Genomic DNA, 72,089 nt, shown 5'->3' with positions numbered 1-72,089 from the left:
GGCGGGACCAAAGAGCCAGAGCTCAACCCCCGCAAACACAACTAGGTGAGTACACACACACACACACACACACACACACACACACACACACACACACACACACACACACACACACACACACACACACACACACACCACACACACACACACTCACACACACCACACACACTCGACACAAATCACTCGAGTAAATTTAATCACGACAATTTATTCCGAACACAATTCCACGGTGTTGCAAGGCCCAGAAAGTGGCCCGCTCTGGGGTGTTGTAAGGCACGGAAAGTGGCCCGCTCTGGGGTGTTGCAAGGCACAGAAAGTGGCCCGCTCTGGGGTGTTGCAAGGCACGGAAAGTGGCCCGCTCTGGGGTGTTGCAAGGCACGGAAAGTGGTCCGCTCTTGGGTGTTGCAAGGCACAGATAGGGCCCACTTTTCATGTTGCAAGAGACAGATATTGGCCCACTCTGGAGGGGCAGGATTGCAAATGATGGATATTGGTCCACTTTGGCGTGTTCTAATGCAGCGAAACCATGATTCAATGAACTCATTCGATCGTTGTTCACATGAAAGGTGGAAGAAAACACATTGAGGTGCGGGGTAGATGAAGGGTGGTTGGGTGGGGGGATTGTGGAATGGGGGGGAAGGGATGGTCAGAATAGAGAAGACTACCCAGGAACCATTTGACATTCGCAGAGCCCAAGTTGTAACATTTGTCTTCAGAACGTGTTGAATTGATAACCAGACTGCACTAAAGTCACCCAATCGAGTAGGACTGAATATTACATCTGGCTTCATTATTTCACTGTCAATCGCAGAGAGATAAGAAGAATGGCGAGAGTGTTGTAGTGAGGCGGAGAGCACGTGAGGGAGGGAGTGAGAGTGCCAGTGAAGGTGAGTGTATGACAATACAAGAGTGAAGGTGGAGGAGTGTGTGTTGAGAAGGGGAGTGTGAGAGTGTGAGGTGTGAAGGGAGAGTTGGTAATGAGGGACACGAAAAGATGGAGGTGAGGAGGAAGAGATGGGAAGGGGGGAGGTAGGGAGATGAAGTTGAGGTGGGGAAGGTTGGGCATCGAGAGGAGGAATTGGGGAGAGGAAGTGGAGAGGTGGAGTTAGAAGATGATGGTAGGGATAGGTATGTCGGCAAAGGGTGGTGCTAAGGGGGATGAGGATAAGGGACTTAGGGAAGGGAATGTGGATAGCGAAAGTGGGGAAGGGGGAGGCTAGAAGCAAAATGCCACTCATTGCTCTGCAGCAATCATCACCAACAATGTCAATAATAAAAAAAATAAAACCACTATGTCATTAAGATAATTATAATAAAGTTTCATGGAAAATAGTTCGGAAAAAGAAAAAAAATTCAGCAAAAAAATCGTAAAAAATAACGTCAATAACTGCAATTCAACATAACCAAAAAGGAAAGTTATTGTGAAGATGTTGAGCAAGAAGATTGCCAATATGTCTGCCAGGATGATAGTTATAATAATAATTATACTTTTACAGTTATTTAGGTAAATCGCAATAAATGCAAACGTAAATATTCAGAGACTGGAAATTTGTGAACATTTATCTTCCAACTTGAACACTTTGCGTCTCATATCCTTGATCGGGGCTCGAGAGAGAGAGAGAGAGAGAGAGAGAGAGAGAGAGAGGAGAGAGAGAGAGAGAGAGAGAGAGAGAGAGAGAGAGAGAGAGAGAGAGAGAGAGAGAGAGAGAGAGAGAGAGAGAGAGAGAGAGAGAGAGAGAGAGAGAGAGAGAGAGAGAGAGAGAGAGAGAGAGAGAGAGAGAGAGAGAGAGAGAGAGAGAGAGAGAGAGAGAGAGAGAGAGAGAGAGAGAGAGAGAGAGAGAGAGAGAGAGAGAGAGAGAGAGAGAGAGAGATGAGAGAGAGAGAGAGAGAGAGAGAGAGAGAGAGAGAGAGAGAGAGATCATGTTTTAAAGAATACATGAACATCATTATATAAGGATACAGGTGCAATCCCACCCACTTGTATACCTGTAATAACTGTTGCTGAGAAAACAAATCTAATTACGCTGTCCTGTAAAATGTCCCATAACTCCACAACCCTATTTCCAAACCAATTATTTATCAGTTATTTTTTTAATCTAGACTTGTCCAGTTAATATCAATTTTGTATTATGTATTGAGATAACACTTCTAATATACTATTTTATGTCCTCCTCTTTTATACCCTTTCGTGCATTTCTCATCATTCTATTAACATTTCGAAGTATGGGTGAGAGTATCTCTGTTGCCTTCTATTCAAAATTATATTGATTTTTATGTTAAGGTCCCAGAGTTTCGAATTTAGATTCGAGAGTGCCTGCCACAACGATCTCAATATATGGGTAGGACAGCAAATATCTTTTTCAAGGCTCCTGACAATGCACAAATAATAAGGAATCACCAACGAACACATAAATTCTAAACACTACCACATTACCACTAGAAATATTATGATTAACACAAACCGTAATAATTGATGGATACAAAGACAGTAAAAGATCAGCAAAGCACTACATATCAAACAATCTTAGCCAACTACTAACAGCCTGTCACACACAAGAACATTCTACCATCCTCAAGACCACGGCACAATATCCAGCTCACACCTCTACCTACTGCCCCAGCCGTCGTCTACTAGGTAACATGGAACATTGTTATTGGCTATATATCTTGTTGCTCCAGCAAACTTGTATCCATATGCAGACGAAGTGTCACAATAACGTGGCTGAATAAATGATGACCAAACCACAACTCAGAAGAAAACAAGACCATTCATTTAGTCCTCTTAACTCGACGTTTGGTTCATCTCACAGCGCCACTTCTGCTGGCCAAAAATGGTCCACTGGATACTCAGATTTTTCACCGAAGCTTCACCGTTCATGTAAGCTCGGCATCTCTCCCATGTGTGTGTGAGCTTGTATCATGTTGTGTGGACTCTTTCACACGACATGATAAGGGTCCAGGACTGACCGAAACGTCGACGCTTCTCCATCTTGAGTTGTGGTTTGCTCATCAACTGCTGTCCAAGTTTCCGCTTCCTCTGAGGATGTTAACGGACACAATGTGACTCTTCACTTGACGTAAGGTCACACAAAATTGTAAAAGTAATTTTGGAGAGTTAAGTTTTAAATTTATTTCCTAAGTAAAGAATTATATTAGTAATATAAAATAGAATCACTGATCTAACCCTTTAAGTAAAATTTTAAGTAAAGTTAAGTCACGAACACCAAAATTAAACATTAATTTTCTTCCCCCTTTTCTGAACTCCAGATGGAAGACAGACACACGTTCTAATTGCAACGATAACAAATTAAAATCCTAAGACAGCTTAGTACTGAACCTTCCCAGCCTCGTGATTACCACCACCTTCACACAGCTCCAGGCAACGCCGCCGACGACTCCCAACACTCTACATTTCATAATTAAACTATCCCGTGAAGCTGAAATTTCTGCGCGTAATGAAAATACCAGATATTGAAGATCTCACGGAAAATGAGCACAGAACGATAAGACCAAATTACATACAATATCCTGGTGGTGAGACCGACTTTGTACCCGGACGCTCTAATGAAAGTATTGGGTGAACAGGTTTTGATTGGCTGAGAGGTCGTGAGAATGTAATTATCAGCGTTCTTTACCTAGTGGTTATTGCTGTTACACTCTCTCTGTGTAATATTGCGATATTAAGAGACGCTCATATCAGTTTCTTCAGAAAAAGATTTATATTAATTATGATCAACGTGTTTATCTGCATATTATATTGTATGTTAATTTATGCTAAGTCGACTGCTTGGACGTACGAGGTGAATTATAATTATTATCATTATTACTACTATAATTATTTGAATGCTTCACTTGTTACACGGTTCTTGAAAGCATTTTGGAGGATATAAGGAAAATCCAGGAGCAGGGAGCAGCTTTAGGCCTCATTCGCAATGCATCCAAATGTGAAATTATCTCCCGCAACCCAGACATCACTGGGCAAATACAAAATGTTCTTCCAGACATTCTCGTTGTCGAGCCACCGGACTGCACTCTCCTGGGTGCCCCCATTGGCCCACGAGCAATCGAGGAGGTCTTGGCTGCAAAAATCACTGATCTAAGGAGAATGCTGGACAGGATTGACAAGATTGATACTCATGATGCTCTCTTTCTCCTCACAAGATGCCTGTCTCTCCCTGAGTTGACCTACTTTCTGAGATGTTCTCCGTCCTACAGCAGCCCTAAGTTAAAAGTGTATGACACTCTTCTGAGGTCCATGCTGGTGAAAGTCCTGAACCTGCCATTGGACGACTCTCAGTGGGAGCAAGCAACCCCTTTCTGTAAGACTCGGCGGCCTTGGTGTCCGCACAGCCTCCCAAATTGCTCTACCAGCCTTCCTTTCCTCCTCCCACGCATCGCACGACCTCGTCAGAGATATCTTACCTGCAACCCTGAGAGATTCAGCAGGAATACACGATCCTGCTTTCACTGACTGCTCAAATCAGTGGGATGTTCTTGCAGCCCCAGCAACCATTATAGAGCCAACAAAACAACACAAACAGTCTGGCTGGGACCACCCTCTAGTGGAAAAAGTAGCTGATGCGATGCTCAGCGTCGCAACATCAGACAAGGAGAAAGCCCGCCTCAGAGCAGTGCGTGCCCCCCATGCAGGAGACTTCCTCCTGGCAGTACCCATGTCAGCAATGGGCACGCGCCTAGATCCAGAATCCCTTCGTGTAGCAGTGGCCCTCCGCCTTGGTGCCCCAATTCACACTGAATACAAGTGTATTTGCAACAGGGTGGAAGCAGACCAATACGGACTGCATGGGTTGCATTGCGGAAGCACAAAGGGCTGGCATGCAAGACACAACGAGGTCAATGACATCATCAAGAGAAGCCTCGTGTCAACTAGGTGCCCAGCGGAGAGAGAACCTCGCATCCTAGGGGTCCAAAACCCAGATTTCCCCGCACTTTGCCTTGATGGCATCACCATATACTCATGGAAGGAGGGTAGACAGTTGGTGTGGGACTACACATGTGTATCCACCCTGGCTGAAACCTATGTACACTTCGGAGCTGATCAAGCAGGTGGGGCGGCCAACCATAGGGAAACAGCAAAATCAGTCAAGTACAGGCGACTGGAAGGTCAATACCTCTTTGTTCCCATAGCGTCTGAGATGCATGGCCCCCTGGGGCAAGAGTGCCTTGGGATTTCTCAAGAATTCGGTTCCAAGCTCATTGACGTCACCAGAGACCCAAGGGCTTCCAGTTTTTTGTTTCAGCGCCTCAGTGTGGCGATCCAGAGGGGAAATGCTTGCTGCGTCCTCGGTTACTGTCCGGAAGCAGAGGAGCTTCAAGAGATCCATAACCTTTAGGCATTTGTCTTGTATGTTGTGTAACCTTTAAATACACAATAAAGCAAAAAAAAAAAAAAAAAAAAAAGGAGGGGGTGGTAGGTGAATATATATATATATATATATATATATATATATATATATATATATATATATATATATATATATATATATATATATATATATATATATATATATATATATATATATATATATATATATATATATATATATATATATATATATATATATTATTAAATATGACCGAAAAAGTAAGATTAATAATTCTAACACGAATTTTCTCAATCTTTCGTACATTACACTTCACTGTTGGAGGTAAATCAAAAATCAATTCTCCAAAATTCATTTTTATTTCTAGTCTGACGCGACACGGGCGCGTTTCGTAAAACTTATTACATTTTCAAAGACTTTTAGTTCTCAAATACACAACTGAATGGAACTTACGTATCTCCGATTTTATATCTACATTTGAGTGAGGTGGGAGGGGTGATGTGGCATTAACACAAGACAGAACAAAAGGGGATATTAATAGGGTATTAAAAGTATCAACACAAGACAGAACACAAACAATGGGTATTGAATAGAAGTGTTTGTAGAAAGCCTATTGGTCCATATTTCTTGATGCTTCTATATTGGAGCGGAGTCTTGAGGTGGGTAGAATATAGTTGTGCAATAATTGGCTGTTGATTGCTGGTGTTGACTTCTTGATGTGTAGTGCCTCGCAAACGTCAAGCCGCCTGCTATCGCTGTATCTATCGATGATTTCTGTGTTGTTTACTAGGATTTCTCTGGCGATGGTTTGGTTGTGGGAAGAGATTATATGTTCCTTAATGGAGCCCTGTTGCTTATGCATCGTTAAACGCCTAGAAAGAGATGTTGTTGTCTTGCCTATATACTGGGTTTTTTGGAGCTTACAGTCCCCAAGTGGGCATTTGAAGGCATAGACGACGTTAGTCTCTTTTAAAGCGTTCTGTTTTGTGTCTGGAGAGTTTCTCATGAGTAGGCTGGCCGTTTTTCTGGTTTTATAGTAAATTGTCAGTTGTATCCTCTGATTTTTGTCTGTAGGGATAACGTTTCTATTAACAATATCTTTCAGGACCCTTTCCTCCGTTTTATGAGCTGTGGAAAAGAAGTTCCTGTAAAATAGTCTAATAGGGGGTATAGGTGTTGTGTTAGTTGTCTCTTCAGAGGTTGCATGGCTTTTCACTTTCCTTCTTATGATGTCTTCGACGAAACCATTGGAGAAGCCGTTATTGACTAGGACCTGCCTTACCCTACAGAGTTCTTCGTCGACTTGCTTCCATTCTGAGCTGTGGCTGAGAGCACGGTCGACATATGCGTTAACAACACTCCTCTTGTACCTGTCTGGGCAGTCGCTGTTGGCATTTAGGCACATTCCTATGTTTGTTTCCTTAGTGTAGACTGCAGTGTGGAAACCTCCGCCCTTTTCCATGACTGTTACATCTAGAAAGGGCAGCTTCCCATCCTTTTCCATCTCGTAAGTGAAACGCAGCACGGAACTCTGCTCAAATGCCTCCTTCAGCTCCTGCAGATGTCTGACATCAGGTACCTGTGTAAAAATGTCGTCAACATACCTGCAGTATATGGCCGGTTTCAAGTTCATGTCGACTAAGACTTTTTGCTCGATGGTACCCATGTAGAAGTTTGCAAACAGGACACCTAGGGGAGAACCCATGGCGACCCCATCTGCTTGCTTATACATGTGCCCATCCGGGCTCAAGAAGGGTGCCTCTTTAGTACAAGCTTGGAGTAGTTTCCTCAAAATATTTTCTGGTATGTCAAGAGGAGTACAGGCTGGATCACGATACACTCTGTCGGCTATCATTCCGATTGTCTCGTCCACAGGTACGTTGGTAAACAGCGATTCTACGTCCAACGAGGCTCTTATCCCTGTGGCTGTAGTGTCCTTCGTTAACCTACAGCCGAATTAAAAGCAAAGGTCAACAAACTGATCGAAACTGTGAACGCCAAGAAATCCGGACTCCACCTGCCAAAGATCATTGGGGAATATAAACCTGGATATGCGTATGGAAATGTCAAGACGCACAAGCCTGGAAACCCACTTCGGCCAATCATTAGCCAGATACCCACACCCACGTACAGACTGGCGAAGCGACTCAACGGCCTGCTGACTCCTTATGTTCCTTGCGCCTTCAGCCTGAAGTCTCCAAAGGAATTTGTTGACTTACTGCGGGGCACACGGGCCACAGGGATAAGAGCCTCGTTGGACGTAGAATCGCTGTTTACCAACGTACCTGTGGACGAGACAATCGGAATGATAGCCGACAGAGTGTATCGTGATCCAGCCTGTACTCCTCTTGACATACCAGAAAATATTCTGAGGAAACTACTCCAAGCTTGTACTAAAGAGGCACCCTTCTTGAGCCCGGATGGGCACATGTATAAGCAAGTAGATGGGGTCGCCATGGGTTCTCCCCTAGGTGTCCTGTTTGCAAACTTCTACATGGTACCATCGAGCAAAAAGTCTTAGTCGACATGAACTTGAAACCGGCCATATACTGCAGGTATGTTGACGACATTTTTACACAGGTACCTGATGTCAGACATCTGCAGGAGCTGAAGGAGGCATTTGAGCAGAGTTCCGTGCTGCGTTTCACTTACGAGATGGAAAAGGATGGGAAGCTGCCCTTTCTAGATGTAACAGTCGTGGAAAAGGGCGGAGGTTTCCACACTGCAGTCTACACTAAGGAAACAAACATAGGAATGTGCCTAAATGCCAACAGCGACTGCCCTGACAGGTACAAGAGGAGTGTTGTTAACGCATATGTCGACCGTGCTCTCAGCCACAGCTCAGAATGGAAGCAAGTCGACGAAGAACTCTGTAGGGTAAGGCAGGTCCTAGTCAATAACGGCTTCTCCAATGGTTTCGTCGAAGACATCATAAGAAGGAAAGTGAAAAGCCATGCAACCTCTGAAGAGACAACTAACACAACACCTATACCCCCTATTAGACTATTTTACAGGAACTTCTTTTCCACAGCTCATAAAACGGAGGAAAGGGTCCTGAAAGATATTGTTAATAGAAACGTTATCCCTACAGACAAAAATCAGAGGATACAACTGACGATTTACTATAAAACCAGAAAAACGGCCAGCCTACTCATGAGAAACTCTCCAGACACAAAACAGAACGCTTTAAAAGAGACTAACGTCGTCTATGCCTTCAAATGCCCACTTGGGGACTGTAAGCTCCAAAAAACCCAGTATATAGGCAAGACAACAACATCTCTTTCTAGGCGTTTAACGATGCATAAGCAACAGGGCTCCATTAAGGAACATATAATCTCTTCCCACAACCAAACCATCGCCAGAGAAATCCTAGTAAACAACACAGAAATCATCGATAGATACAGCGATAGCAGGCGGCTTGACGTTTGCGAGGCACTACACATCAAGAAGTCAACACCAGCAATCAACAGCCAATTATTGCACAACTATATTCTACCCACCTCAAGACTCCGCTCCAATATAGAAGCATCAAGAAATATGGACCAATAGGCTTTCTACAAACACTTCTATTCAATACCCATTGTTTGTGTTCTGTCTTGAGTTGATACTTTTAATACCCTATTAATATCCCCTTTTGTTCTGTCTTGTGTTAATGCCACATCACCCCTCCCACCTCACTCAAATGTAGATATAAAATAGGAGATACGTAAGTTCCATTCAGTTGTGTATTTGTGAACTAAAAGTCTTTGAAAATGTAATAAGTTTTACGAAACGCGCCCGTGTCGCGTCAGACTAGAAATAAAAATGAATTTTGGAGAATTGATTTTTGATTTACCTCCAACAGTGAAGCGTAATGTACGAAAGATTGAGAAAATTCGTGTTAGAATTATTAATCTTACTTTTTCGGTCATATTTAATAATATATGTCTACAGGAAAGACTGCTACCAAAATATACTAATATATATATATATATATATATATATATATATATATATATATATATATGTCGTACCTAGTAGCCAGAACTCACTTCACAGCCTACTATTCAAGGCCCGATTTGCCTAATAAGCCAAGTTTTCCTGAATTAATATATTTACTATAATTTTTTTCTTATGAAATGTTAAAGCAACCTTTTTCTCTATGTATGAGGTCAATTTTTTTTTATTGGAGTTAAAATTAACGTAGATATATGACCGAACCTAACCAACCCTACCTAACCTAACCTAACCTATATTTATAGGTAAGGTTAGGTTAGGTAGCCAAAAAAAGCTAGGTTAGGTTAGGTTAGGTAGGTTAGGTAGACGAAAAAACATTAATTCATGAAAACTTGGCTTATTAGGCAAATCGGGCCTTGAATAGTAGGCTGAGAAGTGCGTTCTGGCTATTAGGTACGACATATATATATATGTCGTACCTAGTAGCCAGAACTCACTTCTCAGCCTAATATTCAAGGCCCGATTTGCCTAATAAGCCAAGTTTTCCTGAATTAATATATTTCCGATAATTTTTTTCTTATGAAATGATAAAGCAACCCTTTTCTCTATGTATGAGGTCAATTTTTTTTTATTGGAGTTAAAATTAACGTAGATATATGACCGAACCTAACCAACCCAACCTAACCTAACCTAACCTATATTTATAGGTAAGGTTAGGTTAGGTAGCCAAAAAAAGCTAGGTTAGGTTAGGTTAGGTAGGTTAGGTAGACGAAAAAACATTAATTCATGAAAACTTGGCTTATTAGGCAAATCGGGCCTTGAATAGTAGGCTGAGAAGTGCGTTCTGGCTACTAGGTACGACATATATATATATATATATATATATATATATATATATATATATATATATATATATATATATATATATATATATATATATATATATATATATATATATATATATATATATATATATATATATATATATATATATATATATATATATATATGTCGTACCTAGTAGCCAGAACGCACTTCTCAGCCTACTATGCAAGGCCCAATTTGCCTAATAAGTCAAGTTTTCATGAAATTATTGTTTTTCGACTACCAACCTACCTAACCTAACCTAACCTAACTTTTTCGGCTACCTAACCTAACCTAACCTAACCTATAAAGATAGGTTAGGTTAGGTTAGGTAGGGTTGGTTAGGTTCGGTCATATATCTACGTTAATTTTAACTAAAAAAAAATGACCTCATGCATAATGAAATGGGTAGCTTTATCATTTCATAAAAAAAATTAGAGAAAATGTATTAATTCATTAAAACTTGGCTTATTAGGCAAATCGGGAATTGCATAGTACGCCGAGAAGTGCATTCTGGCTACTAGGTACGACATATATATATATATATATATATATATATATATATATATATATATATATATATATATATATATATATATATATATATATATATATATATATATATATATATATATATATATATATATATATATATATATATATATATATATAGATATATATATGTCGTACCTAGTAGCCAGAACGCACTTCTCAGCCTACTATGCAAGGCCCGATTTGCCTAATAAGCCAAGTTTTACTGAATTAATGTATTTTCTCCAATTTTTTTCTTATGAAATGATAAAGCTACCCATTTCATTATGTATGAGGTCAATTTTTTTTATTGGAGTTAAAATTAACGTAGATATATGACCGAACCTAACCAACCCTACCTAACCTAACCTAACCCATCTCTAAATGTTAGGTTAGGTTAGGTAGCCGAAAAAGTTAGGTTAGGTTAGGTTAGGTATGTTAGGTAGTCGAAAAACAATTAATTCATGAAAACTTGGCTTATTAGGCAAATGGGGCCTTGAATAGTAGGCTGAGAAGTGAGTTCTGGCTACTAGGTACGATATATATATATATATATATATATATATATGTCGTACCTAGTAGCCAGAACTCACTTTTTGGCCTACTATGCATGGCCCGATTTGCCTAATAAGACAAGTTTTCCTGAATTAATAAATGTTTTCTAATTTTTTTCTTACGAAATGATAAAGCTACCCATTTCATTATGTATGAGGTCATTTTTTTTTATTGGAGTTAAAATTAACGTAGATATATGACCGAACCTAACCAACCCAACCTAACCTAACCTAACCTATCTTTATAGGTTAGGTTTGGTTAGGTAGCCGAAAAAGTTAGGTTAGGTTAGGTTAGGTAGGTTAGGTAGTCGAAAAACAATTAATTCAAGAAAACTTGGCTTATTAGGCAAATCGGGCCTTGCATAGTAGGCTGAGAAGTGCGTTCTGGCTACTAGGTACGACATATATATATATATATATATATATATATATATATATATATATATATGTCGTACCTAGTAGCCAGAACGCACTTCTCAGCCTACTATGCAAGGCCCAATTTGCCTAATAAGCCAAGTTTTCATGAATTAATGTTTTTTCGACAACCTAACCTACCTAACCTAACCTAACCTAACTTTTTCGGCTACCTAACCTAACCTAACCTATAAAGATAGGTTAGGTTAGGTTAGGTAGGGTTGGATAGGTTCGGTCATATATCTACGTTAATTTTAACTCCAATAAAAAAAATTGACCTCATACATAATGAAATGGGTAGCTTTATCATTTCATAAGAAAAAAATTAGAGAAAATATAATAATTCAAGAAAACTTGGCTTATTAGGCAAATCGGGCCTTGCATAATAGGCTGAGAAGTGCGTTCTGGCTACTAGGTACGACATATATATATATATATATATATATATATATATATATATATATATATATATATATATATATATATATATATATATATTAGTATATTTTGGTAGCAGTCTTTCCTGTAGACATATATTATTAAATATGACCGAAAAAGTAAGATTAATAATTCTAACACGAATTTTCTCAATCTTTCGTACATTTCGTTTCACTGTTGGAGGTAAATCAAAAATCAATTCTCCAAAATTCATTTTTATTTCTAGTCTGACGCGACACGAGCGCGTTTCGTAAAACTTATTACATTTTCAAAGACTTTAGTTCACAAATACACAACTGAATAGAACTTACGCATCTCCGATTTTATATCTACATTTGAGTGAGGTGGAAGGGGTGATGTGGCATTAACACAAGACAGAACAAGATGTGGTATTAATAGGGTATTAATTTCATCAACACAAGACAGAACAAGAGTATTAATAGGGTATTAATTTCATCAACACAAGACAGAACACGAAACAATGGATATTGAATAGAAGTGTTTGTAGAAAGCCTATTGGTCCATATTTCTTGATGCTTCTATATTGGAGCAGAGTCTTGAGGTGGGTAGAATGTAGTTGTGCAATAATTGGCTGTTGATTGCTGGTGTTGACTTCTTGATGTGTAGTGCCTCGCAAACGTCAAGCCGCCTGCTATCGCTGTATCTATCGATGATTTCTGTGTTGTTTACTAGGATTTCTCTGGCGATGGTTTGGTTGTGGGAAGAGATTATATGTTACTTAATGGAGCCCTGTTGCTTATGCATCGTTAAACGCCTAGAAAGAGATGTTGTTGTCTTGCCTATATACTGGGTTTTTTGGAGCTTACAGTCCCCAAGAGGGCATTTGAAGGCATAGACGACGTTAGTCTCTTTTAAAGCGTTCTGTTTTGTGTCTGGAGAGTTTCTCATGAGTAGGCTGGCCGTTTTTCTGGTTTTATAGTAAATCGTCAGTTGTATCCTCTGATTTTTGTCTGTAGGGATAACGTTTCTATTAACAATATCTTTCAGGACCCTTTCCTCCGTTTTATGAGCTGTGGAAAAGAAGTTCCTGTAAAATAGTCGAATAGGGGGTATAGGTGTTGTGTTAGTTGTCTCTTCAGAGGTTGCATGGCTTTTCACTTTCCTTCTTATGATGTCTTCGACGAAACCATTGGAGAAGCCGTTATTGACTAGGACCTGCCTTACCCTACAGAGTTCTTCGTCGACTTGCTTCCATTCTGAGCTGTGGCTGAGAGCACGGTCGACATATGCATTAACAACACTCCTCTTGTACCTGTCTGGGCAGTCGCTGTTGGCATTTAGGCACATTCCTATGTTTGTTTCCTTAGTGTAGACTGCAGTGTGGAAACCTCCGCCCTTTTCCATGACTGTTACATCTAGAAAGGGCAGCTTCCCATCCTTTTCCATCTCGTAAGTGAAACGCAGCACGGAACTCTGCTCAAATGCCTCTTTCAGCTCCTGCAGATGTCTGACATCAGGTACCTGTGTAAAAATGTCGTCAACATACCTGCAGTATATGGCCGGTTTCAAGTTCATGTCGACTAAGACTTTTTGCTCGATGGTACCCATGTAGAAGTTTGCTAACAGGACACCTAGGGGAGAACCCATGGCGACCCCATCTACTTGCTTATACATGTGCCCATCCGGGCTCAAGAAGGGTGCCTCTTTAGTAAAAGCTTGGAGTAGTTTCCTCCACTTACGCATCGGAGATGCGTAAGTTCTATTCAGTTGTGTATTTGTGAACTAAAGTCTTTGAAAATATAATAAGTTTTACGAAACGCGCTCGTGTCGCGTCAGACTAGAAATAAAAATGAATTTTGGAGAATTGATTTTTGATTTACCTCCAACAGTGAAACGAAATGTACGAAAGATTGAGAAAATTCGTGTTAGAATTATTAATCTTACTTTTTCGGTCATATTTAATAATATATATATATTAGTATATTTTGGTAGCAGTCTTTCCTGTAGACATATATTATTAAACATGACCGAAAAAGTAAGATTAATAATTCTAACACGAATTTTCTCTATCTTTCTTATGTTTCTTTTCACTGTTGATGGTAATTCAAAGATCAATTCTCCAAAATTCATTTTTTATTTCTAGTCTGACGCGACACTTGAGCGCGTTTCGTAAAACTTATTACATTTTCAAAGACTTTAGTTTACAAACACACAACTGAAACTGAATAAAGCTTCACACATCTTCGAGATTTATATCTACATTTGGGTGCGGTGGATGAGGTGAAAAACGAACTTTCAACAATGGGTATTCAATGGGTATTAAATACCAACACAAGACAGAACACGAAACAATGGGTATTGAATGGGTATTAAATTCAAACACAAGACAGAACACGAAACAATGGGTATTGAATGGAAGTAATTGTAGAAAGCCTATTGGTCCATATTTCTTGATGCTTCTATATTGGAGCGGAGTCTTGAAGTGGGTAGAATATAGTTGTGCATTAATTGGCTGTTGATTGCTGGTGTTAACTTCTTGATATGTAGTGCCTCGCAGACGTCAAGCCGCCTGCTATCGCTGTAAAAGCAAAAAGTCTTAGTCGACATGAAATAAACACTGGTGAACATGAAATATGAGAGAAGGTGATGAGCCCTGCCTGATAGGATCATTTACTATCACCAAATGTCCCTGTTCACCTAGTAGTAAGGGTGTACCTTAGCTATACATACCCATTTCTAATTTATTTAGTTTGGTTTTATTTTTAAATAAAATCTGGGTGAGAAATAAAATAAAAATATTCTGCATAAATGATGTTAGGTAAGAAGGGTAAAAATGTCAAAAGCTTTATTCATTGAATACTTAAAGTTATAATTATGACTATATGGACTATTAAAAAAGAGAGAGGGAAGTAGGGGTCCAAGACCTCTTCCTGTTACACAACTTGGGTGTGGAACAAGTAATTATCAAAAGAAGGCACCGTGCCGGGAAGGCTATGTAGCAGGAAGGCAGTGAGGTGAGGCAGCTACTTATTTGAGAAATGCTCATTTTATTTACTTTATAGGCTGAGGCAACTTATTTTATTTGAGGAATACTCAGCTGATTCCTCTACATTTAGCATGGAACAAATCTCTTCCTGTTACACAATTTGGCTGTGTGTAACCAAACTAGAAGTGCTCTACAAATCAAGGGACCCAGAATGTGGAATGCCCTCCTGAATCATGTCAAAAACTGTACCTCTGTTACGGCCCTATTGGGTCGCAACGGGTTCTTTCTCTGATGTTATTAGAGTTTGGGTATCCGGCCCCAAGCTAGTAGTAGCTTTCAAGGGGTGTGTTCCGTAACGCAAGTAAATTAAAGGGGAAGGGATACAAATTCTCTAAATTAAATATATAATTACCATCACAATAAATAAATATATAAATTATCACACGGGGGGTATAAACACTATAATGTACAATATGGTCTTCCTCTGAAGACGCGGAGTGTTCCACGGTGCTCAACGATGCTTAGCCCTTGGTCCTCTTCTTGTGGCCTCACGATGAATCCGTAGATTCTCTAGACGAGTCTACCCCGGCCACAGGTCAGCCAAATCACGGTCCCACTGGGTGCACCGTCATGGAGGCCTTCAACCACAAATCCAGCCTGTAGCTGGCAGGTTCCAATCAGCTACGCTGAGTAGGCCACTCCACGACCGATACTAGGGTTGCGAGCCCTAGGCAGGAGCCTCGTGTGATCCCACAGATCACTCTCCTCACCACAACACCCCAGTGGTTAGTCTTCTCCGCCAGTCAGCCCCGGGTACGACAATCCCTGGTTCTGCCACCTCACAGGCAGGCTAACACAACAGCGTTCATCCGGGGGGCGACTCACAGCTTCAGCAGCAAATGCGTGAAGGTACTACGGCTGCCTTGGGTAGACTGATCCACCGTCCGATTCAGCAGTCCCAGGTCGACTCTGTAATCAGACACGTCATTAGTACTGACGACACTCTAGGGCATCTCACTCACAGGCTTAGACACAAACGTCCACCTATCCGCTCCATAGATGGCGTTGCTGTCTAAGCCTCACCTCACCAGAGGTCAGCAGCAGCTATGTCACGAGCTGATTAGGAAGGGAAACCAGCCCCTGTGGCCAGTATATCCTGTCCTCACTAGATGGCGCTGTCCATTTGGAGGGGGTTTCGGGAGCTGACCCACAGATGGCGTGGTCGTCACAGCTCCGTGCTCGGACGCTGGGCTCGGGTCCGTAACATTCTCTCAACCAGTTTAAGAGTAAAACCAAGTACTACCTAATTAACTCCATGTAACCAAACTTATCCCCTAAATGTCAACCCATGTCTTGCTATTTTTCAAACAATGCTGTTCACCAACGTGTACAATTGCTGATCTCTGTTATGTTACCTTCTTTTTTTATTTTTTATTCCTTCTTTCAACACAATTTATACCTAATCCCGATTACTATTAAGTTTTAGTCTAAGTGTTTTTCCCCCACACTTTGCCTGAAATGCTATGAGTATTAGTGGCTTTAGGTATTGTATGTACTAGCTCTGTCTATAAATCCAACATTATGTTTGTTAATCAACTGTATGTACTTTTCCTGAATAAAATTTATTTATTATTATTTATTTATTAATCAGTAAGTATTAAAAGAAGGCACCAAGCTGGGAAGGCTATGTAGCACCATTGTGTGTAACAATAACCCAAATTTTTTTTAACAAGTAATGCACCTGTATGGTAAAACAAGTCCTGTCAGCTTTAAAAATATTGATGCAGTTATTTAAATAAAAAAATATAATGAAAGAAATATTACTGGTTCATTTTTCTTATATCTTTTTGTACTGTACAGTATATCCAAGTAAGTGGAAAATTGATGTATAATGCACAGTATAATGAATGATAAGCATGGATTACCAGTTGAAAAGAAATATGACTTACATATCAACATGAGATCTTAATGATCCATGGTAAACATGATTTAATAAGGATAATACAGTATTTGTAATAATGATAACTATAATTTAAAATCTTTATTACTGATTTTTTTTATTAAAAAGATTAGGTATACACAGCAATGTGCTGCTACCCTATTCTATATGGAATATTACACAGTGTAGATAAAAAACTAGCTATAAGTTGATCTAATACAGTACTCCCATCTCACAGGATGGTTAGACATACATGGAATCAATTTAGAAAATACCAGCCTGAATACAAAAAACAAATCAACTCTGACTAAAGAACTCTTCGCAATTTTCACAAGAGATAAGCACTGAATCATGGAAGCATTATATTATAGTTACTCTTACCAATTTCTACAAGACTCCTCTCAAACAATGTATTTTTTAACATGTTTAGGTTTACACAGCAATGTGCTGCTTCCCTATTCTGAATGAAGGACCACACAGTGTAGATCAAAAACCAGCTACAAGCTCATCCAACATTCTCACCTCACAGGATGGCCAGTCATACATGTAATCAGGAGAGAATAAAATACTTAATTCTGATCTATTAGCCTCCCACTGGCAAAATCTGGGTTCAGCACATGAATATCTTCCAATATTCCTGAGTGTATGAAGTAATTACAGAGCTCAAAGTACCTCATACCATTTGGTATGAAGTCACTGATAACAGGGCAATCACAGATATAGTGTTGGAGAGTATGTTCTCTCAAATAGGACTGAAAACAAATGTTTTTTCCACCAAGAGGGTTATAAACCCAAGGAACCGCCTACCCGCTGAAGCCGTAAATGCCAAATTCCAGCTAAAAAATATCATTAAGACAATTAACGGGCCCTTTAACACGCCGCCGGCTTTCTGTCCTCTTCGAGGTTACTAGATAGTTAGTGGCCCTTGGATAAGTTCAGTAAATATATACAATAATTATCAGCGCATCTTCCGAGTAACAAGGACAGCTACACAGTATCTCTTAGAATTACGTAGGTAAACAACAAATGTAACATATTTGTTTACTACAATGTCGGTGCTGGCTGTAGAAGTTGAAAAAACATTGTTTTACTTCGAAATATACTAATTTTATAAGAAAATTCGACATAAATAGGAGGCAGTAGAGCTTCGATAAGCCAGCGCTAAATCTTCAATATGAAGAATGTTGCTGTTCTCTGATTGGCCAAACGAAACACAGTAGTGACCTTTAGCAGCACGTAGGTGCACTAACAAATATCTTCCTAAGTAGATCTACGTGAATTGCACCTAAACATCTTAGGGCATACTTAGGAACCATCGTAGCAAACCTACTTACGAAGAAATATATGGAGCTTCGTGAATCTAGGTCCATGATTCTACACGCTTTCTTATGTTCTTCAATTCTGATCTCCAGTTTACGCCCTGTTTCCATCACAGACTTCATTACAATCTCTAAATGTAATATATAAACTCCTTCCGGATTATTATTATCTCTTACTCTATCACACACTCAGACCACACACTCACACCTTGGTAAAGCACTCAGGAGAGTGCGAAAGACTTGGTGTAAATTCTTTACATAAATTTCACAAATATATAAACATGGGTTTTTAAGCCTTTTATTTTTATTATTATTCTTATTATTATTATTATTATTATTATTATTATTATTATTATTATTATCATTAGTTCAGTGAAGAATCTTGAAAAATTTACGCTTTTTAAAATATAATTGTTAGCCTGTAACTGTGGTTTTCTTTGGTGAAAAAGTTCATTTTCTCTTTCTCGGAACGAGATGGGAGACTATTCAACTGCTGTTCTGTTTGGTCGTTGAAGACATTACTTATCTATTTCATGCTTTTCCAACTACCTCATAAGTATGTTATATTGTTAATTTTACCTGGAACGTTGGGTCCTATAATCATACAAGGAATACTTTTATTGTTAAATATCTTAAAGTATTAACTCATTAGCACATCACCAATAATTGTTGTTTGTGTGCATGATAGACTACAATAATTAATAATAATAATTCATTGTATTGGGGGACGGGCAGCCTGAGTGTGTATATACGTTAAGCTTATATAGAATTACTGACCCCTCTCTCCAAGGTCGAACTACTGACCCTTCCCGAGGATGCAACCCCTTAACAAGCAGACTAACTCCTGGGTCCCCACTTACTGCTAGGAGAACAGGTGCTAGGTGATACGAAATGCGCCCAAACATTTTTGTCCCGCGCGGGATTCGAACCCGGAGTTCTAGATTGTGAGTGGAGAACGAACCTGACTGTATCACCGGTACCCCAATATTGTTTACCAGTTTCTCTGATCAACAATTCATGTCATATGCTGAGATCAATAATATTTTTAATATATCTCAGCTCAACCAAATATTTTATTGAATATATGTTTAAATCTCGATAATGATGGCATAATACAGAAATTCCGGATTTATAGAGATCCATATTATTTATAAACGTGTTAAACAGAGAAGAAAATTAATTGGACATCAAGACTCTATCGTTCCATGGAATCAGCGATGGAGATGATGTGGCTTTATAACTCGTGATGTTAATATTTCCCTAAATAATAATATGATGAAGTGTTACCACAACGTTTAGGGTTCGACAAAAGAACGGTTTACCTTAACGTTCAAGACGCGACAAACGAACAGTTTACCTTAACGTTCAGGACACGCCAAAAGAACGGTTTACCACAACGTTCAAGACGCGACATACGAACTGTTAATTACAACGTTCAAGACACAATTTACAAATGGTTTCCCAAAGGTTCCCGAAAGCTTCAAATCCAAAAATTTGGATTTGAAGCTTTTAAGTTCAAAGCTTCAGATCTATACAAACACGAAGCTTTCATCCCGATCAAAGCTACATGGTCCAGTGTCTGGCACTAGAGCACGAACACCTATATATTATGTCAATGGTGACAGCTCCTCACACCAGATAATAGAGAAGCGACGACGTTAAGGTCCAGGACGGACCGAAAGGTCGTCGGTCCTGCATTTTCTGACGTGTGGTTTGGTCATCACATCTTCAGCCTCGGTATTGTGACTTACCGTCCGTTATGTCCATGACCAACATCAACACAAACACTGGACGGGACCAACATCAACACAAACACTGGACGGGACCAACATCAACACAAACACTGGACGGGACCAACATCAACACAAACACTGGACGGGACCAACATCAACACAAACACAGGACGGGACCAACATCAACACAAACACTGGACGGGACCAACATCAACACAAACACTGGACGGGACCAACATCAACACAAACACAGGACGGGACCAACATCAACACAAACACTGGACGGGACCAACATCAACACAAACACTGGACAGGACCAACATCAACACAAACACTGGACGGGACCAACATCAACACAAACACTGGACGGGACCAACACAAACACAGGACGGGACCAACATCAACACAAACACTGGACGGGACCAACATCAACACAAACACTGGACGGGACCAACATCAACACAAACACTGGACGGGACCAACATCAACACAAACACAGGACGGGACCAACATCAACACAAACACTGGACGGGACCAACATCAACACAAACACTGGACGGGACCAACATCAACACAAACACAGGACGGGACCAACATCAACACAAACACTGGACGGGACCAACATCAACACAAACACTGGACGGGACCAACATCAACACAAACACTGGACGGGACCAACACAAACACAGGACGGGACCAACATCAACACAAACACTGGACGGGACAAACATCAACACAAACACTGGACGGGACAAACATCAACACAAACACTGGACGGGACCAACATCAACACAAACACTGGACGGGACCAACATCAACACAAACACTGGACGGGACCAATATCAACACAAACACAGGACGGGACCAACATCAACACAAACACTGGACGGGACCAACATCAACACAAACACAGGACGGGACCAACATCAACACAAACACTGGACGGGACCAACAACAACACAAACACTGGACGGGACCAACATCAACACAGGACGGGACCAACATCAACACAAACACAGGACGGGACCAACATCAACACAGGACGGGACCAACATCAACACAAACACTGGACGGGACCAATATCAACACAAACACAGGACGGGACCAACATCAACACAAACACTGGACGGGACCAATATCAACACAAACACAGGACGGGACCAACATCAACACAAACACTGGACGGGACCAACATCAATACAAACACTGGACAGGACCAACATCAACACAGGACGGGACCAACATCAACACAAACACAGGACGGGACCAACATCAACACAAACACAGGACGGGACCAACATCAACACAATCACTGGACGGGACCAATATCAACACAAACACTGGACGGGACCAACATCAACACAAACACTGGACGGGACCAACATCAACACAAACACAGGACGGGACCAACACGAACACAGTACGGGACCAACACAAACACTGGACGGGACCAACAACAACACAAACACTGGACGGGACCAACATCAACACAAACACTGGACGGGACCAACATCAACACAAACACAGGACGGGACCAATATCAACACAAACACTGGACGGGACCAACATCAACACAAACACAGGACAGGACCAACACAAACACTGGACGGGACCAACATCAACACAAACACTGGACGGGACCAACAACAACACAAACACTGGACGGGACCAACATCAACACAAACACTGGACGGGACCAACATCAACACAAACACAGGACAGGACCAACATCAACACAAACACTGGACGGGACCAACATCAACACAAACACTGGACGGGACCAACATCAACACAAACACAGGACGGGACCAACATCAACACAGGACGGGACCAACATCAACACAAACACTGGACGGGACCAACATCAACACAAACACTGGACGGGACCAACATCAACACAAACACTGGACGGGACCAACATCAACACAAACACAGGACGGGACCAACATCAACACAAACACAGGACGGGACCAACATCAACACAAACACAGGACGGGACCAACATCAACACAAACACTGGACGGGACCAACATCAACACAAACACAGGACGGGACCAATATCAACACAAACACAGGACGGGACCAACATCAACACAAACACAGGACGGGACCAACATCAACACAAACACAGGACGGGACCAACATCAACACAGGACGGGACCAACATCTACACAAACACTGGACGGGACCAACATCAACACAAACACTGGACGGGACCAACATCAACACAAACACAGGACGGGACCAACATCAACACAAACACTGGACGGGACCAACATCAACACAAACACAGGACGGGACCAACATCAACACAAACACAGGACGGGACCAACATCAACACAAACACTGGACGGGACCAACATCAACACAAACACAGGACGGGACCAACATCAACACAAACACAGGACGGGACCAACATCAACACAAACACAGGACGGGACCAACATCAACACAAACACAGTACGGGACCAACATCAACACAAACACAGGACGGGACCAACATCAACACAAACACAGGACGGGACCAACATCAACACAAACACAGGACGGGACCAACATCAACACAAACACAGGACTGGACCAACATCAACACAAACACAGGACGGGACCAACATCAACACAAACACTGGACGGGACCAACATCAACACAAACACAGGACGGGACCAACATCAACACCCACACATTTACCGCCGGGGAAGAGAACGTCAACACCATTACTCTTTGAGTGCAAATAAACAGGATAAATTCGTCAATCGTCTTGTTTCTCATGAAGCGGGATGGAAGCGGTCTATTGAAGCAGAGGAGTCTTTCAAGAAGCGTCATTCCTTACTCCACCGTCCGTCTTGTGAGATAAAAATATCAGGAGGAGAAGGAGAGATGAAGGAAGAGAGGAGGAATATGGGGAGACATCAGGGAGAAACGCGGCTTATCAGGAGACTATGCACAAATTCCTTCCACCAAGAACACTGTGTGTTTATTATTATTATTATAATTTTGTGCATTCTACCTTATTTATGACAAATAATATAGTAATGATTACTTAGTTTTATTATTATCATTATTATTATCATTATTATTAAAATTATTCTACTATATTATTATTAGTTTTTAAACGTTACTCAGGAGAAGGAGACAAAGAACCAATACAAAATAATGAACGAATAGAGAGACAGAGAGAAACCTGCAAGATATATCAACTAAACATTATTTTCACTATTAAATTAATGACAAAATGTTGCATATCAATACCGGAAAACAAGAAGCGACAAATCTGCCAGAGTCGAAACTTTATTGCGACGAATCCGTGCACTCCAAGATCAATCTTAGACTGGTACGTACTCCCGCAGATTAAACTTTGACTGGTACGTGCACTCCCAGATCAAACTTTTGACTGGTTATCATGTGATGGTTATCTTGAGATGATTTCGGGGCTTTTTTTAAGTGTCCCCGCGGCCCGGTCCTCGACCAGGCCTCCACCCCCAGGAAGCAGCCCGTGACAGCTGACTAACACCCAGGTTCCTATTTTACTGCTAGGTAACAGGGGCATAGGGTGAAAGAAACTTTGCCCATTGTTTCTCGCCGGCGCCTGGGATCGAACCCAGGACAACAGGATCACAAGTCCAGCGTGCTGTCCGCTCGGCTGACCGGCTCCCTCGTACGTGCACTCCCAGATTAAACTTAGACTGGTACATGCATTCCCAGATTAAACTTAGACTGGTACGTGCACTCCCAGATTAAACTTTTGGCTGGTACGTGCACTCCCAGATCAAACTTTTGACTGGTACGTGCACTCCCAGATTAAACTTTTGACTGGTACGTGCACTCCCAGATTAAACTTTTGACTGGTACGTGCACTCCTAGATTAAACTTTTGACTGGTACGTGCACTCCCAGATTAAACTTTTGACTGGTACGTGCACTCCCAGATTAAACTTTTGACTGGTATGTGCACTCCCAGATTAAACTTTTGACTGGTACGTGCACTCCCAGATTAAACGTAGCCTGATACGTGCACTCCCAGGCCAATCTCAGACCAATAAGGGCAAGAGCTTCACAAGGGCACACCACCAGCTTCACTGCCCCTTATTGGAACAATCGGCCCATTGGGGCAATAAAATATGAGTCATATTGTCAAAGGAAGCACACATACACACGCGCGCGCGCGCTCTTTTCGAGAACCTAACTGGACTCATGATAACTCCAAGCGTTGAATCCTAGAAAATAGATCAACTAACAGGAATTCGTCTCCGAGGAATTGTTGGTCCGTAAATAACGAGAAACCTCATATATCAAATCGACTGGCAGTTTAAGGCATTCACAGAACTCTCAAGTCGAGCACAGGTACTCGAGAGAGCCCGAGGGATGGGGGGAAGATATGGATGTGCGTGGCGAGTGGAAACGCAGGTGTTGAGTGCGAGAGTGATGACCACAGCGCATCTGTCCTCGTCATGATTGAAAGTGAAGACTGTAACACTGGTGGTTACACAGGATAGATTAAGGGCTTGTATTGACCTACATATCTCTCTTCTACGTCGTCTGTACTAACCGTCTCTCCCCTATCCCTCTCTCCTACCCCAAACACCTTATCCAGGGATTACCTGCTTGTCATCCTGACACACACTCTCCTCCTCCTACCACTCCATTGAAATTTCGTTCTCGTCCATCTCCTTCTTTTCTTTCTTGTTGTATTCCCCCCCCCCCCCCATGTCTCTACATTCTCTCCATATCTCAACGTTTCTCCATTTAGCGAAACTCGTGATTTATCAGTGAATCCTACTTTCTTTATTCATAATGTTTATATCCGTATCTAAGACTAGGGCGGAAATCTTCTGAATTTATATATCTTGACGTCACCGCTGTAGTCTGTTTAATTAATTTGTGTTGCAAAATACATTTTCTGCATATGTGATTTTAGTATTTGTCTTATTTAGCTATTACCTTCGTCCTCTTCGTCTTCCACTTCATTCTTATTATTTTCTCCCTTTATACCGATGTGATGTAATCAAGGGTAAGACTTTCCTTCCGGCAAGAACGTGTATGTCATCCGTTCACTGCAATGGTCTCAGGAAGTCTTCCTGTCACACTTTCGTTGAAGCACACCATTCATAGATGTCTTACTGAACAATAAACTCAGTTTACATTGCTTCAACACAATTCTGTCAATTGAAGTGACTTCATTTATCATTCTGGAAGAGGTATGAATAACAGTTGTTAAATGTAGGCTTCATGTTAAATAGGCATAAGTTAATGCAACATAAATATAGTATTTTTGGATACTCAGCAGACGACCCGAAGTATTAAATATAGTTGTGAGAGGAAAAGTGAAGCAGCCTCGGAGGAGTGCTTTTGCTTCCGACTTTTAGAGCAGTCTGCTAATGCCCTCTCAGGAGGAGCTCCCAAGGAAAACGAGGGACAGCTTTTAAAACAGTCATATATTTTAAGATACAATGTGTACACTGCAACACGGACATGCGTTGAGACACACACACACACACACATTCGGTATTATTCACACAGAAATCACAAGAGCGCGATGTATCAAATGAACAAATCCACAAGGGCCGCGATGAGAGGCATGTCTTGGAGAGGCGTGTCTTGGAGAGGCTGCAAGATCCGTGTGAGGGAGATAGCACTCCCTGTTGCAATTCTTTTGACCATGTTGTTGCGTAGTCAACTAAGGCGCGTCTGGGATTATCCCAGACGTAGGTTCGAACCCTCATCATGGCCCATGTGGATTTGTTCATTCGATGATATGTTAATCTTCTGAAGCATTCAGAATTGGTGTTAAATTTGTCTTGCGCTTGTCTGGACTTAATTTATACCATTGATAGGAATACTAGGGGAGCAGGCATTCTTTTAAACACATCTGGTTAAATATGACCACATTGCTGGCATTGTTGATCTCTCTATGTAAGCTTTCTACTCCCGTACTCGCGGTGGGAATGGAGACCTCAGAAGAAACGTCGTCATTATCCGGTGATGTGTGGTGAGCTCTGAGTTTGAGTATAGGCAAGGAAGGGAAGTCATTATTCTGTATATTTAGATGGGTCTTTTTTGAAATATGATTTCCAGAATTTGTAATTTCTTGTCAGTGGTACTCTGTAGGATTTATTTTATTATTTACAAGCAAGTTCTCAATGAGTGTTGTACTCAGTATGCATATGGTTTCTAGGGCTACAAGCTTGTAGTTGGCAATTCAGTCTTTTCGAAAGCTTTGTTGTGGCCATACCAATATAAGTAGATCGATGGTGGCAACCTACATTGTGTCATGTAAATTGGTATACCATGTTTGCTTTTTGACGAAGGTTGTATTGTTTAAAGAAACGCCGTTTGAAACGTAAATCAGGACTCTCTCAAGAGAATCTACAAAGATTTTGTTTAAAAAATATTGGAATATGAAGCAACGGCCTAAAATACATTTTGTGAAGCATTAAACGAACATCGAAAAAGTGCAGCTAGATTAGTGCTAGAGTTAAGAGTTAAGAGTTAAGTTAAGAGTTATTAGAGTTAAACTTTGAGGACTTGCTGAAGGAACGTGACCTCAGGACCTTGGTGGATAGAAGAAACAAATGAGATATGCTCATAACATACAAGATACTAAGAGGAATAGACAAGATAGACAAGGACTGCCGCTTTAAGTTGAGAAAAAACAGAACAAGAGGACACAAGTGGGAGCTGGAAACACAAATAAGTCGAAGAAATGTAAGTAAACACTGGTACCCTGTATTGTGGTCAACAAGTGTGGTCAACAAGTGTGGTCAACAAGTGGCCTTGAGAGAAGCTGTGGAAGCCACCTCTACCCTCAGCTTATAAGAACAAGTTCGACAAAGACTTTGAACGTCAGAAAAGGTAAACTATAACACAACAGGTACAACAAGGCTAATAGGCATAAATAGTTAGACTTCACTTCATTTTAATCATTGATAGGTAAGTACAGATAGATAAACACATACGAATACACCCTCACAATATGCACGCACGCACATGCATACACATATACACACGCAAAGCTGGACTTTGCATGTGTATATGGACTAAACTTGAAAAGGTTCAAAAGTTTGCCACCAGACTAGTACCCGAGCTGAGAGGTATGAGCTACGAGGAGAGACTACGGGAATTAAACCTCAATTCGTTGGAAGACAGAAGAGTTAGGGGGGACATAATCACCACATTCAAGATTCTCAAAGGAATCGACAGGGTTGATAAAGACAGGCTGTTTAACACAAGGGGCACACGCACTAGGGGACACAGGTGGAAACTGAGTGCCCAAATGAGCCACAGAGATATTAGAAAGAACTTTTTTAGTGTCAGAGTGGTTGACAAATGGAATGCATTAGGAAGTGATGTGGTGGAGGCTGACTCCATACACAGTTTCAAGCGTAGATATGATAGAGCCCAGTAGGCTCAGGAACCTGTACACCTGTTGATTGACGGTTGAGAGGCGGGACCAAAGAGCCAGAGCTCAACCCCCGCAAGCACAACTAGGTGAGTACAACTAGGTGAGTACGCAGTGTAGTGTATACACAGTGTATACACAGTGTATACACAGTGTAGGACGGCCAGGGAAGGCACAAGTGTTGGACGGGGGTCAGCGATTTAGTTCAATATTCTCGGGATATTTACGTACCAGTGAGCCCAAAACAGAGTTTTTGGTCATATGACAAACCGTTCTCGCACTTTTGTATAGTCAATATTGACATATTAAATACGTGCATATGTGACATACTAAACATACTAGTTTACCTTGAAAAGCTTCATAGAAAACACCGACCTTACCTAACCTTCTTAGTATATTAAGATAAGTATCTTATTGCTTCGTAATTACAATTATTACTTAACTTATACCTATAATAGGTTAAGTAATAATTGTAACTACAGAGCAGTAAGATGCTTATCTTAACATACTAAGAAGGTTAGGTAAGGTCGGTGTTTTCTATGAAGCTTTTCAAGTATGTTAAGATTAGCATCTTATTGCTTTGTAATTACAATTATTACTTAACCTATACCTGTAATAGGTTAAGTAATAATTGTAATTACGAAGCAATAAGATACTTATCTTAACATACTAAGAAAGTTAGGTAAGGTCGGTATTTTCTATGAAGCTTTTCAAGGTAAACTAGTATGTTTAGTATGTCACATATGCACGTATTTAATAAGTCAATATTGACTATACGAAAGTGCGAGAACGGGTTGCATATGAAGGGTACAGCAACGCAGTGATAACGCAACATAGTGAATTCTTGTAATGTTGGATAAGGAAAAAAATGAAAAAAGAACGAGTTTGTGGCAAGACAGTCGCACTAGCGGGCTGAGAAGGGAAGAATACGACCAGCTGTGGCGGGGACGTCAACAATTAAGGCGGACATCGCTCCATAAATCACCTAATTGTGCTTTGGGATGCTTACTTGGAGGTGAGTGCCTCTCAAAGTCAGTCATACAAGTTGTACACTGTTTTTTATATAATAATTAGCTTTGAACTTAAGTTAAAATAGGAAAAAGAAGCTCAAGAGCCTCAGCTTGGTACTAGTTTCTCACACCTGTATGTTACATTACAACGCCACGGACTAGCCCAACCCCCCCTCCTCACCATAACACGCCAGTGTAAACACACTGTGGTGGAGGCTGACTCCATACACAGTTTCAAGTGTAGATATGACAGAGCCCGATAGGCTCAGGAATCTGTACACCTGTTGATTGACGGTTGAGAGGCGGGACCAAAGAGCCAGAGCTCAACCCCCGCAAACACAACTAGGTGAGTACAACTAGGTGAGTACACATACACACACACACACACACACACACACACACACACATGCACGCACAAACCAGCCTACCGCCAGCCTCACCCCTCACCCACGGGACTGACCTTCCATCCCTCACCCACCTGATCGCCCTCCTTCCTCTCTCCCCCGCTCTGCCTATTTCCCTCTATCCCTCGCTCTCCCTCTCCCTCTCTCCCCCTCACTCCCTTTCACTCCCCTTAACTCCCCCCTCTCCCTCCATCCCTCCACCAGTTAACCCCACCCACCACAGTGCCACCCTCACAATAAACACACACACATACGCACACACACACACACACACACACACACACACACACACACACACACACACACACACACACACACACACACACACACACACACACACACACACACACACACACACACCTTAATTATAGACCGGTATCATTGACAAGTGTAATAGTCAAAATACTGGAAAAAATAATTAAAACTAAATGGGTAGAACACTTGGAGATGATATAATATTAGACAGACAGTATGGTTTTCGATCTGGAAGATCCTGTGTATCGAATTTACTCAGTTTCTATGATCGAGCAACAGAGATATTACAGGAAAGAGATGGTTGGGTTGACTGCATCTATCTGGACCTAAAAAAGGCTTTCGACAGAGTTCCACATAAGAGGTTGTTCTGGAAACTGGAAAATATTGGAGGGGTGACAGGTAAGCTTCTAACATGGATGAAAAATATTCTGACATGGAAAAATGAGGGCAGTGATCAGAGGCAATGTATCGGACTGGAGAGATGTCACAAGTGGAGTACCACAGGGTTCAGCTCTTGCACAAGTGATGTTTATTGTCTACATAAATGATCTACCAGTTGGTATACAGAATTTTATGAACATGTTTGCTGATGATGCTAAGATAATAGGAAGGATAAGAAACATAGAAGATTGTCATGCCCTTCAAGATGACCTGGACAAAATAAGTATATGGAGCACCACTTGGCAAATGGAATTTAATGTTAATAAATGCCATGTTATGGAATGTGGAATTGGAGAACATAGACCCCACACAACCTATATATTATGTGAGAAATCTTTAAAGAATTCTGATAAAGAAAGAGATCTAGGGGTGGTTCTAGATAGAAAACTATCACCTGAGGATCACATAAAGAATATTGTTCGAGGAGCCTATGCCATGCTTTCTAACTTCAGAATTGCTTTTAAATACATGGATGGCGATATACTAAAGAAATTGTTCACGACTTTTGTTAGGGCAAAGCTAGAATATGCAGCGGTTGTGTAGTGCCCATATCTTAAGAAGCACATCAACAAACTGGAAAAGGTGCAAAGACATGCTACTAAGTGGCTCCCAGAACTGAAGGGCAAGAGCTACGAGGAGAGGTTAGAGGCATTAAATATGCCAAAACTAGAAGACAGAAGAAAAAGAGGTGATATGATCACTATATACAAAATAGTAACAGGAATTGATAAAATTGATAGGGAAGATTTCCAGAGACCTGAAACTTTAAGAACAAGAGGTCATAGATATAAACTAGCTAATCACAGATGCCGAAGAAATATAAGAAAATTCGCTTTCGCAAACAGAGTGGTAGACGGTTGGAACAAGTTAGGTGAGAAGGTGGTGGAGGCCAAGACCGTCAGTAGTTTCAAAGCGTTATATGACAAAGAGTGCTGGGAACACGGGACACCACGAGCGTAGCTCTCATCCTGTAACTACACTTAGGTAATTACACACACACACACACACACACACACACACACACACACACACACACACACACACACACACACACACACACACACACACACACACACACACACAAACACACACACACACACACACACAGGTCAAGCAGGATGGTAAGACAACAGAATGAAGCTGGAGGAGAGGGATTGGATGAGTCATACATGGAGATGATTGCTAAGGCATGGAAAGAAATCAGTGGGGAATTGAAGGACCTGAGGGAAACTATATGTAAGCTGTAGATAGAACTAAGTACAGCGCAAGAGGAGATAAAAAGCCTAAATACAGGCCCTCATCAGACTCTGGCCCATGCAACTAACCCCCAGGTACCAGGAGGTGTAGCAATGGCAGGGACCCTTACAATTGGTCTAACCTTTACTGAAATGCTGAAGAACCCAGGAGCAATGTCCACAGTCAAGGAAGTTGTAATGAAAGCAGTAACCTCACAGGAGGCAGCTAGATGCACAAGCCAACTAATGGAAAGGAAAAGATTTGTAGTAGTGGTAGGTATGAAGGAACAAGAGGGCTCCACGAGGGAGGAATCGAGGACTAAAGACAAAGCTGCAGTGGAAGGATATTAAAGGAGATAGGATTGGAAGGGGCTGAACGAGACATAGCACAGTTTTTCCAGATTAACCAGTATTACAAAGAAAAAAAGAGAGTAATCTAGGTAGTATTCAAGAGCAAAGTCGTCAAAGAGGACATCCTAGTAATGAAGAGCAAAATGAGATATGCAAGGAATTACAAAGAGGTATATCTTCAGAGGGACATGACCAGGGACGAGATAGTAAGGGCAGCAGATGCAAGGGAAAAGTGCAGGGAGAGGGAAGGGAGCCAGGGAACCTCAGCCTTCAACCCAGCAATCCCAGAGTGGAGTGGTGAACCCCAATCCAGCAACTCAGGAACACCAGGGGGGGAATGCAACACCCCAGCCCACCACCCAATAGGGCCCCCCTATCCCCCTACCCCCCCAGCACAAACCCTTCCTTGCCCCTGCACAATGCCCATCATGAAACCCAAATCCTCCCCCTTCCCCTTACCCCAAGTATCCCCTGCGTTCCCAGCCCCTGGTCTTCTTCCTGCCCCAAGCAGGCCTGAGCAAGACCAAATCCCTCTATCCTCCACTCCACCTCCCCCAAACCCCTGTCAACTACACCACAGGAAGGCGTGCCCTTTCCCCAAGCAGTCCCTGCTCCCCTCATCCCCCAGGACTTATTCCTGCCCCAAGCAGGCCTGAGCAAGACCTAAGCCCTCCATCCCCCACTACAACTCCCCCTGAACCCCTGGCAACTACCTCACAGGAGGATGAGCCTGCCCAAGTAGCAATGACCAGGGAACAACTTCCTACACTTGTGGGGAGTGAGGGTGAAATTGGATATAAGAAAGTGAGATTCAAGGTAATATACTCAAACATTGATGGAATTACCAATAAAGCAAGTGAACTGGCAGAAAGGGTGCAAGAAGAAAACCCTGATGTAATAGGACTCACGGAAACAAAATTGTGAGGAGTCATAACAGATGCTGTGTTTCCAAAGGACTACTATATAGTAAGGAAAGAGAGGAAAGGGAGAGGAGGTGGAAAAGTGGCCCTGCTGAAAAGGAAGGACTGGAATTTTGATGAGATCGAAATTCTGGACTGTGACGGGTTCAGAGATTACATAACAGGAACTATAACAATGGGTGGACCTAAGCTAATAGTGGCAGTCATTTTCAACCCTCCCTTAAATGACAGAAGACCTAGACAGGAGTTTGATAGGAACAACATGCCAACCATTAATATAATAGTGAGAGCAGCTTCAGTTGCCTGCAGGAATGGCTCAAGACTCTTAATCATTGGCGATTTCAACCATGGAAAGATAACCTGGGAGAATGGGGATCCACATGGTGGTGCAGATACACGGAGAGCTAAACACTTGGAAGTGGCAACAAGGAAGTTTCTGAGCCAGCATGTCAAGGAACCCACAAGAGTGAGAGGCAATGATGAACCAGCTAGACTCGACTTGATATTCACCCTGAATGAGTCAGAAATAAGGGAAATCGAAGTTGAAGTCCCCATAGGAATGATTGACCACAGTGTACTGACTTTTAAGTACTTGGTGGAGGTAGGGATAACCTATCCAAGGATGGGATCGGAGGGAAAAAGACTAAATTACTGAAGAGGAAAATATGACAAGATGAGGAACTTCCTCAGGGGAATACTATGGGAAACATAACTTAGAGACAAGAATGTGCAGGTCATAATGGATTTTGTCACCCAGAAGTGCCAGGAAGCTGCAGACTGGTTTATCCCCGTCCAAAAGGAGAAAAACGAAAAACAACAGAAAAACCCATGGTTCAACCAGGAATGCAAGGTAGCGAAGCAACTGAGTAAAAGAACATGGAGAAACTACAGAAATTATAGGACATCGGAGAGCAGGGAGAGATACCAGAGGGCCAGAAATGAGTACCTCAGAGTGAGGAGGGAAGCAGAGAGACAGTTTGAAAAAGACATCGCGAGATATCCAAGAACCAACCAAAGATGCTCCACAGCCACATAAGGAGGAAAACAGCAGTGAAGGAACAAGTGATGAAGCTGCAAAAAGGGCTGAACAGATACACAGAGGAGGTGTGTATCTTCATACACCTCTTCTGGTGTGTTCTTCATACACCTCCTTCATACACAAGGAGGTGTATGAAGAACTCAACAAGAGATTCCAGGAGGTCTTTACAATAGAACAAGGAGAAGCCCCTGCATTAAATGAGGCAGCGGCAAACCAAGCAACCTTGGAGGAATTTGACCTCACCAGTGATGAGGTCAAAAGGTGTCTGCTGGAGCTGGATGTGACAAAGGCTGTTGGGCCTGACAGAATCTCACCATAGATACTCAAGGAAGGTGCAGAAGCCCTAAGTGTGCCACTCTCTATGGTGTATAACAGGTCACTGGAAACAGGAGACTTACCAAAAAGTTGGAAGACAGCTAACGTGGTCCCAATATACAAGAAGGGTGACAGGCAAGAGACACTGAACTAAAGGCCAGTTTCCTCAACTTGTATACCATGCAAGGTGATGGAGAAGATCGTGAGGAAAAGGCTCGTAGAGCATCTGGAGGGAAATAACTTTGTAAGGCACCACCAACATGGGATCAGAGATGGTAAATCGTGCCTCACAGGTTTAATAGAATTTTATGACCAGGCAACAAAAACTAGGCAGGAAAGAGAAGGGTGGGCCGACTGCATTTTCCTGGACTGCCAGAAAGACTTTGACACAGTACCCCATAAAAACTGTTAAAAAAGTTGGAGCAACAGGCAGGAGTAAAAGGAAAGGTGCTCCAGTGGATAAGGGAGTACTTAGGGGGCATTAGATGAAAAAAATCGCCCAAATACGATTTTTTCTGAAAAATTTCTAAAAATACTACAGCGTTCTGGCAACATTGTGGTGCAAACCGTTTAATGTTATGATAATAAATAACGTAATTAGAGTGAATTTTCTAGCCACAATTGTCCTAAATCTGGTCCTTGCGGCTTGGGTGCGCCGTAGGGTGATGTGTCATACGTTGTAAGCGTCTAGTATTTCGTAATAGAGTGGAAAATATCTTGTTATGCATATACAAATTATAAATTCACTCATTGGCAACAGTCTTGTGTGAGATGGAGGGAGGGAGGGAGGATAAGCCAATTACCTGACTCCATCACCCCCTCTGTGTCTGTGCAGGTGGTCGTATCCCTGACGCGCTCTCACAGATCGCCCTGTAGATCGTATTTTGTCGTATCTACTGCACAATGGTTAGAGTATCGGACAAGAAGAAGGCTCTAAAGACAAGAGCTCTATGCGCAAGCCAAGTAAAGAAGGAGCGTAAAGCCGCAATGAGGCAAAACAGGGTTCTTTTGAGTGAAGATAGAGGAGGGCTTGCTGTGAGGAGTGTGTCGCAGCCTCCCGCCCCACAACACACACTACCTCGCCTCACTCCCTCACACTCCCAGGCAGCCATACCTCCTGCGGCACCTGCCACACCTCCTGTGGCACCTGCCACACCTCCTGCGGCACCTGCCACACCTCCTGCGGCACCTGCCACACCTCCTGCGGCACCTGCCACACCTCCTGTGGCACCTGCCACACCTCCTGTGGCACCTGCCACACCTCCTGCGGCACCTGCCACACCTGCGGCACCTGCCACACCTGCTGCACCTGCTACACCTCCTGTGGCACCTGCCACACCTCCTGCGGCACCTGCCACACCTCCTGCGGCACCTGCCACACCTGCGGCACCTGCCACACCTCCTGCGGCACCTGCCACACCTGCGGCACTTGCCACACCTCCTGCGGCACCTGCCACACCTCCTGCGGCACCTGCCACACCTGCGGCACTTGCCACACCTCCTGCGGCACCTGCCACACCTCCTGCGGCACCTGCCACACCTCCTGCGGCACCTGCCACAACACCTGTGGCACCTGCCACACCTGCGGCACCTGCCACACCTCCTGCGGCACCTGCCACACCTGCGGCACCTGCCACACCTCCTGCGGCACCTGCCACACCTGCGGCACCTGCCACACCTGCGGCACCTGCCACACCTCCTGCGGCACCTGCCACAACACCTGTGGCACCTGCCACACCTCCTGCTTCACCTGCCACACCTCCTGCGGCACCTGCCACACCTCCTGCGGCACCTGCAACATCTCCTGCGGCACCTGCCACACCTCCTGCGGCACCTGCCACACCTCCTGCGGCACCTGCCACACCTCCTGCGGCACCTGCCAAACCTCCTGCGGCACCAGCCACACCACCTGTGGCACCTGCCACACCTCCTGCGGCACCTGCCACTCAAGATCGTAGACCTGCCTCACCTCCTGCGGCACCTGCCACTCAAGATCGTAGACCTGCAACTCCAGACGTTCTCCCTCTTGATGTTGCAGGACCCAGCACTGCTCTTGATGTTGCAGGACCCAGGACTGCTCCTGATGTTGCAGGACCCAGGACTGCTCTTGATGTTGCAGGACCCAGCACTGCTCTTGATGTTGCAGGACCCAGGACTGCTCCTGATGTTGCAGGACCCAGCACTGCTCTTGATGTTGCAGGACCCAGCACTGCTCTTGATGTTGCAGGACCCAGCACTGCTCTTGATGTTGCAGGACCCAGGACTGATCTTGATGTTGCAGGACCCAGCACTGCTCTTGATGTTGCAGGACCCAGCACTGCTCTTGATGTTGCAGGACCCAGCACTGCTCTTGATGTTGCAGGACCCAGCACTGCTCTTGATGTTGCAGGACCCAGGACTGATCTTGATGTTGCAGGACCCAGCACTGCTCTTGATGTTGCAGGACCCAGGACTGATCTTGATGTTGCAGGACCCAGGACTGCTCTTGATGTTGCAGGACCCAGCACTGCTCTTGATGTTGCAGGACCCAGCACTGCTCTTGATGTTGCAGGACCCAGCACTGCTCTTGATGTTGCAGGACCCAGCACTGCTCTTGATGTTGCAGGACCCAGCACTGCTCTTGATGTTGCAGGACCCAGCACTGCTCCTGATGTTGCAGGACCCAGCACTGCTCTTGATGTTGCAGGACCCAGCACTGCTCTTGATGTTGCAGGACCCAGCACTGCTCTTGATGTTGCAGGACCCAGCACTGCTCTTGATGTTGCAGGACCCAGCACTGCTCTTGATGTTGCAGGACCCAGCACTGCTCTTGATGTTGCAGGACCCAGCACTGCTCTTGATGTTGCAGGACCCAGCACTGCTCTTGATGTTGCAGGACCCAGCACTGCTCTTGATGTTGCAGGACCCAGCACTGCTCCTGATGTTGCAGGACCCAGCACTGCTCTTGATGTTGCAGGACCCAGCACTGCTCTTGATGTTGCAGGACCCAGCACTGCTCTTGATGTTGCAGGACCCAGCACTGCTCTTGATGTTGCAGGACCCAGGACTGCTCTTGATGTTGCAGGAGGCTGAACACAAGGTATCATCTGGGAGGGGAAATCCTGCAAGAGTCAAATAGAGAGAAAGATCTGGGGGTTGATATCACACCGAACCTGTCCCCAGAGGCCCACATCAAAAGAATATCATCAGCGGCATATGCTAGACTGGCCAACATAATAACTGCCTTTAGAAACTTGTGTAAGGAATCTTTCAGAACCCTGTATACCACTTATGTAAGACCAATCCTGGAGTATGCAGCTCCAGCCTGGAGTCCATACCTAGTTAAACACAAGACAAAGTTAGAGAAGATTCAGCGGTATGCCACCAGGCTCGTCCCGGAACGTAGAGGTATGAGCTACGAGGAAAGGCTAAAGGAGCTGAACCTCACTTCCCTGGAAAACAGAAGAGTAAGGGGAGACATGATAACCACCTACAAAATTCTCAGGGGAATTGACAGGGTGGACAAAGACAAACTCTTCAGCACGGGTGGGACACGAACAAGGGGACACAGGTGGAAACTTAGTACCCAGATGAGCCACAGATTAATTTTCTTTTTTCTAACGAAATTTTTTTTCTAAAGTTTTTCTAACTTTTCTAAATAAATTTTCTTTCTAACGTCTTCACAGAGACATTAGAAATATTTTTTTCAGTGTCAGAGTAGTTAATAAATGGAATGCACTAGGAAGTCATGTGGTGGAGGCTGACTCCATACACAGAAAGGCGTTTCAAATGTAGATATGATAGAGCCCAATAGGCTCAGGAATCTGTACACCACTTGATTGACAGTTGAGAGGCGGGACCGAAGAGCCAAAGCTCAGCCCCCGCAAGCACAATTACGTGAGTACGCACACACTCACACAAACGCATGTACACATACGTACACGCACGCACACACACGAACACGTACGCACACACACGCACACGCACGAACACACACAGTGTGTTGGAATTGGAATTGACAGGGTAGATAAGGACGGGCTATTTAAAACAAGGGGCAAACGCACTAGGGGACACAGGTGGAAACTGAGTGCCCAAATGAGACACAGAGATATTAGAAAGAATTTGTTAAGTGTCAGAGTGGTTGACAAATGGAATGCATTAGGCAGTGATGTGGTGGAGGCTGAGTCCATACAGAGTTTCAAGTCTAGATATGATAGAGCCCAATAGGCTCAGGAACCTGTGCACCAGTTGATTGACAGTTGAGAGGCGGAACCAAAGAGCCAGAGCTCAACCCCCGCAAGCACAAATAGGTGAGTGTATTAGAATTGGAGTACCTGGTAGAGCTAGGAATTTTCTCCCTCAAAAACAGAACTAGGAAACAAACGGCTCACATACCGAAAGGGGAACTATGAGGAGATGAGACGTTTCCTGAACGAAATACCTTGGGACACAGACCTCATAGATAAATCTGTACAAGATATGATGGACTATTTCACCCAAAAGTGTCAGGAGGCATTAAACAGTTCATCCCATCCCAAAGGGAAAAATTCGAGAAGCAAAAGAAGAATCCATGGTATAATAGGGCATGTATGGAAGCAAAGGGACTGAACAAAAGGGCGTGGAGGAACTTCCGGAATAACAGAACACCAGAAAGCAAAGAGAGATACCAGAGAACCAGGAATGAGTATGTCATGGTGAAAAGAGAAGCAAAGAAAAATTATGGAAATGATATAGCAAACAAAGCCAAGACCGAACCAAAGCTACTCCACAGTCACATCAGAAGGAAAACAACAGTGAAAGAACAGGCAATGAAACTTAGAAAACGCGAGGACAGGTATACAGGGAATGACAAAGAGGTGAGTGAAGAACTCAACAAGAGGTTCAAGGAGGTCTTCACAATAGAACAAGGTGAGGTCACTTTGCTAGGAGAAACGGAAGTAAACCAGGCGGCCTTGTAAGCGTTCGAAATTACGAGTGAGAAGTTCATGAGACACCTACTGGAACTGGATGTTAGAAAGACTGTTGGTCCAGACGGGATTTCACCATGGGTACTGAAAGAATATGCAGAGGCACTTTGCTTGCCACTCTCTATAGTGTATAGTAGGTCATTGGAGACGGGAGACCTCCCAGAAATATGGAAGACGGCGAATGTGGTCCCAATATACAAAAAGGGGGGACAGGTAAGAGGCACTGAACTACAGGCCAGTGTCCTTGACTTGTATACCATGCAAGGTGATGGAGAAGATCGTGAGAAAAAACCTATTAACACATCTGGAGAGAAGGGACTTTGTGACAAATCGCCAACATGGATTCAGGGAGGGTAAATCTTACCTGACTGGCTTAATAGAATTCTACGACCAGTTGACAAAGAAAGAGAAGGCTGGGTGGATTGCATTTTCTTGGATTGTCGGAAAGCCTTTGACACATTACCGCATAAGAGGCTGATACATAAGCTGGAGAGACTGGCAGGTGTAGCTGGTAAGGTGCTCCAGTGGATAAGGGAGTATCTGAGCAATAGGAAGCAGAGAGTTACGGTGAGGGGTGAGACCTCTGATTAGGGTGAAGTCACCAGTGACCCACAGGGCTCTGTACTCGGTTACTATCTTGTTTCTGATATATGTAAATGATCTCCCGGAGAGTATAGATTCATTTCTCTCAATGTTTGCTGACGATGCCAAATTTATGAGAAGGATTAAGACAGAGGAGTACTGCTGAAGGCTTCAAGAAGACGTTGACAAGCTGAAGGAATGGTCGAACAAACGGTTGTTAGAGTTTAACTCATGCAAATGTTCTGTAATGAAGATTAGCGTAGGGAGCAGGAGGCCAGATACTAGGTAGCATCTGGGAGAGGAAATTCTTTATGAGTCAGAGAGAGAAAAAGACTTGGGGGTTGACATCACGCCAGACCTGTCCCCCGCAGCCCATATCAAGAGGATAACACCAGCGGCATATGCCAGGCTGGCCAACATAAGAACGGCATTCAGAAACTTGTGTAAGGAATCATTCAGAACTTTGTATACCACATATGTCAGGCCAATCCTGGAGTATGCAGCCCCAGCATGGAGTCCATATCTTTTCAAGGATATGACCAAACTGCAAAAGGTTCAAAGGTTTGCCACCAGACTAGTACCCGAGCTGAAAGGAATGAGCTACGAGGAGAGGCTACGGGAATTAAACCCCACTTCGCTGGAAGACAGAAGACATAGGGGGGACATGATCACCACATTCAAGATTCTCAAATGAATTGATAGGGTAGATAAAGACAGGCTATTTAACACAAGGGGCACACGCACTAGGGGACACAGATGGAAACTGAGTGCCCAAATGAGCTACAGATATATTAGAAAGAACTTTTTTAGTGTCAGAGTGGTTGACAAATGGAATGCATTAGGAAGTGATGTGGTCGAGGCTGACTCCATACACAGCTTCAAGTGTAGATATGATAGAGCCCAATAGGCTAATTGTACACCTGTTGATTGACAGTTGAGAGGCGGGACCAAAGAGCAAACACATCCCCTGCAAGCACATCCCCTGCAAGCACAATTAGGTGAGTACACACAACGCACGCACGCACGCAAGCACGCACACACACGTCTTACAAACAGGATCTGACACCGTGGCGAAGGGTGACCATACAAACCATACTATACCGACGGTCACCACTCCTCTCTTTCCCTCCCTCTCTCTCTCCTCCAGCTAACACTCTTCCCTCTCTCCTCTCCATCTCCCCTCTCACCCCTCTCTCCCTCCCCTCTCTCTCTCCCTCCCCTCTCTCTCTCACTCACTCTCTCTCTCTCTCTCTCTCTCTCTCTCTCTCTCTCTCTCTCTCTCTCTCTCTCTCTCTCTCTCTCTCTCTCTCTCTCTCTCTCTCTCTCTCTTCTCTCTCTCTCTCTCTCTCTCTCTCTCTCTCTCTCTCTCTCTCTCTCTCTCTCTCTCTCTCTCTCTCTCTCTCTCTCTCTCTCTCTCTCTCTCTCTCTCTCTCTTTCTCTCTCTCTCTCTCTCTCTCTCTCTCTCTCTCTCTCTCTCTCTCTCTCTCTCTCTCTCTCTCTCTCTCTCTCTCTCTCTTGCTTGCCCCCACCTCTCTCTCTCTCCCTCTCTCTTGGTCAGCTCCACACCGCTCTTAGCGCCTAAGTGAGGAGGCTGACTTGACCCTCTTCCTCCCCCATTCCCCCCCTCCCCTCCGTACCTCCTTTATTCCTCCCTCTCTTCCTATCTCGCTATCTATCAATCTCATTTTCTAGGCCCTGTTGACTAGCTATACCCCCTATCCCCCACCCAGCATCCCATGACCTAGCACTCTCCCACTCCTTTCCCCCTCTCCTCCTACTCACAACCCCTCCTTTCCACTCTCATAATCCTTCACTATTTCCACTCCTCTCTCTCACCCCTTTTTACTCCCTCTCTCTCACCCCTCTCTCTCTCTCTCTCTCTCTCTCTCTCTCTCTCTCTCTCTCTCTCTCTCTCTCTCTCTCTCTCTCTCTCTCTCTCTCTCTCTCTCTCTCTCTCCAGCCCTGCTCCCCTCCTGGAAAACCCTATCATGGCATAACAGGAACAGGGGCAAACATGATAGCTAGAAGTAAAAGGGGAACAGGGAAAAGTCAAGGTATCCAAACGAAAAAAATGTTCACTCAGTTTTTAGAGGATATCAGGAGTGAGATGCAGGAAATGAAGAATGAAATAAGCAACCTGAAAAGCGAGCTGACAGCAGCAAAGGAGGAGATTAAAACCGTCAAGGAGAGCAATACTGAGGTTGAGACTCAGATAATCATCCAAGGAGAAGTTGGAAATAGTATATTGGAGGAGAACGCCACTATAAAAGCAACCTTTGCAGAAATGATAAAAAAAAACTCTGAAGTAATGTCCACAGTGATGCAGGTAGCATTGAAAGCAGCCATCACAGGAAGCGGCATGCTCTACTAGTCAGCTGCTGGAGAGAAAAAGATCAGTGGTAGCTATGGGTATAAAAGAGCAGGAAGGCTCCAATAGGATAGAATGGAATGATAAGGACAGAGCAGCAGTGAATGATATACTGAAGGTACTAGAGATGGAAGGGGCTGAGCATAGCATTGAGAAGGTTTTCAGGCTAGTCTGGTACAACAAAGATTGAGGCTGTGTGTTAAAGATAGTGTTTGGATAACGAGAATACAAAGGAGAAGATTCTTAGAAAGAAGAGTTAACTGCAATATGTGGGGGAATTAAAAAAAGTATTCCTACAGAGGGACATGATGAGGGAGGCAAGAGCAATGGCGGCAAAAGCAAGGGAGAAGTGCAGGGCGAGAGGAGAAAACCAGGAAATCGCAACTCCCAACACAACATCCCCAGAGGCGAGGGTGGGGGGGGGGAGCACAACCAGCAACCCAGTAACATCAGAGGGGAAGGAAACCCCACCACCCTCCTCTGCATAGAAATCCCCCTACCCTAAACCCTCCCTGCCACCACTCAAATGCTCAGCCAAATCTCCCTCCCCACACACCCAATTCCCACCCTGCTACCCCTCTCCCTCCTCCCACAATGTCCCCCCCCCCCTCCCTCTTTTCCTTCCTGTCCTCTTTCCCCCTTCATCCCATACTCATCTGTCCCCCCCCCTTCTTCATTTGACCCCACACCCCTTGCCCTAGTATCCTTTGAGACCCTGTTATCTACCTCACAATTCCTTACACCCATGAAAAAGCTTCCCCCACAGGCAGACACTCACCAAGGAGTCGATATGAGGAGGGACAGAAGAAAGTGAGCCTCAAGGCGATGTACACTAACATAGATGGAAATACAAATAAATCAAATGAACTTGGAGAATGGGTACTAGAAGAAAACCCAGACATAATAGCACTCACAGAAACAAAGCTAACGAAAACCATAACAAATGCAGTATTCCCACAGGACTATTATGTTGTGAGGAAAGAGAGAGAAGGAAGAGGTTGTGGTGGTGTGGCTCTACCAGTAAGAAAAGGCTGCCATTTTGAGAAGATAGTTATTCAGGGCTGTGAAGTTTTCAGTGACTACATAACAAGTAACCTAACAACTGGAGGACAAAAAATTATAGTCCTAGTCATATATAATCCACCACTGAATGACACAAGGCCCAGACAGGAATATGATAGAAACAACATGGCCACTATTAACATAATAAAGATAATAGAGAGAGCAGCTTCTGTTGCAAGTAAGAATGGTTCTGGTCTACTAATCATGGGAGACTTTAACCACGGGAAGATGTATTGGGAGAACAGAGACCCGCATGGAGGACCAGACACATGGAGAGCTAAGCTGCTGGACGTGGCAACAAGAAACGTTCTAAGCCAGCATATCAAGGAACCAACAAGAATGAGAGGGGAAGATGAACCAGCCATGCTCGATCTGATATTTACCCTAAATGAGTGGGACATAAGGGAAGGTATGATGGAAGTACCCTTGGGAATGAGTGAACACAGTGTATTGATCTTTGAGTACCTGGTAGAGCTAGGAATTATCTCTCCAAAAAAAGAACTAGGAAACAAAAGGCTGGCATACCGAAAGGGCAATTATGAGGAGATAAGAAGTTTCCTAAGGGAAATACCTTGAGACACAGACCTCATAGCTAAGTCTGTACAAGATATGCCGGCCTATGTCACCCAAAAGTGTCAAGAGGCAGTAAACAGGTTTATCCCGGCCCCAAAGGAAAAATCCGACAAGCAAACGAAGAATCCATTGATTAATAGGGCATGTAGGGAAGCAAAAGAACTGAACACAAAGGCATGGAGGAATTTCCGGAATAACAGAACACCAGAAAGCAGGGAGAGATCGAGATACCAGAGATCCAGGAATGAGTATGTTAGTGTGGGTAGAGAAGCAGAGAAAAATTAGGAAAATGATATGGCATTTAAAGCCAAGACCGAACCAAAACTACTCCACAGTCACATCAGGAGGAAAACAACAGTGAAAGAACAGGTAAGGAAACTTAGAACAGGCGAGGACAGGTATACAGAGAATGACAAAGAGGTGTGCGAAGAACTCAACAAGGGGTTCCAGCAGGTCTTCACAATAGAACAAGGTGAGGTCACTGCGCTAGGAGAAGGGAAAGTAAACCAGGTGGCCTTGGAATGGTTCGAAATTACGAGAGATGAGGTCAAGAGACACCTGGTCTGGATGTGAGGAAGGCTGTTGGTCCAGACAGGATCTCACCATGGGTACTGAAAAAGTGTGCAGAGGAACTTTGCTTGCCACTCTCCATAGTGTATAATAGGTCACTGGAGACGGGAGACCTACCAGAAATATGGAAGACGGCGAATGTGGTCCCAATATACAAAAAGGATGACAGATAAGAGGCACTGAACTACAGGTCAGTGTCCTTGACTTGTATACCATGCAAGGTGATGGAGAAGATCGTGAGAAAAAAAACGAGTAACACATCTGGAGAGAAGGGACTTCGTGACAACCCATCAACATGGGTTCAGGGAGTTAAAATCTTGCCTGACAGGCTTAATAGAATTCTATGACCAGGTGAGAAAGATTAAGCAAGAAAGAGAAGGCTGGGCGGACTGCATTTTCTTGGAATGTCGGAAAGTCTCATGAGCTGGAGAGACATGCAGGAGTAGCTGGTAAGGCGCACCACTAGATAAGGGAGTACCTAAGCAATAGGAAGCAAGGAGTCACGGTGAGGGGCGAGACCTCAGATTGGCGTGAAATCACCAGTGGAGTCCCACATGGGCTCTGTACTAGGTCCTATCCTGTTTCTGATATACGTAAATGATTTCCCGGAGGGTATAGACTCATTTTTTTCAATATTTGCTGTCGATGCCAAAATTATGAGAAGGATTAAGACAGAGGAGGACTGCTTGAGGCTTCAAGAAGACCTAGACAGACTAAAGGAATGGTCGGACAAATGGTTGTTAAAGTTTAACCCAACCATAAGTAATATAATGAATATAGGTGTAGGGAGCAGGAGGTCAGATACAAGGTATCATCTTGTAGATAAAATTCTTCATGAGTCAGAGACAGAGAAAGATTTGGGGGTTGATATCACGCCAGATCTATCCCCTGAAGCCCAAATCAAGAGGATAACATCAGGGGCATAAGCCAGCCTGGCCAACATAAGAACGGCATTTAGATACTTGTGTAAGGAATCATTGAGAACTTTGTATACCACATATGTCAGGTCAATCCTGAAGTATGCAGCCCCAGCATGGAGTCCATATCAAGTGAAGGATAAGACTAAACTGGAAAAGGTTCAAAGGTTTGCCACCAGACTAGTACCTGAGCTGAGAGGCATGAGCTACGAGGAAAGACTACGGGAATTAAACCTCACGTCGCTGGAAGACAGAAGAGTTAGGGGGGACCTGATCACCACATTCAAGATTCTCAAAGGAATTGATAGGGTATATAAAGACAGGCTATTTAACACAAGGGCCGCACGCACTAGGGGGGACAGAAGTGGAAACTGAGTGCCCAAATTAGCAACAGAGATATTAGAAAGAACTTTTTTTATTGTCAGAGTGGTTGACAAATGCAATGCATTAGGAAGTGATGTGGTGGAGGCTGACTCCATACAAAGTTTCAAGTGTAGATATGATAGAGCCCAATAGGCTCAGGAACCTGTACACCTGTTGATTGACGGTTGAGAGACGGGACCAAAGAGTCAGAGCTCAACCCCCCGCAAGACAAATAGGTGAGTACACACAAATTATTTTGGCATTAATTCACGCTATAACCATAAGTCAGAAACTAGACTGCACAAAAGTCATTTGAAGATCCTTAGTACTACTTCATAAACTTACGAATGGCTCTGTTAAATAACTTCAGCGCCCACCAGCTTCCCGAGTGAATATTTGCCACTCCTACTGCCTGAGAGGGCGGCCGTGTTGTGTCGTGGTGAATGCTGGTGGTGGATATAGGGTTGTCTGGGACTGGTGGTGGTGCGTAGTAGGGTGTCTGGGACTGGTGGTGGTGGGTAGTGGGTTGTCTGGGACTGGTGGTGGTGGGTAGTGGGTTGTCTGGGACTGGTGTTGGTGGGTAGTGGGTTGTCTGGGACGGTGTTGGTGGGTAGTGGGTTGTCTGGGACTGGTGGTGGTGGGTAGTGGGTTGTCTGGGACTGGTGTTGGTGGGTAGTGGGTTGTTTGGGACTGGTGGTGGTGGGTAGTGGGTTGGCAGATCATGGTGGTAAGGCGCAGCTGTACTTCCAAGGAAGGAGCTCAAGCTATTAGATTCAGCCATTCGGCTCTGACATCGTCTTGTTCATATTGGTTTAAAAAGATTGTTGGATATGCGATTTTGCACTTTAGTTTTTCCCAAAATTCCTTGTACTATTTAAGATTATTTACTTGGAAAATATATGAGAAAGGCTGCAAGAACGCCCAAGCCATAGATCACTAAGAACTATAAAAGGCTTGCGTGTTGATGTAGCCTTGCTCACATTTGTAGACTCTGAACGGCCCGTACATGTGCCAGAATTTGATGAAAAACTGTACCCAAATGGAACCACGAGTGTCGTCGGGGGTTGGTCAGTCGAGGAGCTTCCGTTATCTTGAGGTTATCTTAAGATGATTTCGGAGCTATTTAGTGTCCCCGCGGCCCGGTCCTCTGGTGGTGATTCTGGCTATGGTAATAATTACAGTGGTGATCATGTTAATGATGATAAAAATGATGATGATGATGGTAACGTTCATGATGATGATAATTAGAGCATTGATAATGATAATTAGAGCATTGATAATGATTATCATAATAGTGAGGGCAGTGAAAGTAATACAGATGAAAATGACAGCAGTATCAATGATAATTACGATGAGATAATGAAGGCAGTGATCATTATAATAACGATAATGATGATGATAACAGTGATAATTACAATGATGACGGCAGAGATAATGGCAATACTGATGATGATGAGTAAGACGGAAGTGAGTTAAACAACAATAATAATGATGATAATGACTAATCATTATGAAGCTGATAAGGATAATTTGCAAAAATTGTGGCAAAAGCCAGCAACACTGCAGCTCTCGCTACATCGCTAATGGCTGGGGAGACTCTCCAATCTTCCTGACTAATTATGGCCCAGACGACGCCTGATCGCATGAAGGAAGAAGTTCCCTAATTAACCACTGAAAGACTGTCTAGTTCTGGCTCCTATCCATCCACCCCCCTTCAAGTTTTTTAATAATCACTTTTGTTTTATTATTCTTATATATATATATATATATATATATATATATATATATATATATATATATATATATATATATATATATATATATATATATATATATATATATATATATATATATATATATATATATATATTGTCACGTGGGGGTGGGCGGTCCGGGGCTCTGCTAACACTCGGCCACTAGGGGCTCAAAGGCCCAAATACTCAGCCCCTCCGACTCCCTGGATTCACCGGAGTCTCCTTGGTCACACAAGAGAGGACCAACAATGCCCACCTCCGCAGGTCTTTGCTTCCACCACAAAGGGGTGCCACTGATTCACCCTGGAAGCCCTCCAGTCAAACACGGGGAAACTGCTGTTAACAGTTCCGGCCTAGACCCGTGGGGGAGTGAAGGAAGACTCAGGCTTACCTATAACCATAACCTCCCTGAGTCTTGCCTGCCAGACAAAAAAAAAGGTTGCGGGAACTCCTTTCCCGCCTGTCTTCTCTATCTTCCTCTTAGCAAGGTCGCCAGCTGGGTTATTATATCTGCACCCCAGCGATGCAGTTCAGTGGGTGTATTATATATTGTTGATAGCCAGAAAGGTATGCTCATAGAGAAATATCATAAATGGAGGCGCACTCAAACACAGTAATAAAATGTGTGGATTTACTGACGCAAATTACATGAACACACACACACAATCACAAGTAATACATGAATATGGAATATGGATAATGAGTCTGGAGATCGTCAGCCGCTTCTTCCACGACCTCCAACACTCCTTCAACTGGGCAGAAGGACAGGAGTTTCACACTCTCACAGGAGGGCCTCTTCACCACGTCGGCACCTCCTCTTCACTGTCCTGCCATCCATACACACTGTCCTCTCTGACAGTCCTGGACACAAGCTGCCTTGCAGCCTACTCTACTATTAAAGTAATAAAGTCTTGCTGCCACATACATAAGCAAATATTGTGGCCTAACTAGCCTACTCATACAAGGGGTAATGGGAGGGAAAATGATCTACCTTACATTCCTGGCTCACGACGCCTGTCCCTCGATGGTGTGAGGTTCCCACGCTTCCTTGGGTCGATCCTTGACGATCCAGAACGTTCCACAGGTCCTCAGGTGTCGTGAAGCCTTCGCGTCGTCGCCGTTCCAATCCCTGAGATTCAGCTGCCCCAATCCTGGTTTATCGATGGGCGCTGAGCTAATCACTATTTTTCCCCCCACACTCGCCTCTCCCACAAGGCGTTGCTCCTTGTCCTAGGCACGGTGTCGTCCTTCCAAGATTCTCAGTGGATGTGACCCCAGTCACAGCTGGGCCTGCTCGCCCACCTTCCAGACCTCAACGTCCAGCCAGCGGCGCCGCCCAGCGTCGTCGCCGACTATCTTCCAAGTTTGGCACTTCTCTGCTCACTGAACTTGGTTCCTCTTTTGCTTCCCAGAAGCGCAGGGTCTCCAATAACTATGAGGGCTGCGACGGCCAGCTCAATCCACTGAACAAGGCTTGCAGAGCCTCCAATCCCTGAGAGCAGACCGAGGCGCGTCCTGTCGCTTCCACGGTCAGAACAACTCTGACGTTGGCGCCGCCCGGGGCACTCGGTGACGTCATGGCGGGCCCTGATTTGTCGCCCGCGACCTACGTCGGCCAATCCGCGATCGGCTTGTGTCCCTTCCAAAAGGTCATATCTGCCGTAGGGGATACTGTTTCATTTTATATCAGGGCGCCAATTTCTCCTTATTTACAACTTATAATGTAACCTCCTTCCATTAACTGGCAGCCGGTCTGGTCGCCACATATATCATTAGACTCCCTGAACCTCAGAGAATCAGTAGGGAGAGCTGATATGACTCTTTAAGCCGGCAAACGAAAGAAATAGGAGAGGGCACCGTAACATACCCCTCCCCTTAAAATAAGTGTCATATCGGAAGAGCGGCACTCAAGAGGGCAACCTATACTCTTGCTCCCTCCGTTCCTGAAGTGTCACTCCTCCAGTTGGTGACGTGGCTCATACCACTTTGCCAGTCACTTGCCTCACTGTATCTCCACCTCGCATAGGAACGGGTGTGATGGGTGTTCCCTGAACACCTACAAGAAATCCTCTCGCCGTGGCTACGAGTGTACCCCCACGGCTCGTTACCACTGTACGATTCAGTGCATGCAGCCTCTCCACCGCGTCGTGCACTCCGAGATAGTCTTGCATTTCCACTGCGCCCTACAGGTACTCCATGTTTCCTCTCATGATCTCCTCTTCGCCAATCTTCTCTCTTCTCGGTTCCTCTTCTCCCACAGGTGCGTTGTCTCCTCACAGTGGCACTTGTAACCTGTACTCCATCCAGCAGCTTCCTCCCTTCCATACTAGGCTTTTGCGATGGCCCAATGCCCCTCTGGTTAGGCTGGCGCCTATCCTGGGTGTACCTATTCCCTGCTTTCTTCGTATTGCCTTTCCTATACCATTCGCTCCTTCGCTCCCGACGAACATCTTCACTCCTCCATGAGATTTTCTTACCTGCAGACGTCTTCTTCGGTTCGTGGTTGGGCTCTTCCACCTCCCTAAGGCTCACCTCACCACGGTGGTTTATCTTGCACCTCCCACTATTCATCTGGCCGGCATAGGGTGCCTTGCGTCGTGGCTCCTCCACTCTGCCCCTCACTGCCGTTCGCTCATCCACTGAGCTTACTTTATTCACGTTTCTGTATGGAGGGAGTGCGGTCTGCAGCCTCTTCACCGCCCCAGGCGTTTGTACAGCTGCTCCTCGCCACTCCTCCACAGGCATCATCAGGCTTAGTCGGAGGGCTTCGTCGGGGTTTTCCACTACCTCCGACGACCTCTCTGCACTCTCGCCCTCGTTGTCGTCGTCTCTGGCGACGTCTCCCCTGGCGAAGTCGACTTCCTCTCCATCATCTGGAACGACCGATACCTCACCCGGCAGGGTTGTACCGCTGCTTGCAACATAAGCACTCCTGGCCCAATCGGGTTGTATCTTACCTCCTCCGAGGTCATTACCCAGCACCATCTGCACATGCTCTAGGGGTAACTTAGGGGCTACAGCTACTATAGCTTTCTCGACTCCGCAGTCGGCAATCAGCTGTACTTCGTGAAGTGGCAACCTGTATTCCTCCCCCACACTGCGTATCCTCACCACTCCCACAGGTGAATCATTAAATTCCTTGGAGAGAATACTCCTGGTTACCATACTTATGTCAGCACCCGTATCTCGAAGCACGGCAACCTCCACTGGGTCTGACCTTCCAAACTTCACGTTGGCCCCGAAAACGAAGGGATGTTCACCCAACTTCATTTCCCAACCATTCACGTTGGGTCCACTATAATATGGGGTGTGAACAAACACTCTCTCCTCTTCCAACATTAATCCTACATTCCTTTGGTGCTCCTCACACTCGCGGGCATAATGTCCTCTCACACCACAGTTGTAGCATCGGCCACCTCCCCTGGGCGGCCACTCGCCAGTCACTCTGGCGGTACCACTTGCAGACGTCCCCTGGGTCCTCCTTGGACTCCCTGTCGTCGTATCCGGGACTGCAGCACTTGCTCCCGAGTTAGGTCCACTGCTCACAGCTTGGGGCTTCCTCCCCGCGTCTCTTGAGCTCTTGAACCACGTTACTTCATCGGGCACACTACTCTTGGGAGAGTCCCCACCCGTCCTCGCTCCTCCTGAACTCCTAAAGTTCCCTCCCGACCTGGGGTAAGGTGAGTGTCTGGGCGGCCCCTCCCTCCTGATATGTAGTGCCTCCTCCAGCATGTCGGCTCGGTCCGCTGCAGCCTTCAGGTCCTTAATACCTGCTTCTCTCACCCTTACTCGCAACTCAGGATGGAGCACCGACATGAACTTCTCCATCACTATCAGTCGTTTGATATCATCCACCGACTCCGCTTCCTCCGCCTTCAACCATCGTAGGAATTTCCGTTCCATATCGCTGGCGGTCTCGGCGTAAGTCTTTCCCGACGCTCTTGTACACTCTCTGAACCGCTTCCGGTACATCTCCGGAGTCAGCCGGAATGAGTGGAGAACCGCATTCTTAATCGCGTCATAACTAGTACACTCCTCTAGGTCCAGCATGTTATAGGCTTCCCGGGCCTCACCAGTCAATCTGCCCTGGACCAGAGCAGCCCAATCATCTTCCGGCCACTCCTTCAGAGTCGCTATCCGTTCAAAGTGTTCGAAGAACGCCTCAGCTTCTTGTGGTTCGAACGTAGGTAAGTCACGTTCCCTTACCTTGAGGTCATCCCGCCGTGCAGGTAGTGAGGGCAGACCACGTTCAACGCGACGCAATTCGACTTCTTTCTTTGCCTTTATCTCCTCCAGTCGCAGTTGTCTCTCTCCTTCTTCTCGCTGCAGCCGAGCTTCTCGCTCCTCTTGCTGCAGCTGCAGCCGTGCTTCTCGCTCACCTCGCTGCAGCTCAGCTGCACGTTCCTCTCGCTGCATTTGCGCTTCTCTTTCCTCTCGTCGCAGCTGGGCTTCCAGTTGCATCTTCATTATTTCCAGTTGCAGGCTCCTCTTACTACAGCTGGACCTTCCACTGCTCCCATGTTCACTGTGAATTCTCTCCACACTGGTAGGCGTTTGGGGTGGCCCTAGTCGGGACGGTTCACCTTGCGACGGCTCTCCTCGGGACGGCTCCTCTTGAGATGGCTCCTCTCCCGTCGCTTCCTCTCGAGCTGTGAGCTGTGCCATGATCTCTATCCTTCGCTCCGCTACCTTAGTCGTCCTCAACCTGATCCCAAAGTGGTTTGCCACTTGTTGGAGCTGGGCCTTGGTACACTCTTCCAAAATTCTCTCGTCCCTTGTGTCAATAAATTTCTTTACTTTGTCTTCCTCCATCTCTATATCATTGAGCATACACGACAGCACAGACAAGTTAGTAGGCACTAATTTCACCGTTTCAGTCCCTTAGCTGGTTGAGTAACAGTACCACCGAATTCACTGGCCACACTGTATTAGTACCCTGGCAACACTTGTCTTGCAATTTGGTCCACCTGTAGCTTGATCCACGCTTCCTGGCGAAGTTCCCAGTTCTTGGCTACTGGGGTTCGAATCCTGGCGAGGTCGCCAGTTCTCTTGTCACGTGGGGGTGGGCGGTCCGGGGCTCTGCTAACACTCGGCCACTAGGGGCTCAAAGGCCCAAATACTCAGCCCCTCCGACTCCCTGGATTCACCGGAGTCTCCTTGGTCACACAAGAGAGGACCAACAATGCCCACCTCCGCAGGTCTTTGCTTCCACCACAAAGGGGTGCCACTGATTCACCCTGGAAGCCCTCCAGTCAAACACGGGGAAACTGCTGTTAACAGTTCCGGCCTAGACCCGTGGGGGAGTGAAGGAAGACTCAGGCTTACCTATAACCATAACCTCCCTGAGTCTTGCCTGCCAGACAAAAAAAAAGGTTGCGGGAACTCCTTTCCCGCCTGTCTTCTCTATCTTCCTCTTAGCAAGGTCGCCAGCTGGGTTATTATATCTGCACCCCAGCGATGCAGTTCAGTGGGTGTATTATATATTGTTGGTAGCCAGAAAGGTATGCTCATAGAGAAATATCATAAATGGAGGCGCACTCAAACACAGTAATAAAATGTGTGGATTTACTGACGCAAATTACATGAACACACACACACAATCACAAGTAATACATGAATATGGAATATGGATAATGAGTCTGGAGATCGTCAGCCGCTTCTTCCACGACCTCCAACACTCCTTCAACTGGGCAGAAGGACAGGAGTTTCACACTCTCACAGGAGGGCCTCTTCACCACGTCGGCACCTCTTCTTCACTGTCCTGCCATCCATACACACTGTCCTCTCTGACAGTCCTGGACACAAGCTGCCTTGCAGCCTACTCTACTATTAAAGTAATAAAGTCTTGCTGCCACATACATAAGCAAATATTGTGGCCTAACTAGCCTACTCATACAAGGGGTAATGGGAGGGAAAATGATCTACCTTACATTCCTGGCTCACGACGCCTGTCCCTCGATGGTGTGAGGTTCCCACGCTTCCTTGGGTCGATCCTTGACGATCCAGAACGTTCCACAGGTCCTCAGGTGTCGTGAAGCCTTCGCGTCGTCGCCGTTCCAATCCCTGAGATTCAGCTGCCCCAATCCTGGTTTATCGATGGGCGCTGAGCTAATCACTATTTTTCCCCCCACACTCGCCTCTCCCACAAGGCGTTGCTCCTTGTCCTAGGCACGGTGTCGTCCTTCCAAGATTCTCAGTGGATGTGACCCCAGTCACAGCTGGGCCTGCTCGCCCACCTTCCAGACCTCAACGTCCAGCCAGCGGCGCCGCCCAGCGTCGTCGCCGACTATCTTCCAAGTTTGGCACTTCTCTGCTCACTGAACTTGGTTCCTCTTTTGCTTCCCAGAAGCGCAGGGTCTCCAATAACTATGAGGGCTGCGACGGCCAGCTCAATCCACTGAACAAGGCTTGCAGAGCCTCCAATCCCTGAGAGCAGACCGAGGCGCGTCCTGTCGCTTCCACGGTCAGAACAACTCTGACGTTGGCGCCGCCCGGGGCACTCGGTGACGTCATGGCGGGCCCTGATTTGTCGCCCGCGACCTACGTCGGCCAATCCGCGATCGGCTTGTGTCCCTTCCAAAAGGTCATATCTGCCGTAGGGGATACTGTTTCATTTTATATCAGGGCGCCAATTTCTCCTTATTTACAACTTATAATGTAACCTCCTTCCATTAACTGGCAGCCGGTCTGGTCGCCACATATATCATTAGACTCCCTGAACCTCAGAGAATCAGTAGGGAGAGCTGATATGACTCTTTAAGCCGGCAAACGAAAGAAATAGGAGAGGGCACCGTAACAATATATATATATATATATATATATATATATATATATATATATATATATATATATATATATATATATATATATATATATATATATATATATATATATATATATGTCGTACCTAGTAGCCAGAACTCACTTCTCAGCCTACTATGCAAGGCCCGATTTGCCTAATAAGCCAAGTTCTCATGAATTAATTGTTTTTCGACAACCTAACCTACCTAACCTAACCTAACCTACCTTTTTGGGCTACCTAACCTAACCTAACCTATAAAGATAGGTATTAGGTTAGGTTAGGTTGGGTTGGTAAGGTTCGGTCATATATCTACGTTAATTTTAACTCCAATAAAAAAAATTAACCTCATACATAATGAAATGGGTAGCTTTATCATTTCATAAGAAAAAAAAATAGAGAAAATATATTAATTCAGGAAAACTTGGCTTATTAGGCAAGTCGAGCCATGCATAATAGGCTGAAAAGTGCGTTCTGGCTACTAGGTACGACATATATATATATATATATATATATATATATATATATATATATATATATATATATATATATGTCGTACCTAGTAGCCAGAACTCACTTTTTGGCCTACTATTCAAGGCCCGATTTGCCTAATAAGCCAAGTTTTCCTGAATTAATATATTTTTTCTAATTTTTTTCTTATGAAATGATAAAGCTACCCATTTCATTATGTATGAGGTCAATTTTTTTTATTGGAGTTAAAATTAACGTAGATATATGACCGAACCTAACCAACCCTACCTAACCTAACCTAACCTATCTTTATAGGTTAGGTTTGGTTAGGTAGCCGAAAAAGTTAGGTTAGGTTAGGTTAGGTAGGTTAGGTAGTCGAAAAACAATTAATTCATGAAAACTTGGCTTACTAGGCAAATTTGGCCTTGCATAGTAGGCTGAGAAGTGAGTTCTGGCTACTAGGTACGACATATATATATATATATATATATATATATATATATATATATATATATATATATATATATATATATATATATGTCGTACCTAGTAGCCAGAACGCACTTATCAGCCTACTATGCAAGGCCTGATTTGCCTAATAAGCCAAGTTTTCATGAATTAATGTTTTTTCGACAACCTAACCTACCTAACCTAACCTAACCTAACTTTTTCGGCTACCTAACCTAACCTAACCTATAAAGATAGGTTAGGTTAGGTTAGGTAGGGTTGGTTAGGTTCGGTCATGTATCTACGTTAATTTTAACTCCAATAAAAGAAAATTGACCTCATACATAAGGAAATGGGTAGGTTTATCATTTCATAAGAAAAAAATTTGAGAAAATATATTATTTCATGAAAACTTGGCTTATTAGGCAAATCGGACCTTGCATAGTAGGCTGAGAAGTGCGTTCTGGCTACTAGGTAGACACACACATATATATATATATATATATATATATATATATATATATATATATATATATATATATATGTATTGAATATGACCGCATATTCTGTATTTACTATCTTCTGATTTAGGGCTTCTATCCCTCTAACTGTTTTCTTAGCATCAGGGCTTAGATGAAAGAGGAGTTCTCCAAAGCTCATTTTCGTAATTTCAAGGTGAAGAAAAAAGTGAATTACTATGGAATGTATTACACTTACTTATACAATTTGCACAACGTTTCGAACCTCCATGGTTCATTTTCAAGTGAAAAGAATTTTCAGAACTGGTTGATTTATACCCGCACTGGGTCAGTTGATAAGACAATAAAGGTAAAAACATCGGGGATACATAAGGGATAAATGGGGGGTGAGGCACATAAGAACATAATAATAAAGGTAACTGCGGCAGGCCTATTGGCCCGTACGAGGCAGCTGCTATCCCCATACAAAGATTAATCAGGTGTAATTGGCCTGTTATGTTGAATAGTGTCTTCTGTGTTGGCATTGTTATGTTCTGGTCTTGTCCTTACTCTCATGGTGGGTAGAGTAAATAGTTCCGTGATTTGGGTGTTCATGGTAGGTTGTTCTATTCGTATGTGAATTGCTTCAAGAATTTGTAATCTTCTTGCATCTTGGGCTTTGTCTATTATACAGGTATTTTTGTTCAACATTTCTCTTGTTAGGGTGATGTCATGGACTTGTCAAAAAGGGGATTAAAATGGGATTTCGATGTGGATTTAATATATAACTTATTTAAGAATATTCTAAACAAAGCACAGGAACGTAGTATACCATACAAATTGAATAGATCGAATACTAATGACCCAAATTGGATAACAAATAATTTAAAGAACCTTATAGGTAAAAAGAGAGCTTGGTACAAAAGGATTAAGGATGGGGAAGTCAGTTTAGAACAGGAATTCATACAACTGGTTAGAAATGTTAAAAAAGAGATTAGGAAAGCAAAAAGAAACTATGAAGTTCGCATAGCAGAGCAAGCAAAGTCAAATCCTAAAGGGTTTTTTCAGTTATATCGAACTAAGACTAGGGAAAGGATAGGTCCATTAAAAACTGAGACAGGTCAAATAACGGGTAATGACAAGGAAATGAGTAGTATTTTTAACAAATATTTTATATCTGTATTTACTAAAGAAGAACTTAACAATATGCCTTCAGCCGAACAAGTCTATCTGGGTGGGGATGAGGACAGGTTGACTAGTTTAGCAGTTACCAGGGAGGATGTAATTAAACAATTAGAAAAACTAAAACCAAACAAATCCCCAGGGCCGGATGAAGTGTTTGCCAGGGTGCTTAAAGAATGCAAAGAGGAGCTTTCCGAGCCACTGTCTACCATATTTAATAAATCAATAGAGTCAGGCAGAGTGCCAGAGTCATGGAAGGTAGCTAATGTGGTACCAATTTTTAAGAAAGGAGATAGATCACTTGCGTCAAACTATCGGCCAATTAGCCTAACGTCTATTGTGGGAAAGTTACTTGAATCAATAATTGCAAATACAATTCGTCTCCATCTTGAAAAACATAAATTAATAAATGAGTCGCAACATGGTTTTACAAATGGCCGTTCATGTTTAACAAATTTGCTAACTTTTTATTCCAGCATAGTTGAGGCAGTTGATAGTGGTAAGGATTGTGATGTTGTGTACCTTGACTTTAGCAAAGCTTTTGATACAGTGCCACATGAAAGACTAATTAAAAAAATAGAAGCTCATGGCATTGGGGGTGCTATATTTACTTGGATTAGGGCATGGTTATTCCAAAGGAAACAGAAAGTTAGTATAAATGGGGTTAAGTCAGAGTGGGATAATGTTGTTAGTGGAGTACCTCAGGGCTCTGTCCTGGGACCTCTGTTGTTTATAATATATATAAATGATTTAGATTCAGGTTTGAGTAGCAACATTTGCAAATTTGCCGATGATACGAAAATCGGTAGGGAAATTTCATTCGGAGGAGGACTCACTATCACTTCAAGTTGATCTAGATAGGGTTTTGAAATGGTCAAAGGATTGGCAGATGCAGTTTAATGCTGATAAATGTAAAGTTCTGAGGCTAGGTAATGATGATAGAGTTACAAGATACGAGCTAGATGGTGTTGAGATTGCGAAAGGGATCTGGGAGTTATGATTAGTAAGAATTTAAAACAAAAGGATCAATGTATGAATGTTCGTAATAAGGCGAATAGGACACTGGGATTTATTAATCGTAGCGTTAGTAACAAGACACCTGGTGTGGTTCTTAAGCTATATCTTGCTCTGGTTAGGCCCCATTTAGATTATGCAGTTCAGTTTTGGTCGCCGTATTATAGAATGGATATAAATTCACTTGAACGTGTCCAACGTAGGATGACTAAGTTAATTCCCCAAATTAGAAATCTTTCATATGAAGAAAGATTAACAAAGCTTAAGTTGCATTCACTGGAAAGGCGAAGAGTTAGGGGTGACATGATAGAGGTTTACAAGTGGATGAATGGACATAACAGGGGGGATATTAATAGGGTATTAAAAATATCAACACAAGACAGAACAATGGGTATAAATTGGATAAGTTAGATTTAGGACAGACTTGGGTAAATACTGGTTCAGTAACAGGGTTGTTGATTTGTGGAACCAATTGCCGCGTAACGTGTTGGATGTGGGGTCCCTCGATTGTTTCAAGCGCGGGTTGGACAAGTATATGAGTGGGATTGGGTGGTTATAGATAGGAGCTGCCTCGTATGGGCCAATAGGCCTTCTGCAGTTACCTTTGTTCTTATGTTCTTATCTACATAACGGCAATATACAGTTGGTTTTTGTTTGCTACTGAAGACTCTGTCTTCGATGGTTCCCTTATAAAAATTATCAAATAAAACTCCTAAGGGGCAGCCCATTGCTACTCCGTCTATTTGTTGATACATGTCTCCTTGTGGACTGATGAAAGGGGGTTCCTTTATACATGCTTCGAGAAGACTCTTCAAGTGTGGCTCAGGTATGTCTAATTTGGGGGTGCTCTCGTCTCTGTATACTCTGTCCAGTATCATTTCTTTGGTTGTGTCGACTGGGACGTTGTTAAATAGGGATTTGACGTCCAGGGAAGCAATGATTCCATCGAGCTGAGTAGATTTGATTAATTCTCGGAAATCTCCTGATGAGTGCAAACTATACATGCTTGGAGTGTATAGAGTTAAGAGTTCGTTAAGTCTTTTTGCCAAGACTTAGCGGGAAGGTACAAAGGAAGCCCCTTTCATCATTCCACAAGGAGACATGTATCTACATGTCTCCTTGTTGACATACAAGGAGTACTCCTACTCCTCTTGACATACCAGAAAACATTCTAAGGAAACTACTCCAAGCTTGTACTAAAGAGGAACCCTTCTTGAGCCCGGATGGGCACATGTATAAGCTTGATTATACATGTGGAATTGATTTGGAGGAAGGAGGTAATAAAAGTATGTGTTTGTGGGAGAAAGGAATTGGCAAAACGATCAGGGAAAGAGAAGGTCCGTAAAATAACAATTCACTTAGGGTATATTACACTAACAGTAGAAGTCTAAGAAATAAAATTAACGAATTAAATGCTCTTGTCTGCACAGAAAAAATAGATATTATTGCACTTACCGAAACGTGGATGAATGTAGAAAATAGAGAACTATTAGCTGAATATCAAATATATGGATTTAAACTATTTCACACAGATAGATATATTAGACGAGGAGGTGGAGTAGCCATATATGTTAGGGACAATTTGAAATGTAGTCTCAAAGAGGGAATCAAAACAGAGCCACACTCAGAAACTATTTGGATTGAATTAAACGAAAAAGCTAATAATATTATAATAGGAGTAATATATAGGCCACCAAATTTAGACAGAATGGAAGCAAAGCATCTATGGGATGAAATATCTAGAGCATCTAGATCTAACAGTATTTATGTCATGGGTGACTTTAATTTTAGCGGAATAAACTGGTTGAACAAAACAGGGAATAGTGAAGCAGAAGATTTTCTAGAATTAATTGACGATTGCTTTCTTACGCAACACATTAAGGAACCAACACGGGAAAATAATATTTTAGATTTAGTGTTAACTAACAGGGAAACGCAAATTAATGACATCGAAATAGGGAGTGAGCTAGGGAGCAGTGATCACAAAGAAATCAGATTTAGCATAGAATGGAATAGACCAGTAGGAGAAAATTCTGTTAAAGTGCCAGATTTTCGAAAAGCTGATTTTAATAGCCTAAGAAATTTTTTGGGTCAAATTGATTGGAAAGGCTTGGGTATGGGGTGTGGGCCGGTCTTGGAGCGAGACATGAACCCAGCGATAGGTGACTTAAATGGGGATTTCGATGTGGATTCAATATATAACTTATTTAAGAATATTCTAAACAAAGCACAGGAACGTAGTATACCATACAAATTGAATAGATCGTATACTAATGACCCAAAGTGGATAACAAAGAATTTGAAGAACCTTATAGGTAAAAAGAGAGCTTGGTACAAAAGGATTAAAAATGGGGAGGTCACTTTAGAACAGGAATTCGTACAACTGGTTAGAAATGTTAAAAAAGAGATAAGGAAAGCAAAAAGAAACTATGAAGTTCGCATAGCAGGGCAAGCAAAGACAAATCCTAAAGGGTTTTTTCAGTTATATCGTACTAAGACTAGGGAAAGGATAGGTCCATTAAAAACTGAGACAGGTCAAATAACAGATAGTGATGAAGAGATGAGTAGTATTTTTAATAAATATTTTGTATCTGTATTTACTAAAGAGGAACTTAACAATATGCCTTCAGCCGAACAAGTCTATGTGGGTGGGGACGAGGACAGGTTGACGAGTTTAGCAGTTACCAGGGAGGATGTTCTTAAACAAATAGTAAAACTCAAACCAAACAAATCCCCAGGGCCGGATGAAGTGTTTGCTAGGGTGCTTAAAGAATGCAAAGAGGAGCTTTGTGACCCACTGTCAACCATATTTAATAAATCAATAGAGTCAGGCAGAGTGCCAGAGTTTTGGAAAGTTGCTAATGTGATACCAGTTTTTAAGAAAGGAGATAGATCACTTGCGTCTAACTATCGACCAATTAGCCTAACGTCTATTGTGGGAAAGTTACTCGAATCTATAATAGCAAATAAAATTCGTCTTCATCTTGAAAAACATAAATTAATAATTGAGTCGCAACATGGTTTTATAAATGGCCGTTCATGTTTAACAAATTTGTTATCTTTTTATTCTAGCATTGTTGAGGCAGTTGATAGTGGTAAGGATTGCGATGTTGTATACCTTGACTTTAGCAAAGCTTTTGATACAGTGCCACATGAAAGACTGATTAAAAAAATAGAGTCTCATGGTATTGGGGGTGCTATATTAAGCTGGATTAGGGCATGGCTATACCAAAGGAAACAGAGAGTTAGTATAAATGGAATCAAGTCAGAGTGGGAAAATGTTGTAAGTGGAGTGCCTCAAGGCTCTGTCCTGGGACCTCTGTTGTTTATAATATATATAAATGATTTAGATTCAGGTTTGAGTTGCAACATTTGCAAATTTGCCGATGATACGAAAATCGGTAGGGAAATTAATTCGGAGGAGGACTCACTATCACTTCAAGTTGATCTAGATAGGGTTTTGAAATGGTCAAAGGATTGGCAGATGCAGTTTAATGCTGATAAATGTAAAGTTCTGAGGTTAGGTAATGATGATAGAGTTACAAGATACGAGCTAGATGGTGTTGTGATTGCGAAGTCGGATTGCGAAAGGGATCTGGGAGTTATGATTAGTAAGAATTTAAAACAAAAGGATCAATGCATAAATGTTCGTAATAAGGCAAATCGGACACTTGGATTTATTAATCGCAGCGTTAGTAACAAGACACCTGGTGTGGTTCTCAAGCTATATCTTGCTCTAGTTAGGCCCCATTTAGATTATGCAGTTCAGTTTTGGTCGCCATATTATAGAATGGATATAAATTCACTTGAACGTGTCCAGCGTAGGATGACTAAGTTAATTCCCCAAATTAGAAATCTTTCATATGAAGAAAGATTAACAAAGCTTAAGTTGATAGTGGTAAGGATTGCGATGTTGTATACCTTGACTTTAGCAAAGCTTTTGATACAGTGCCACATGAAAGACTGATTAAAAAAATAGAGTCTCATGGTATTGGGGGTGCTATATTAAGCTGGATTAGGGCATGGCTATACCAAAGGAAACAGAGAGTTAGTATAAATGGAATCAAGTCAGAGTGGGAAAATGTTGTAAGTGGAGTGCCTCAAGGCTCTGTCCTGGGACCTCATAAGAACATAAGAACATAAGAACAAAGGTAACTGCAGAAGGCCTATTGGCCCATACGAGGCAGCTCCTATTCTATAACCACCCAATCCCACTCATATACTTGTCCAACCCGTGCTTGAAACAATCGAGGGACCCCACCTCCACAATGTTACGCGGCAATTGGTTCCACAAATCAACAACCCTGTTACTGAACCAGTATTTACCCAAGTCTTTCCTAAATCTAAACTTATCCAATTTATATCCATTGTTTCGTGTTCTGTCCTGTGTTGATACTTTTAATACCCTATTAATATCCCCCCGGTTATGTCCATTCATCCACTTGTAAACCTCTATCATGTCACCCCTAACTCTTCGCCTTTCCAGTGAATGCAACTTAAGCTTTGTTAATCTTTCTTCATATGAAAGATTTCTAATTTGGGGAATTAACTTAGTCATCCTACGCTGGACACGTTCAAGTGAATTTATATCCATTCTATAATATGGCGACCAAAACTGAACTGCATAATCTAAATGGGGCCTAACTAGAGCAAGATATAGCTTGAGAACCACACCAGGTGTCTTGTTACTAACGCTGCGATTAATAAATCCAAGTGTCCGATTTGCCTTATTACGAACATTTATGCATTGATCCTTTTGTTTTAAATTCTTACTAATCATAACTCCCAGATCCCTTTCGCAATCCGACTTCGCAATCACAACACCATCTAGCTCGTATCTTGTAACTCTATCATCATTACCTAACCTCAGAACTTTACATTTATCAGCATTAAACTGCATCTGCCAATCCTTTGACCATTTCAAAACCCTATCTAGATCAACTTGAAGTGATAGTGAGTCCTCCTCCGAATTAATTTCCCTACCGATTTTCGTATCATCGGCAAATTTGCAAATGTTGCTACTCAAACCTGAATCTAAATCATTTATATATATTATAAACAACAGAGGTCCCAGGACAGAGCCTTGAGGCACTCCACTTACAACATTTTCCCACTCTGACTTGATTCCATTTATACTAACTCTCTGTTTCCTTTGGTATAGCCATGCCCTAATCCAGCTTAATATAGCACCCCCAATACCATGAGACTCTATTTTTTTTAATCAGTCTTTCATGTGGCACTGTATCAAAAGCTTTGCTAAAGTCAAGGTATACAACATCGCAATCCTTACCACTATCAACTGCCTCAACAATGCTAGAATAAAAAGATAACAAATTTGTTAAACATGAACGGCCATTTATAAAACCATGTTGCGACTCAATTATTAATTTATGTTTTTCAAGATGAAGACGAATTTTATTTGCTATTATAGATTCGAGTAACTTTCCCACAATAGACGTTAGGCTAATTGGTCGATAGTTAGACGCAAGTGATCTATCTCCTTTCTTAAAAACTGGTATCACATTAGCAACTTTCCAAAACTCTGGCACTCTGCCTGACTCTATTGATTTATTAAATATGGTTGACAGTGGGTCACAAAGCTCCTCTTTGCATTCTTTAAGCACCCTAGCAAACACTTCATCCGGCCCTGGGGATTTGTTTGGTTTGAGTTTTACTATTTGTTTAAGAACATCCTCCCTGGTAACTGCTAAACTCGTCAACCTGTCCTCGTCCCCTCCCACATAGACTTGTTCGGCTGAAGGCATATTGTTAAGTTCCTCTTTAGTAAATACAGATACAAAATATTTATTAAAAATACTACTCATCTCTTCATCACTATCTGTTATTTGACCTGTCTCAGTTTTTAATGGACCTATCCTTTCCCTAGTCTTAGTACGATATAACTGAAAAAACCCTTTAGGATTTGTCTTTGCTTGCCCTGCTATGCGAACTTCATAGTTTCTTTTTGCTTTCCTTATCTCTTTTTTAACATTTCTAACCAGTTGTACGAATTCCTGTTCTAAAGTGACCTCCCCATTTTTAATCCTTTTGTACCAAGCTCTCTTTTTACCTATAAGGTTCTTCAAATTCTTTGTTATCCACTTTGGGTCATTAGTATACGATCTATTCAATTTGTATGGTATACTACGTTCCTGTGCTTTGTTTAGAATATTCTTAAATAAGTTATATATTGAATCCACATCGAAATCCCCATTTAAGTCACCTATGTTGTTTATAATATATATAAATGATTTAGATTCAGGTTTGAGTAGCAACATTTGCAAATTTGCCGATGATACGAAAATCGGTAGGGAAATTAATTCGGAGGAGGACTCACTATCACTTCAAGTTGATCTAGATAGGGTTTTGAAATGGTCAAAGGATTGGCAGATGCAGTTTAATGCTGATAAATGTAAAGTTCTGAGGTTAGGTAATGATGATAGAGTTACAAGATACGAGCTAGATGGTGTTGTGATTGCGAAGTCGGATTGCGAAAGGGATTTGGGAGTTATGATTAGTAAGAATTTAAAACAAAAGGATCAATGCATAAATGTTCGTAATAAGGCAAATCGGACACTTGGATTTATTAATCGCAGCGTTAGTAACAAGACACCTGGTGTGGTTCTCAAGCTATATCTTGCTCTAGTTAGGCCCCATTTAGATTATGCAGTTCAGTTTTGGTCGCCATATTATAGAATGGATATAAATTCACTTGAACGTGTCCAGCGTAGGATGACTAAGTTAATTCCCCAAATTAGAAATCTTTCATATGAAGAAAGATTAACAAAGCTTAAGTTGCATTCACTGGAAAGGCGAAGAGTTAGGGGTGACATGATAGAGGTTTACAAGTGGATGAATGGACATAACCGGGGGGATATTAATAGGGTATTAAAAGTATCAACACAGGACAGAACACGAAACAATGGATATAAATTGGATAAGTTTAGATTTAGGAAAGACTTGGGTAAATACTGGTTCAGTAACAGGGTTGTTGATTTGTGGAACCAATTGCCGCGTAACATTGTGGAGGTGGGGTCCCTCGATTGTTTCAAGCACGGGTTGGACAAGTATATGAGTGGGATTGGGTGGTTATAGAATAGGAGCTGCCTCGTATGGGCCAATAGGCCTTCTGCAGTTACCTTTGTTCTTATGTTCTTATGTTCTTAAGTTGCATTCACTGGAAAGGCGAAGAGTTAGGGGTGACATGATAGAGGTTTACAAGTGGATGAATGGACATAACCGGGGGGATATTAATAGGGTATTAAAAGTATCAACACAGGACAGAACACGAAACAATGGATATAAATTGGATAAGTTTAGATTTAGGAAAGACTTGGGTAAATACTGGTTCAGTAACAGGGTTGTTGATTTGTGGAACCAATTGCCGCGTAACATTGTGGAGGTGGGGTCCCTCGATTGTTTCAAGCACGGGTTGGACAAGTATATGAGTGGGATTGGGTGGTTATAGAATAGGAGCTGCCTCGTATGGGCCAATAGGCCTTCTGCAGTTACCTTTGTTCTTATGTTCTTATGATACCAGTTTTTAAGAAAGGAGATAGATCACTTGCGTCTAACTATCGACCAATTAGCCTAACGTCTATTGTGGGAAAGTTACTCGAATCTATAATAGCAAATAAAATTCGTCTTCATCTTGAAAAACATAAATTAATAATTGAGTCGCAACATGGTTTTATAAATGGCCGTTCATGTTTAACAAATTTGTTATCTTTTTATTCTAGCATTGTTGAGGCAGTTGATAGTGGTAAGGATTGCGATGTTGTATACCTTGACTTTAGCAAAGCTTTTGATACAGTGCCACATGAAAGACTGATTAAAAAAATAGAGTCTCATGGTATTGGGGGTGCTATATTAAGCTGGATTAGGGCATGGCTATACCAAAGGAAACAGAGAGTTAGTATAAATGGAATCAAGTCAGAGTGGGAAAATGTTGTAAGTGGAGTGCCTCAAGGCTCTGTCCTGGGACCTCTGTTGTTTATAATATATATAAATGATTTAGATTCAGGTTTGAGTAGCAACATTTGCAAATTTGCCGATGATACGAAAATCGGTAGGGAAAGTAATTCGGAGGAGGACTCACTATCACTTCAAGTTGATCTAGATAGGGTTTTGAAATGGTCAAAGGATTGGCAGATGCAGTTTAATTAAGTTGCTGATAAATGTAAAGTTCTGAGGTTAGGTAATGATGATAGAGTTACAAGATACGAGCTAGATGGTGTTGTGATTGCGAAGTCGGATTGCGAAAGGGATCTGGGAGTTATGATTAGTAAGAATTTAAAACAAAAGGATCAATGCATAAATGTTCGTAATAAGGCAAATCGGACACTTGGATTTATTAATCGCAGCGTTAGTAACAAGACACCTGGTGTGGTTCTCAAGCTATATCTTGCTCTAGTTAGGCCCCATTTAGATTATGCAGTTCAGTTTTGGTCGCCATATTATAGAATGGATATAAATTCACTTGAACGTGTCCAGCGTAGGATGACTAAGTTAATTCCCCAAATTAGAAATCTTTCATATGAAGAAAGATTAACAAAGCTTAAGTTGCATTCACTGGAAAGGCGTAGAGTTAGGGGCGACATGATAGAGGTTTACAAGTGGGTGAATGGACATAACAAGGGGGATATTAATAGGGTATTAAAAGTATCAACACAGGACAGAACACGAAACAATGGGTATAAATTGGATAAGTTTAGATTTAGGAAAGACTTGGGTAAATACTGGTTCAGTAACAGGGTTGTAGATTTGTGGAACCAATTGCCGCGTAACGTGGTGGAGGTGGGGTCCCTCGATTGTTTCAAGCGCGGGTTGGACAAGTATATGAGTGGGATTGGGTGGTTATAGAATAGGAGCTGCCTCGTATGGGCCAATAGGCCTTCTGCAGTTACCTTTGTTCTTATGTTCTTATAAGCAAGTAGATGGGGTCGCCATGGGTTCTCCCCTAGGTGTCCTGTTTGCGAACTTCTACATGGGTACCATCGAACAAAAGGTCTTAGTCGACATGAACTTGAAACCGTCTATATACTGCAGGTATGTTGACGACATTTTCACACAGGTACCTGATGTCAGACATCTGCAGGAGTTGAAGGAGGCATTTGAGCGGAATTCTGTGTTGCGTTTCACTTATGAAATGGAGGAGGATGGGAAGCTGCCCTTTCTAGATGTAACAGTCATGGAAAGGAGCGGAGGTTTCCACACTGCAGTCTACACTAAGGAAACAAACATAGGAATGTGCCTCAATGACAACAGTGACTGTCCAGACAGGAACAAGAGGAGTGTTGTTACCGCTTATGTTGACCGTGCTCTCAGCCACAGCTCTGGATGGAAGCAAGTCGATGAAGAACTCTATAGGGTAAGGCAGGTCCTTGTCAACAACAGCTTCTCCAATGGTTTCGTTGAAGACATCATAAGAAGGAAGGTGAAACGCCATGCAACCTCTGAAGAGACAACTAACACAACACCTGTACCCCCTATTAGACTATTTTACAGGAACTTCTTTTCCACAGCTCATAAAACGGAGGAAAGGGTCCTGAAAGATATTGTTAATAGAAACGTTATCCCTACAGACAAAAATCAGAAGATACAATTGACGATTTACTATAAAACCAAGAAAACGGCCAGCCTACTCATAAGAAATTCTCCAGACACAAAGCAGAACGCTTTAAAAGAGACCAATCTCGTCTATGCCTTCAAATGCCCACTTGGGGACTGTAAGCCTCAAAGAACTCAGTATATAGGCAAGACAACAACATCTCTTTCTAGGCGATTAACGATGCATAAGCAACTGGGCTCCATTAAGGAACATATAATCTCTTCCCACAACCAGACCATCACCAGAGAAGTCTTAACAAAAAACACGGAAATCATCAATAGATACAGCGATAGCAGGCGGCTTGATATCTGCGAGGCACTACACATTAAGAAGTCAACACCAGCAATCAACAGCCAATTAATGCACAACTATATTCTACCCACTTCAAGACTCCGCACCAATATAGAAGCATCAAGAAATATGGGCCAATAGGCCCTTTGCAGTTACTTTAATTCTTCCCTTTACTTACCCAATATTATACCCATTGTTTCGTGTTCTGTCTTGTGTTGAAAGTTTGTTTTCACCTAATCCAAAAGTGTTGTAACATATCACGTCACCCAAATGCAGGTATAAAATGAAAGCTGTTTAAACTCTGTTTAGTGTTTGCAGGTAATTGGTGTGTGTGTGTAAACTAAAGTCTATGAAAATGTAATAAGTTATTACGAAACGCGTTCAAGTGTCGCGTCAGACTAGAAATAAAAATGAATTTTGGAGAATTGATTTTTCAATTACCATCGACAGTGAAAAGAAACATACGAATGATCGAGAAAATTCGTGTTAGAATTATTAATCTTACTTTTTAGAACATAAGAACATAAGAACAAAGGCAACTGCAGAAGGCCTGTTGGCCCATACGAGGCAGCTCCTATTCTATAACCACCCAATCCCACTCATATACTTGTCCAACCCGTGCTTGAAACAATCGAGGGACCCCACCTCCACAATGTTACGCGGCAATTGGTTCCACAAATCAACAACCCTGTTACTGAACCAGTATTTACCCAAGTCTTTCCTAAATCTAAACTTATCCAATTTATACCCATTGTTTCGTGTTCTGTCCTGTGTTGATACTTTTAATACCCTATTAATATTCCCCCGGTTATGTCCGGGGGAATATTTTTCGGTCATATTTAATAATATATGTCTACAGGAAAGACTGCTACCAAAATATACTAATATATATTGGTGTATACTGGCAGCAGGTTTTCTTTTAAACATGTCTCATTGAATATGACCGCATATTCATTATTTACTATCTTCTGATTTAGGGCTTCTATCCCTTTAACTGTTTTCCTAGCGTCAGGGCTAAGCTGAAAGCGGAGTTCTCCAAAACGCATTTTCGTTATTTCAAGGGGAAGAAAAAAGTGAATTACTATAGAATCTATTACATTTATTTTTACAGACAGTCAGGTGCAGTCACAGTGAGAGGTTGTGTTAGCTGCAGCTCTGATTGTATTAACATTATTATTGCAATAATGGAAGGATTTGATAAATCTAGTTGGAACTCTGAGAGCTGAGATGGATTCCCTACGTGAGGAGGTACGACAGCTGAAACTTCGGAAAGAAACGAAGGAGGAGACCAATATTAACAAGACCTCATCGTGGAAAGTCGTTAAGGACAGGGGTCTTAAGAAGACCTTGACAAGGCCGCCTACAAACGCCTTACGGACAGCAAATTCATTTGCCATGTTGGAGGACGAGTGCTGTGGTGAGCCTGCAGTTCACTCAGAACGGAAATCAGCGAGGAGCGGCGGAGAGCAGGCCCCTCAGGCTGCTCAGAAAGTTAAGGAGGTACCGAAGCGAATTTTGGTTGTGGGAGATTCCCAGGTGAGGTATTCAGACAGAACGTTTTGTGCCAGAGATAGGGGGAACAGATTAAGGGTTTGCTATCCGGGAGCTGGAATTGGTGATATTGTTGGAAACATGAATGATATTATGATGGGAAATGGGAACAAACCCATTATTTGTATTAGTGCAGAGGGTAATGATGTTGGACGAGTTAGGAGTGAGGAACTAATACAGAGATTCAGGACAGCCATTGAATTAGTTAGGAGCAAGGGAGGAATCCCAATCATATGTGGCATTCTTCCAAGAAAGTGAGTGGGAAATGAATGGATGTCGAGGGCAATTGGTGTCAATTGCCGGCTGGAAAGATATTGCAAATCAAATGCAATATTTTTCATAGACAACTGGGAACACTTCCATGGAAGAAATGAAATGTATGCTCGTGATGGGGTGCATCTATCGAGGGCTGGGGTTGTTGCTGTTGCGAACTCGTTGGAACCAGTGGTTAGAGGTGTTTGTTTTGGTTTAAACTGTTAGTAGATAGTGGTATGGGAACTGATTTGGAGGAAGAAGGTAATAAAAGTATGTGTTCGTGGGAGAAAGGAATTGGTAAAATGATCAGGGAAATTGAAGGGCCTCAAAATAACAATTCACTTAGGGTATATTACACTAACAGTAGAAGTCTAAGAAATAAAATTAACGAATTAAATGCTCTTGTCTGCACAGAAAAAATTGATATTATTGCACTTACCGAAACGTGGATGAATGTAGAAAATAGACAACTATTAACTGAATATCAAATAAATGGATATAAACTATTTCACTCAGATCGATATATTAGACGAGGAGGAGGAGAAGCCATATATATATGTTAGGGACAGTTTGAAATGTAGTCTCAAAGAGGGAATCAAAACTGATCCACACACAGAAACTATTTGGATAGAATTAAACGAAAAAGCAAATAATATTATAATAGGAGTTATATATTGGCCACCAAATTTAGACAGAATGGAAGCAAAGCATCTATGGGATGAAATATCTAGGGCATCTAGATCTAACAGTATTTATGTCATGTTTGACTTTAATTTTAGTGGAATAAACTGGTTGAACAAAACAGGGAATAGTGAAGCAGAAGATTTTCTAGAATTAATTGACGATTGTTTTCTTACGCAACACATTAAGGAACCAACACGGGAGAATAATATTTTAGATTTATTGTTTAGTGTAATATTTTAGATAGAAAATTCTGTTAGAGTGCCAGATTTTCGAAAAGCTGATTTTAATAGCCTAAGAAATTTTTTGGGTCAAATAGATTGGAAAGTCTTGGGTATGGGGTGTGTGCCGGTCTTGGAGCGAGACATGAACCCCAGCGATAGGTGACGTAACAGAGGATTTCGGTGTGGATTTAATATATAACTTATTTAAGAATTTTCTAAACAAAGCACAGGAACATACCGTACAAATTGAATAGATCGAATACTAATGACCCAAAGTGGATAACAAAGAATTTGAAGAACCTTATAGGTAAAAAGAGAGCTTGGTACAAAGGATTAAGAATGGGGAAGTCAGTTTAGAACAGGAATTCATACAACTGGTTAGAAATGTTAAAAAAGAGATTAGGAAAGCAAAAAGAAACTATGAAGTTCGCATAGCAGAGCAAGCAAAGTCAAATCCTAAAGGGTTTTTTCAGTTATATCGAACTAAGACTAGGGAAAGGATAGGTCCATTAAAAACTGAGACAGGTCAAATAACGGGTAATGACAAGGAAATGAGTAGTATTTTTAACAAATATTTTATATCTGTATTTACTAAAGAAGAACTTAACAATATGCCTTCAGCCGAACAAGTCTATCTGGGTGGGGATGAGGACAGGTTGACTAGTTTAGCAGTTACCAGGGAGGATGTTATTAAACAATTAGAAAAACTAAAACCAAACAAATCCCCAGGGCCGGATGAAGTGTTTGCCAGGGTACTTAAAGAATGCAAAGAGGAGCTTTCCGAGCCACTGTCTACCATATTTAATAAATCAATAGAGTCAGGCTATTGTCTATTGTGAGAAAGTTACTCGAATCTATAATAGCAAATAAAATTCGTCTTCATCTTGAAAAACATAAATTAATAATTGAGTCGCAACATGGTTTTATAAATGGCCGTTCATGTTTAACAAATTTGTTATCTTTTTATTCTAGCATAGTTGAGGCAGTTGATAGTGGTAAGGATTGTGATGTTGTGTACCTTGACTTTAGCAAAGCTTTTGATACAGTGCCAGATGAAAGACTGATTAAAAAGTTAGAGGATCATGGCTATCATGGCAGTTAGAGGCTACGAGGTGGGGGGCCTCGTAGCCTGGTGGATAGCGCGCAGGACTCGTAATTCTGTGGCGCGGGTTCGATTCCCGCACGAGGCAGAAACAAATGGGCAAAGTTTCTTTCACCCTGAATGCCCCTGATACCTAGCAGTAAATAGGTACCTGGGTGTTAGTCAGCTGTCACGGGCTGCTACCTGGGGGTGGAGGCCTGGTCGAGGACCGGGCCGCGGGGACACTAAAGCCTCGAAATCATCTCAAGATAACCTCACGAAGATCATGGTATTGGGGGGTGCTATATTAAGCTGGATTAGGGCATGGCTATACCAAAGGAAACAGAGAGTATAAATGGAGTCAAGTCAGAGTGGGAAAATGTTGTAAGTGGAGTGCCTCAAGGCTCTGTCCTGGGACTCTGTTGTTTATAATATATATAAATGATTTAGATTCAGGTTTGAGTAGCAACATTTGCAAATTTGCCGATGATACGAAAATCGGTAGGGAAATTAATTCGGAGGAGGACTCACTATCACTTCAAGTTGATCTAGATAGGGTTTTGAAATGGTCAAAGGATTGGCAGATGCTGTTTAATGCTGATAAATGTAAAGTTCTGAGGTTAGGTAATGATGATAGTTACAAGATACGAGCTAGATGGTGTTGAGATTGCGAAGTCGGATTACGAAAGGGATCTGGGAGTTATGATTAGTAAGAATTTAAAACAAAAGGATCAATGCATGAATGTTCGTAATAAGGCGAATAGGACACTGGGATTTATTAATCGCAGCGTTAGTAACAAGACACCTGGTGTGGTTCTCAAGCTATATCTTGCTCTAGTTAGGCCCAATTTAGATTATGCAGTTCAGTTTTGGTCGCCGTATTATAGAATTGATATAAATTCACTTCAACGTGTCCAACGTAGGATGACTAAGTTAATTCCCCAAATTAGAAATCTTTCATATGAAGAAAGATTAACAAAGCTTAACTTGCATTCACTGGAAAGGCGAAGAGTTAGGGGTGACATGATAGAGGTTTACAAGTGAATGAATGGACATAACAGGGGGGATATTAATAGGGTATTAAAAATATCAACACAAGACAGAACACGAAACAATGGGAATAAATTGGATAAGTTTAGATTTAGGAAAGACTTGGGTAAATACAGGTTCAGTAACAGGGTTGTTGATTTGTGGAACCAATTGCCGCGTAACGTGGTGGAGGTGGGGTCCCTCGATTATTTCAAGCGCGGGTTGGACAAGTATATGAGTGGGATTGGGTGGTTTTAGATAGGAGCTGCCTCATATGGGCCAATAGGCCTTCTGCAGTTACCTTTGTTCTTATGTTCTTAAAAGTTCGTAATAAGGCAAATCGGACACTTGGATTTATTAATTGCAGCGTTAGTAACAAGACACCTGGTGTGGTTCTCAAGCTATATCTTGCTCTAGTTAGGCAAGATTGTTATATTATCATATTGTTATGATAATATAACTACACTCAGGAGCT

The 72,089-nt window shown here is 42.7% G+C and overlaps 1 protein-coding gene across 1 annotated transcript; it reads left to right on the top strand.

Annotated features, from left to right (window-relative positions):
- The first annotated feature begins 31,856 nt into the window (after positions 1-31,856).
- On the top strand, positions 31,857-36,458 carry LOC123751967 (vesicle-associated protein-like). Its single transcript, XM_069339669.1, has 3 exons — positions 31,857-32,006; positions 33,061-33,316; positions 35,425-36,458. Exons 1-3 carry the CDS (start codon positions 31,857-31,859, stop codon positions 36,456-36,458), a joined length of 1,440 nt encoding a protein of 479 aa, XP_069195770.1.
- The last annotated feature ends 35,631 nt before the right edge of the window (positions 36,459-72,089 follow it).

The sequence above is a fragment of the Procambarus clarkii genome, chromosome 42 (genome assembly GCF_040958095.1).
Source record: "Procambarus clarkii isolate CNS0578487 chromosome 42, FALCON_Pclarkii_2.0, whole genome shotgun sequence".
NCBI classification, from domain to species: domain Eukaryota; kingdom Metazoa; phylum Arthropoda; class Malacostraca; order Decapoda; family Cambaridae; genus Procambarus; species Procambarus clarkii.
This window is presented reverse-complemented; position numbering and strand designations above follow the sequence as displayed.

Bases quoted from the DNA above. Each gene is read 5' to 3' on its own strand.
- LOC123751967 (XM_069339669.1), top strand. From the start codon at position 31,857: ATGACCAGGGAACAACTTCCTACACTTGTGGGGAGTGAGGGTGAAATT. The intron at 32,007-33,060 runs GTAATAGGACTC...GATGCTCCACAG, and splicing joins TGCAAGAAGAAAACCCTGAT to CCACATAAGGAGGAAAACAG. The intron at 33,317-35,424 runs GTGATGAGGTCA...TTGATGTTGCAG, and splicing joins GGAGGAATTTGACCTCACCA to GACCCAGCACTGCTCTTGAT.